The sequence below is a fragment of the Chaetodon auriga genome, chromosome 1, assembly GCF_051107435.1.
Source record: "Chaetodon auriga isolate fChaAug3 chromosome 1, fChaAug3.hap1, whole genome shotgun sequence".
NCBI classification, from domain to species: Eukaryota; Metazoa; Chordata; class Actinopteri; order Chaetodontiformes; family Chaetodontidae; genus Chaetodon; species Chaetodon auriga.
Window position 1 is genome coordinate 11053648 of NC_135074.1, and position 69980 is coordinate 11123627.

General features: G+C 41.2%; 3 protein-coding genes across 3 annotated transcripts; 1 reads left to right on the forward strand and 2 right to left on the reverse strand.

The window, feature by feature from the left end:
- Positions 1–16686: 16686 nt before the first annotated feature.
- On the forward strand, positions 16687–36006 carry slc12a4 (solute carrier family 12 member 4). The gene is made up of 24 exons (XM_076750681.1): positions 16687–16888; positions 25727–25824; positions 25915–26046; positions 26413–26559; positions 26952–27006; positions 27346–27476; positions 27606–27847; positions 28186–28400; positions 28683–28847; positions 29131–29229; positions 29352–29409; positions 29538–29712; positions 30018–30136; positions 30287–30385; positions 30597–30716; positions 30917–31021; positions 31538–31706; positions 32417–32612; positions 32914–33083; positions 33455–33586; positions 33891–33998; positions 34088–34275; positions 34468–34601; positions 34705–36006. Exons 1-24 carry the CDS (start codon positions 16753–16755, stop codon positions 34794–34796), a joined length of 3285 nt encoding a protein of 1094 aa, XP_076606796.1. The 5' UTR covers positions 16687–16752; the 3' UTR covers positions 34797–36006.
- A 3625-nt stretch (positions 36007–39631) lies between these two features.
- dpep2 (dipeptidase 2) lies at positions 39632–46783 on the reverse strand. The gene is made up of 11 exons (XM_076737177.1): positions 46703–46783; positions 46071–46231; positions 45819–45945; positions 45458–45587; positions 45046–45196; positions 44646–44715; positions 43721–43897; positions 42113–42197; positions 41936–42011; positions 40834–40969; positions 39632–40373 (listed from the first exon to the last, which is right to left on the reverse strand). The coding sequence occupies exons 2-11, from the start codon at positions 46226–46228 to the stop codon at positions 40164–40166; spliced, it is 1320 nt and encodes a 439-aa protein (XP_076593292.1). The 5' UTR covers positions 46229–46231; positions 46703–46783; the 3' UTR covers positions 39632–40163.
- Positions 46784–56658: 9875 nt separating this feature from the next.
- LOC143324567 (uncharacterized) lies at positions 56659–58858 on the reverse strand. Its single transcript, XM_076737190.1, has one exon. The coding sequence runs from the start codon at positions 58071–58073 to the stop codon at positions 57243–57245; it is 831 nt and encodes a 276-aa protein (XP_076593305.1). The 5' UTR covers positions 58074–58858; the 3' UTR covers positions 56659–57242.
- Between the last annotated feature and the right edge of the window lie 11122 nt (positions 58859–69980).

The following is a 69980-nucleotide window of genomic DNA, read 5'->3' on the forward strand; positions in this document are numbered from 1 at the left end:
ATCCAGGGGTGATATCATTGACGTAATCTAACCTTGATTTAATGATTTGAATGTTAACCTTTTGTTCTCGCTTTGTTCTTGTTTTTCCTCTCATGGTGCAGCCACTATAATCTATCATGTCATTACTAAACAGACTTCTGTGTGACTCCAAATGTTCACAGTCAGGGCTAACAGTGTTGCGATAAGACCTACAGGCTTGTATTTGCAGCCTCCAGTTAAGCATGATCTATATCCCAGGTTGAATAAAATAAAATATACTATAGACACTGAGGACATTTGTGTTCATTCAATCATCAAACGATCAAATAAAAACAAGAACAGATCAGAGAGATTGAGTTATGCTGACCCCCTATTTCAGTTCACATCCATGCTTACCGGATCTGAAACATCAGTAACAACAACAGGAACAGCGCTGTTTTGCCTTGACATAGAAGTGAAAATGAATCCAATCCTACCCAGTTGGAAAACAAAGTGGAGGGAGGAAGCATATTTAAAAATAAAATTCAGTGACTTTCTAATTATTTGAACGTGTTGATGTGAAAATAAAATGCTTTATATTAAGGTAGGAATTTTGTCTCCTATGGTATATGAAGTCTCATCAGGGGCTCACAGTGCTACATTACTGCCTTGTGCACCAGGAGTGTGCACACAAGCATTCATTTAAGCATGCAAGTATGTATGTGCCAGGGTGGCGGGTACAATAGGGATAGACCTAAATGCAGATGAAAGCAGCATGTGGCATTAAATGAGTGCCACAAGGGTCAAAACCAAAAAGCAGTCTAACACAAGCAAACAAAACCAAATAGAGCAGGCAGGAAATCAAAGTCCAATAAATGGACAAAAGAACAAACACTGAAGACAGTCAGAGAAAAGCAGGTTCCAGATACATGTAACTAGGTAAGAGATCAACAACATGTAAGACCTGAGGCCAAAGAGTGATGACATAAAGCACAAGGTACTGACTTAACCCTCCTGTTGTCTTTGTGGTCAAATCTGACCGATTGACAATTTCCCTCTCTAAATTATGTAGTTAATTTCATCTGTTTGTCATAAGATTCTTTGACTTTGTTCAAACATGGCATCTGGTATTGTTCACAAGAATTTGAGTTGATAAAAAGACTAAACACCACATTAGGTGACTATATATATATTTTTTTTTCATGGATTTATAATCAGCTAGAAGGGAACGGTCAATTTTGACCGGGAAGACAAAGGTAGTTAACAGAAAACGAAGACAACAGGAGGGTTGACAATGTGGCAGGGGACAAAGGAAGTAGACCATGTGGTGAGTAGCTGATGATCAAATGACTTGCAGGTGAGGGTGTGTGCAGAGCAGACGAGGGAAGGGGGAACAGGTGTGTGCTTAGGTCCAAGGGTATCTGGTGAATAAGTGGAAGAGGGAGACAGACTGTGGCAGTTTGTGTGTGCGTGCATGTATTATGCCAAACATTGATGCCATTTTGATTTAGACTTACTGCAATATGGTTTACATATGATATGTCACTTGCTATGGAAAGATCCAGGTCATAGGCCTCATGCTCATCAGGAGCTAGTGGGTGCACCTGTGATCTTAACCCTGTTACATTTCCCCAGAAAAGAAAAACTGAAGAACAGGGGTCGCAAGTGGGAAAATAACAACAACAGCACATAACCATGTCAAAAAACCAAATAGGTGGACAGAAATATGAGCCCCTTGAATTCTAAAAGGCAGTGGGATTAACAATCCCTTTAGCTACCCACTAAGTCTACCAAAATGATAGATAAACAAAAGAAAAATGGGCTCGAAATGGAACGAAAGTGAGAGTCACTAGACAGGGGAAAAGGGTGGACTGGAAAACACTCTTCAAAATAAACAGTCAAACTCATTCAGACCAAATTAGAACACGGAGAGACACAACCAACCACAGGCAGGGAAACCCAGCCTCCTTATGTAGCCTCCCAGTCATGCTGATTGGGATCAGCATCACCTGAGGGTCAAGATCACAGGTGCACCCACTAGCTCCTGATGAGCATGAGGCCTGGATCTTTCCATAACATTAGTTAGTTACTTTAGTGGGTTAGAGTAGAGTATATTTCTTACTGATAAAGGACAGGGCATCAGGAAACATTGCATGATAGTGATCTGTTTCTACAGCTACAGTGACAGGTATTAGAAGGAGATGTAGGAGCGGGAGGAAGCTCAACTTTTTGCTCACGTTATTAACACGTCAGTAAAAGAAGGCAAAGTCTTGTCTGGGAGAGCTGCAAGAGGATGTGACTTTCTACAGGGGACACGAAGCACATGGTAAAATGGATAAGCGTACCATTCAGGGTTTTCTACAAAGTTTTGGGGAGTAGCTTATGATGACTTTTTTAGAAATATTCTATTTTTACACAAGGCTGCAATTGCAGAATTGAACTGAATTAGTATATTAAATGTACAAACTTATTTCATGTGTGGAGGATCTTGTACTGTACTTGTTTCAGTACAGTGGATGGTAAATTTGTACCAGGAGTTCATAACACTAAATACTGTGATTATCATTTGTGAGCATTGTCCTGTTTCTGTTTCACTGAGGCTGCTTGAGGCGCCAGAAGCATAGAGATCCTTGAGGTTTGATCTCTAACTAGTTATAAAGAAGCATTTCTGTGAGTACTAAGAGCCTCGGTTGTTGTTTTTTGAGATGAATGATAAAGATGATGTATCACCGATCTTGTTATAGGAGACATTCAGAACATATGGATGCGTCATCTCCGTCCAATCTGCACAAAAGAAACGCAGGAGGTTAGAATGATTACGATCACATCCATTGAGACACATAATACAATTTCTGTTCTCAAATATAAACTGAATCTATTACTTTCTGGAAAAATCTTGAAAGCTTTCATATTTACAAAACAGACCTATCGGGTTAGAAATCAGACAAAGTGTTAGCAAGGCAGTTGCAGAAAAGGGAAAACAATAGGACCATTCACATCATTAAATCTGTTACTGGCACTCCTGCTATCTCACATCAGGATATCAACAAAACATTTAGCTATTTTTCTGAAAACTCATACAACTTTCAAGGCCATGCACTAACTGAGGGTATAAAACAGTTTTTACACACATAGAAACTGCCCACACTAGCCTAAAATACTTATTCTTAAGAGAGATAGGGACTCGGTAGGTTCATACAGACCAGTGTCACTACTTGGCAAAGTCTTAGCTAGATGACTCTGATCAGCATACCGATCAGACAGGATTCATCCTAAATGGATGCTTAAGGAGGACATGTACATGTTGAGTTTAGATGCATAGAAAAAACTGAGAAGTGTAATTGTTTTTTGAAAATTATATCCTCATTCAGAATTTGATGCCAGCAACAGCTTCCAAAACAGTTGTGACAGTGGTCACAAAAGACTGGAAAAGTTGTGAAAAGCTAAAAGAAAGTGCCTGGTGGGACATCTCACAATGAATGAGTTTAACTGGCAACAGGTGAGTAACATGATTGGGTCTAAAAGGAGCATCCACAGAGTCTTTCTGAAGTAAAGTCTGTGACAGACTCTGCTGCCAAATACAGCAACAGTTTAAGGATAATGTTTCTCAACATGAAACTGCAAAGAATTTGGGGATTTCAATCTCAAAAGTACATAATATCATTAAAAGATTCAGAGAATCTAAAGAAAGAGTCTGTACGCAAGGGACAAGACTGAAAACCAATATTTGATGTCTGTGATCTTCACTGAAAACAGACAGGATTCTGTAGTGGACATAACTGCATGGGCTCAGGAGCACTTTCAAAATCCACCATCTGTGGACGCAACACAAAGAGGAAACTGTATATAAAACAGATCCAGAAGCGCCACCACCTTCTCTGGTCTGAGCTCATTTAAGATGGACTGAGCGGAAATCGCACACCAAGCAAGACCGGGAAAACATTCCACATTCAAAATGACGGCAGTTGGTCTCCTCAGTTCTCAAACGCTTACAGAGTGTTGTTAAAAGAAGAGGTGATGCAGCAGAGTGCTAAACATGACCCTGTCCCAACACTGAAACATGATGCTGGCATCAAATTCTAAATGAGGATGTAATTTTCAAGTTTTTCAGTTTCAATATTAGATATATTGTCTTTGTGCTATCTTCAATTGAAGATGGAGTTTCAGTGTTTTGTATCACATTAAGTTTCTATTTACATTGTACAACTCTTTTGGAAATGAGTTTGTATTATTTACTTCTTGAGATACTTGATGAATTGGAGCAAAAGCCAGCTCTTGCCCATTCATTACAGTGACCCTAACAGGCTCGAACAGGTTCCATTTAAGCTGAATTTGGAGAAATTCACATATTTGAAGGTAGAAATCACAAAGACACATAATTCCCTATATAAGCAAGTTATACAGCTATACTAGACAAGTTTATGACCAAACTGATAGGTAAACACAGTTCAGATGATTTGTCTCCCTCAGTTTTTATACCTCTTTCAAAACTTACCTGTTTACCTACAGAATAGGGAAGGGTCACCTGTGCAAACGTAAATCAAATGGGGGACAGGCTGTACCAGATTTCATGCACTATTATGTCCAACATCTGTTGTGTCTCATACTGGCTAGAGGAGACGATTGTGAGGGCCAACTGGCTGGCTGGATGTGGAGCAAGAGGACTGTCTACCACACTCGCTTGGTGTTAGCATGATGTCTCCTGTTCGTCTTAAAAATCGTGCTATTGTTGCAGTCCTGTTTTTCATTGTACTCTCCAGATTTGGATGCAAGTGACAAAACAGTTTAATAAATAGGAGCTGCAATCGACAAATTTTATAGATACCTGAATTTTAACATTTTTGTGACAAAAGCATCTGAAAAGCTGGACCAGTGTCTGGGGGACTGTACAGTGGACACACATGCAACGTAATTTCTATATGATACAATGTAAGAACTTCGACCAGCAAATACGACCTGTATAAAGAAGGACCAGGAAAAAAATGATGGAATCAGCAGATGACATCTGGAATAAGGGTTTGAATGACATTAATATATTTTTCCTTAATGCTCGGCACTGTTTTATACAGTTGAAGGTTTTACACAGGCTGCATTATTTGAAGGAAAGCCACTAGAAAACATCTTCCCAAATGTCCCCAATTTGTGAAAAATACAACCAAGTAGAGGCAGATTTACTCTATAGTTCTGCTATATGCCCTAAATTACAAAAAATACTGGGTTACAATATTTTCTTTCTTTCCAAAGATTTTTCAAACTCAAATAAGACCAGATCCACTCTTGGTGATACTGAGTACATCGGGAAAATCTAAAAACTCACAGAGCTCTCCTGTCCTGTCCTGGTCTGTAAAAAGAAAGATGTGCTGAGTTCAAAATCCTGGATAACAACACTGACTGATACCCTCCACCTGGAGAGACTCCGATATATGTTTAGTGACAGGCTGGAGTAATTAGAACAGAGCTGGAGACCAACAGTCTCTATATGAATGGGACAGAATGTTAGGATCAACAGCACTGATCTTTGTAACCTCTGGACAGTGCTGCTCTGAGGAGAGAGGACTGGGAGTGGGGAGGTGGGAGTACTACTCAGCTCGTATATTATTTAAGTTGCTTGACTTGTGTGGCTCAGTTTTTTTTTTTTTTTTGTCTTGTTTTACCTCTTTTCTGCTCTTGATATTGTGTGTCTGTTCATCATCATTTCTGCATATAGGCGCCACAGTCAAATATATGAAAGAGTTAATGGATGGGTGGGTGCACCTTTCACACCTATGACCCTTTCTGAGCATGATGTCAGGAGGACTTTCAAGTGTGTGAACACCAAGAAAGCAGCAGGACCAGACGGTATCAATGGGCTGACTGTGTGCTGTCTGACCAGAGCTGAGGGAGAACAGGTTTCTTTAGCTGGGGTCATAGCTGCTAACTAGTGGACCAGAGCAGACCGGACCGACTGCTGATGAAGGCCGGTAGTGAGACATTGTAGTGGTGTTGGTAATCAGGAACTTCCCATAATATCCGATGAACTACACCCACACACGCTACAAACAAGGGAAAATACTGTTTTCAAGACAAGCGTTGCATTAAGTATTCAATTTTTATAACCTGATGACTATTCAAAAGACGACCCAACAGAGGGTAAATACCAGGAATGCAGCAGTCAGTTAAGTACTGAAGAAGCTTTGTGGATGGGAGGCTGAAGAAGAAGGCTAGGAGAACCATTCACAACAGGCTTTTCTTCCTGCCGCCGTCAGGATGAAGGTACCAGATACACTGAGCCAACACTGAGAGGCCAGGAAAAGCTCCCACCCTCTAGCTATCCTAAATGAGGTCTCTCCCAAGGACTGACAACCCCCTGGCATCCATTTTGGGTCTATTACTACAGTGATTGTGTCTTGGACTCTGAGCACTACCAAAATGTGGGTGACCTGCACAGCAGTACTGTGCCTGGATGCATCTTGTGGTTGAGGACTGCTCTTGCTGCACAACACAATGTCAAGCAATATAACTACATTAACAGCACAATTTCAGCACTCAACCATAGCAAGACATTTTCCCATCAATAAAGCCATTAAGCATTCAGAGAGACAGTAATGTAGCTTAACATTCATGCCAATGAAGCTTATTTGGATTTGAGAGAAAGAGCGGAGAGAGGTATACAAAGAGAGTTTAGCAGTTTATTGAGTTTGTCTCTCTCGAACTTTAGGTCATCAAGATAAAATAATTCCCAGTTTTGTTTTTTTGAACTCGACTGGCGCTAGAGATAGTTTTTCTATGAGTGGGTTCCTGTGTTATCTATCTCATGCACTTGCACACTTGTATGCTTGTGGGTGATGCTGCCGATGCTTTCATATTATTCCACTGATCTACAGGTGGCAGTAATGAGCCAAGGTTCGAAATCTTGTGAGAAAACGACTTTACATGTGTTTTATGAGGAAGGAAATGTATTCATTCCATTACTTTGTCACGCATACATACGGTGTGGAAACATAACTACGAGAAAACTACAATGGCACCTTACGGACAATTTTTGGAGTGCTGAAAAATTTTTGGAGTGCTGAAAAATTGTTTAATACGTATTAATGTAAACAAAATGTTGGGGGGGACCTCTTTGATAATGATAGGCGAGGCTACTTCTAAGCTAGTGGTGAACTGTTATGTAACTTGCCAATAAGTTCAACTATGAACCAGAACAAAGCATGATGGATGTAACTGCTGTATCAATGCCACATCTCTGCATGCCTGTGTGTTTGGAAAAGTAAAGTGCTATATTGGCAGTTAGAAGCCAGTTCTAGTCAAGAATAAGCAGTGCTTTACAAAGGGAGACTGGAAATGTGTTAAATTAAAGAAGTCTATAAAGTCAGGTAGCACCTGTTACAAATACTGTCAGAAACGCTAACCTTTTACCATGCCCGTCTATCCAAAAATGGCATTAAACTTGACAAGATTATCCCTGCAAACAAAAAAGCTGATTCAAGATATCAACATTTAAATCTATGCTTAATGAAGCTGTAACCAAATACACCTAATTACTACTGCATATGCTGCCTGTTCCTCTCTAGTTAATGACTAGCCAAGTATGTCAGGCAGAACACCTGAATAATTTCTTTGGACCCAAAGATGCACACCAGAGAGGGAATTATCAAACAAAAATGATTTATTTTAAACAAGGAATGTGAAACAAAAAAAACACACTCATAAAGAGTGGATAGACAAACACAAAATGCACTCAAAAGGAGTGAAACAAACAAAGAAAAGCACACTCAAAAGGTGATTGAAAAGAAACAAAGGGAGCTCCGATGAAGCGGGTTTCTGAGGCAAGGCGCACAGACAGATCTGCAGGATCGTAACAAAGTAATAATGGTCAGCTCCAACATTTTCACTGAATTTAAACCTCTAATCAACATCACTGCTAAACTTTGGAGGCAAACAAAATCAGAGGTCAAGACCAGTTAGTTGCTATAAGTTCAAAGAAAAAAATGTGGAACCTACAACCTACAACTGGAGAAGCTTCGTGTTTATAGCTACATGGCGTTGGCCAAGGTTTTTGTTTTTTGTTTTATTATGCAATGCTGAGAAGTACAGAGGTTATGACATGCAATGGCTATCTACAAAGACAAAGCAGAGCAGGACGGGGAAAACAAACCCGTCCGGTGATGAGTGAGGGGGGAATGTTTGTTTTCACCCAGCCCTGGGTGGATGTCTCTACCTCTTTGCATGTCTGGTCCTTGGTTCCTTCTCAGTTTTCTTCCTCTCTCTTTCATGCTCTCATTTTCTCTGTTTTTACCTTCCCCCTCTCCCTGTATCTCTTTTACTCTCATTTGTAATCCAGTTTGAGTTGGTTCCTAGTCTGCAATCTGTCAGAGAAGGAGAATGGTCCTGATGTTATCATGTCCATCAGCAGTAGATTTCCTGAGAGGATGGTGTGTGTGTGTGTGCGTGTGTGTGTGTGTGTGTGTGTGTGTGTGTGTGTGTGCGCATGTGTGTCCATGTGGTCAATAATCTGTGCGATACTAAACAGAGTTTTTGTGTGATGCACTAAAGAAGAAAGGCAGTTGTTGCAGATTTTGAATGGCACTACTTTAATAAAGCATGCAATCTATCATGTTGACTACAAATTTTGCTGCAGAAAGAAGAAACCGTGAAATAAGAGTGGAATGATAAACTCCCTTGTAGACAACAAAATAAAGAATGTCTTGCAGAAAAAGCTACTAAGTCAATATGGCTGTACTTTTGGAATATATTTTATTTGATATCAGATATCCTTTGTATGTGCAATTAAACGTGCTGTGTGTTCCAGACCACAGTGAGTTATCCTGCTTTGTCACCATATCTCTGTGATAAGACAAAGAGCCTTTTTCTCTTTCAACTTAGTTGGGTTGTTCATTTTGACAAGGCAATTGAAAATGCATTCCAGGTGACGACTTCATGAAGCCAGTTGAAAGAATACCCACAGTGTGCTAAGCTTTCATCAAGGCAAAATGCGGCTACTGTGAAGAATCACAGGTGTTAGCTCATAGATTTGATGTCTTCAGCACTGAACCAAAATGTAGACAAAAAAGAAAAGCAACTACTTTGAAGGTGTTGTACAAACTCTTGACTGGCACTGCATGTGTTTTGTTGTGGCAAAGATCCCAAACCTTGGTTATCTGCTGTTGCTGTGGTCAGTTTGCCAGAATGAACAGACATTACAAAACCAGGAAACCACTGGAGTTTAAAGCGATGGCAAATAACTTATTCAGCCTGCACATCTGGTCCCCAGTCCTCTTCAGGTTTATGAATGAAAACATTAAGCCAGAAGTCTTCTGATTTGGTTTTGAGTGATCTGAGAAGTAGTTCTAGCAGCCTTTGCTTATATCGTGTTTACGCAGTGGATATTGAATCCCTAAGTGAACTGTATTCCACTGCTCAGTAAGTAGGTATTCTGTGACTGGGCTCTGCCACGCAACACGCTGCAAGGATGGCGAGGTGGTCAAGTGGTCCTGTAATCAGTCACAGGTTCAAACAGACCCAGCATTAGGGCCGGGCCCCATGTCTTGCAGCATTATTGTATAGAATATTGTGTTGTCTTGTTGGATGAAAGTCTGATGGAATTTGCTCAGTTTCGGATTATATGGTCCCAGGATACCATCTGCTAGACTGTTTAGAGTTGTGTGTAATAACGTGGACAACCACTCGAGAATTTCGCATGTTTTGTTAAGTACGATGCTTCACTTCAGCCTGTGTCTAGCTAGCTAACTAACACGACTTTCTAACAGTGTCAAGCTGCAACCTGAGCTTATCTGGATTCTTGCACACTGACTAATATAACTCACTTCTTGTTGTATGTACTGGATGGTGGCTGCAACAACCTGCAGTTACTTGTTACCCTCCCAGGAGGGATCTACTTCCCACAACACCAAATGAACTGTGTCATGCCCACACAGATTAAAAACAGGGGAATTTTTTTAAGACGATGATAATTTCATAAATGAGATTTTTTGTAATTTAATGACCATTAAAAAAAAATTGTGCCCCATCCCTAATAAGAAAGCATTACCAACGAGTAAAGCTCGCATAATGAGGATGGTTACTCAGCAGATGCATGCACACCATAAAAATCAGGTACTGCTTGCAGTTTAATAGATTCCAGGAATGGAAGAGGAGCGAGCATTGACATAACCATCAAGTTAGCAACCACAGCAGGGTCCACTGTGCCATCTCTCATACCATCTTCTCTGCCTCCTCCTCCACCTCTGTCACCACGGCCAGGGTTGCCATTTTTGCCACCAGCAGCTACCTCAGAACCGGATGGTACTTCTGCCAGCCAAAAAAATCCTTCAAAAATAAATCTTCACTACTTTATCTCTTTATCTTTGTATATCTCCGATGCAGGCCAGCATGGGGAAGCACTTTCAGTCTTTGAAGATCTGAAAACTGAGAGGGGAAATGTTATTGCGGAAATGACTCGCGACAGCAGGATTCAAATACAATAAATGCTATATGACCAAGCATTTTTAAAATTAGAATGACAGCGTCATTAATAACAGGAGAAGCTTGTCTGACTTTGCCCTCTGGAAGTAAACGGCACTGCTGAAAAGTCTGATGGCTGGCCTATCTTTGTCACATGAATGTGGCTGGCAGCTGAGAAACACAAAGTCCACAGAATCAGTCTGCCTCTGTGTCAATACGCTATTTAAAATAAGAAAATGTTGCAGTCTTTTCACCAACATGTGCTTCATTATTTATCCAGGTATGCTATCAGAGCAAACACATTTTCTTTGGTAAAACATTAAGTTACATGCACTTACACTTTAATTAGCTGCTGGCATGTGTGCTTCGTAAAATAAATAAATGAGAAAAAAGGGCCCAAACCAGTCTTGTATCTCTCTAATCTCCAGGTCAGTGTTTCCCAACCTTTTTTGGCCACGGCACATATTTCACATTACAAAAATCACAAGGCACACCACCAAACAAAAATGTCACAAAAAGTATACTTATTGAAATATAATGAAAATCTAGTCTCAATTTTACTCAATTTACTTACTCAGTGTGAAACCTGGGCCTGTTTAGTTGAACACAAAGCTGATATTCTTGCAGGAATTGAAGAAAGACACACAGGATGATTTCATCTGATTGGTGCTCTAAGTCTTACAGCGCTGATCAGGTGAAATTGGATAATCTTCCACGGCACACCTGATGGTTTCTCATGGCACACTTATGTGCCGCGGCACAGTGGTTGGGAAACACTGCTCCAGGTAACACTGTATATGATATAGAACATGCGAGAAGCTGCTTCTACAACTGCTCTTTCCTATCACATGAGTGCAGTTATCTGTATTTGAGTTTTGAGGACATGGAAATATAACTGCACATCACTGGAAAATGCTGTGAAAAACGTCTACTCCATGACATCAATCAAGTTAAAGGCCCTTACCCATCAAATTTACAAGGCAAGGCAAGCACCATTCAGACACAAGGCAATTCAAAATGCTTTAGAAATACATAAATATAAGACATTAAGAAAACATTAAAATTACATTTAAAAGCCAACAAAAACAAAAAGTGAAAGCAAGCAAATAAAGTGAAAGATTAAAAGGCGAAACAAGAGCAAGCAGATAGCTGCATATTAAGAAGAAGTTATGTGTCTTATTTATTGGGAAGCCACAGTAAAAAATAAAGTTTTGAGCCCTGATTTAAATGAGCTGACAGCTTTATTCAGGAAGTTTCTCTCACTGGTGGGGAGCATAGAAACTAAAAGCTTCCCCTCCTTACTTGGTTTTGATTCTGGGAACACAGAATAAAACTGTCCCAGATGACCTGAGAGCTCTGGATGCTTGTGGGATAACATACAAGTAAATCACAGATGCATTTAAGCCTGAGACCATTTGGTGCTTTATAGACAAGTAACAGCATTTTAAAATCTATCCTGCGACACACTGGAAGCCAGTCCAATGATTTAAGGAACAGTAAAGTGTGCTCCACTTTTGTGGTGTGAGAGGGGATTCTGGCAGCAGCATTACATTCGAGCTCCTGCTCTGACAGGTTTTTGGAACAAAATTTTATTCAGCTTATTTAGACAGAAACCCTTTAATTCTTGTTATTTTTAAGGTGAAAGTAGGCGGATTTTGTCTTTATTTAGCTGTTGAAATTTAGGTCCGAGTCCACAACTACACCAGGATTTCTGGCTTCATCTGTAGATTTTAGGGTCATGGATTCAAGGTGAGTGCTGACTTTTAATCTTTCTTGTTTTGCCCCCCCCCCCCAATAAATAAATAAATAAATAAATTATCCTGTGTTCCGTTGTTGAAAGTTCTGGCACATCCACTCATTTATTAATTCAATGCACTTATTCATCAAATGTAAGGGACTGTTATCGTGTGGTGACACTGTAGAGTTGTGTGTCATCTGCATAAGCGTGGTAACAGACATTATGATATTCCAGGAGGGAGTAGGGGGGAGCAAGTAGATGTTGAATAGACGAGGCCGAAGAATTGATCCTTGAGACACTCCATGTGTGATTTTTGTTTGGCCAGATTGAGAAAAAATGATTTGAATCAGTTGAGCACAGTGCCAGAGAGTTCAAACCACTTGCCCATACCCACTCTATTAGTATCTTCTGGTCAGCACTGTCGTATGCAGCACTGAGAGCCAGTAATACAAAGAGGATATATGCAGCAAATAAAGGAATGAAGGAATGCAGTGTTGACCAAAACTAAGTGCAACTTAATGTTAAAACGTCATGTATAACACAAGTCTAAAAGGCAATTTGTTAAAATACCATTTGAGAGGCTAAATATGCCCCGTTGCCAAACTAAATATGTCCTTATGTAAGACAAAAACAGAAAATTTGTCACAGAAAGAGTGACACAAACTGAAATCACCAATAGTTGCTCTTAGTCTAGCTGCATGGACTGGAAAAGCTGCTTTGGAGACAATCTAATACCACTGGGAACCTTTCAGTCACCAGAGCAGTCAGGCCACATGGCATTCATTGTCCACAGAGGCAGATCTTCAGTGCTAGAGACAAAGTGAAAGGGCCCCTAGGGCCACGTCAATGTAATAATGGCAGCCAAAGGTAATTGGATCGACTTAAGTCCCTTCAGGCACAGTATTAGAAAATCCTAATCAATGTCACTGGTAGAAAGACAAGGGGTGCTTAACTTTCACAACCAATTAGATTTAGCAATGCAGCGAAGTACCATTCATTCAAAATCCCCTCTTTCAGACAATAGTCTTTAAAGTTGTTCTTCAAAGGTAGATCCAAGGACTGTGGGAAAAGATGGTTGTAATTAAATGTGAGAAATGCATTATAAGGTGATTATTTCACATCACAGGTTTCCACATCTTTGATGATGACATAACTGATTAGTATATTAGTTCAGAAAGATATAAAGATATAAATAGGCCCATTCTTTCAGAAAATTAGTCAGAGAAATCTTTCTCTACAGAATGAACATAACTGAACAAGCAGAGGACATTCACCATGCATTCACCAGTCTGAACTACAATTTGACAAAATCCTCTCTAGAAATGTAAACAAAATGATCAGTCCAACATCACATTTGCAAACACAAACTTTGAACCTTAGGGTCTTCGAGTCTTAATTACTGACAGATAAACAGCCCTGATTCCAAAAAAGTTGGGACACTGTGTTAAACATTAATATGACAGAATGTGATAAGTCGATAATCCTTTTTAATTTTCATGTTTGGAAAGGTAAACAGGTTCATTGGTAACAGGTGGGAGCATCATGACTGGGTATGAAAGGGGCATCCTGGAAAGGCTCAGTCATTCACAAGCAAGGACGGAGAGAGGTTCACCACTTTGTGAACACATGATTGTATAAAGGATATTACTACATGACACCGTTGTCACAGTATGTGTGTGTGTGTGTGTGTGTGTGTGTGTGTGTGTGTGTGTGTGTGTGTATGGAATTAATGGACTAAGACCAGAAAATGTCAGTTATCAATATCTGATACTGATAAAGGTTTATTTATATCACTCATGTTCCCTAATGCAGCAGTAGAGCAGGCTTGTATTTTCAGATCAGTTGTATCATAAAATGTTCATTTTGTATTTCAACTCATTTCTGCCAATATAGTGGTTGAAGAGAAAAGTTGTTCCCAGGATTACGTCCTCTTCCTCTCATCTGTTTTGAGACTGGTTATTATCAAATGCTTGCCAAATCAAATATTAGGCAAACTGTATGTAACTCTGCTATATTTATTAGGTATTAAAATTGACACTGTGGAGGAGCTCGCTTACTTTTTATCAAGAGGCTGAAAAGACCAAATCCATTTGCAGAATGAGCATCTGAGGTACAAGGTCTCCATCTAGTGGACGATTGCCACAATTACAAGTCAGAGAAGTCTGAACTGTAGCTGATGACACCAAGTGAAACCTCAAGAGGACACAAACAGATCACAAACAGATTTTCTTTCAAAAGGCCTGAAAAGATAAACTGGTGAACCTTGAATAGATGCTGGCATTTAGACCTTTTTGTTCCTCTTTATTTATTCCTTTGTGCAGTTTGTGACATTTTAATCCTTTTCATTATATGTTAATGCTATTTATTGTTTGGTCACTTAATATATTTTCTGGTGTTTGTATATGTTATCTTATTCATACTGTGATTTTGGGTTATGGTTTTTTTTATTATTGTTTTTGCTTTTGCATGGCCCTCCGGAAGACTTTGTGGAAGCTAATGAGCATTCAAAGAAAGAATAAATAAAGAACACTAAAGAAGAAAAAAAGGTTAAAAGATTGAGAGCCTTCAGGTAAGAGAATCCTCTCTGTTTGTGGCATCAGGTGTGCCATAATGACACATTAGAATAAAGTGCATATGGCCAGGAGAACACAATGGCAGTCTGTTGTTTTGACTAGCCAACCCTGACAGGCAAAGCACAAAAATGTCACATTTAGTCCATGTTGTGAGAGAGATGACCTGACCTAACTTTGAACCTTAGACCATAGCAGGTGGGCTCAGAAGTGATGCAGTACCAGCTCAGAACAAATCTGAGAAGCTCCCATGAAGCACTCTCTCACCTCTCTGCCTTTGCCACCAGATCCTCAAGTCTCTTCCTGTTCTGTAAACAAGCTGACCCTCGAGGGCCTCATGTTTCCTGGGACCTGCCCTTACTGCTTACATGTCTTTCCACAACACTGAGTAATTGTGGTGGAAGAAAGGATTGTGTCAGGCCCTGCTCTCCTGCTAGCTGCTCACTGACCCTCACTTGTACAGCACTGCATGAGTTAGTCAATCCAGGAAATAACCTTATATGGTTGATGGTATCCCATTTGTCAGCCAGGAAAAGAAATGACTTCTATTACACCAAAGCCTCAGACTGTCTGGAGAGAGGAGAGAGAAGACAATAGGTTGTATTACATTACACATTTTATTGTGGGACAGAGCTGTAAAAGTACCAATTACTAAAGAGTCTTGATTCTTCCAAATTTGGAAAAAAGGGGAGAAAACATGCAGCACTTGTTTTATGGTCTAAAAATTCATTTTTTTCATAATTTTTCTAACAATCCTCTTCATATTGGACAACTTTACATAAAACATGTACAATCATCTAATATGCACTAACATCCAACAGATATTCAAGGCTGTATTTCAGTTTAATTTAATTGTATTTACCTGCCATTTTTGTAGGTCAGACATCCTAGAAAATTAAATAACCCTTGACTGTAAGGTCTGCAGTATGATACAGACGTGTTACTCACTGGGTCTAAATGTTGTATACACCAACTCTTTTGTATATAAGTACATGTGATTGTCCCTACAGCACCTCAGCTAAGTGAGTGAATTACACTTAAGAACTTTTGTATTATTTTCCAATAGTTTTTGTTTTCTTCAAATGGAAAAAAGTTTATTCTAACACAAAGTGAAAAATCACTCTAGACACACTAATAGATTACAAAGACTCTGCAATCCAAACAGAGCAGCAGCAAGCTCTAAAACTGCCTCAAACAGGACCTCTAATAACAGCCTTACTAGAGAGTCTTTAATCTGCTGCTTTTATGGTTCGAGCTGCTGTGCTTGGAAAGAGAAGGGTAAACTCTGTCTGACATTACTGCTCAGCTTTTCTCGCAGCTTCAACAGCTGCTGATTTGCTTTAGATTTGTTATTCTCGACATTCATTTCTCAATGAAAGATTTTGCTAAATTTGCCAAAAAAAAAAAAGGTTACATTTCAAATTTGGATTGACCTTCACGGTCAAAGGTTGTACCGCTGTTTGAACAGTTGGAATGAGGATCATTGATTGTTTCCTCTCTTTTTAACAAGCTGTCTCTTTTCTATCTCACTGTCCCTCTCTTTTCCACTCTGCACTTCCCTGCACTAATGTAGCCTGATAAATTTCCAAGCTGCCACGTTGCTGTGTGTGTGTTTTGGGAAAGGCCTGCATACACAGAGGACTGTCTGTCTGAACCTTGAACAGACAAGGTTCACTCTGTTAGCTGTCATTATGACACAGAGAGCAGAGAGGGGTTACCCTGCACCCTCTCACTCTGTATGACTCAGGGATGACAACCCTGTCCCTTCAATCGGAGCTGCGCCCCACAGGTCAATCCTTCCCCTTCAGGGGGATGTGAGCGTCTTTCTAAATGCGTCCCCGAGACCTTCATACCCTCTCTATTCACACAAAAAGCCCAGGAGGGGCTGGCCTGTGGGCGGGGAGTATGATAATACCCTCCAGAGGAAGTGAGCGCAGTGTAGTGGAATGTAGTTGCCATTAGTGGGAGTTGAACTGGGGCTGGCTAACAGTTAGCCTGCTATGTTGAGTCTGAGCTGGAGACGCAGAGGAGAGTGATGAAAACATGCCTCACTTCACAGTGGTACCGGTGAAGGATCAAGCTCAGTCCAGCTACGACAGTCTAGAGGGGATTAACTGGGTGGATTACAGGGACACTGGACAGGACTGCCCTGATCATCAAGACACTGTCAGCTCTGATGGTAAGTCTCACAACTTTTACTAAGCTCTTTATCTCTCAGCTTGGAAACAATGGGACTCATTTGAAGTTTTGAAGTTGTAAAATCTGCCCTGAGAGTGATACGACATGAGTTGGACCCAGAACAGCATGGGAAAGCTGTGCTTTGTCCCCAGAGCCCTCTGAACAGCTGGCTGTATGGTTACCATGGCAATTCTCCAGGGCCCGAGAGCAGTTTTCCTATAGCAGGCAGGTCTGTTTCTGACAGCTCACTCTGGAGAAAGTTGTTGAAACACTTCTCTTATCATTTTGGAGTATTTTTTGCCGCCTATGGAAGCCTTTTAAAATAAATTCAGGGACATATGAGTAACAAAGGGAAAACAATGAAAGGGGTGAGAACCGTGGGGAAAGGCACAACGGGGGTGGGACTGTGCAAAGGGGGCTGGTACTGCCGCAACAAGAAAAGGCCTCAAGTGCTTCCTTGCACAAAAGATGGAGCTCTCTTTGTGCCAGGGGAGGATTTCCTTTCACAGAGATTGGTTGTTCAATAACACAGGAGCAGATTTCTCCGTCCTTGCTTCTCTGTCTCAGCTTGCCTCTCACTGTCACTCACTTGTATCAGCGTGGAAAGAAGGGGGGCAGTCCCCGACAGAAGAGAGAAGGAGGACAAGGAGAGGAGCTTTTGGGATTATGTGAGAGCACGGCTGATTTTTGTTGGCTGAGGGAGTGAACCAGCTGAAGGTTTTTTAATAAAACACACACATGGGTGTGGCCTTCAAATGAAGCACCCACGCTTTACCAAGAGCCCAGAGGGCCAGGCTGGGCACAAAAACCACACACTGACAGGCCATCCATTTATATCACAGTACTGTCTAGCTGTGAATGTCATGCTGACTGGAAGCTCCTTACGGCTGAATAACATCAGAAAGGAGCAGTGTGCAAGGCTGAACACTCATCTAACTAGGTGTCAATGATATGGTCATGAGCCTCCGTATAAGGATTGGATGCCTGTGCATTTCTGTGTGTTTGTGCATAAATGCGTGAGTGCGTATCAAACAGTGCCGTGCAGATGAGATAATCCATGCTTCAGCGAGCCCCAGAGCGGACTGAGTGGACTGATATTTGAACAGGATGGAATCTCAGCACATGTTGTCGTAGCTGTCAGCTTGTACATTTGTGGAATGCATGGAAGTCACCCTTTAAAGCCAAATGGCGTTCTTGAACAGCGGGAACACAAGTTATTGCACTTAAAATACTGCACATAACAGTATCTAATAAGTGTTTAAAAAGTAGTAGCTTGAAGGTTGTCAAAGCTACAAACTTCGCACTGTGTTCCTACAAAAGATTTTGATGTCAGAGCAGAAGGAAAAGCTCGTGTCCTGAAATAACCCTCACAGTTTTATGGGTGAGTCTCACATACGCTTGTGGCTGTTACCCTTGTCATCCTGCTGTCATAATTCTGTCTAACTCACCCAAGCACAGCAACAACTATTAAATTTAGTGTGGATAGCTGCAAGGATGACTATAAGCTGGGGTGAACAGAGTGAGGAGGAGGAGGAGAAATGGAAGTATGATGAATGAAGAGATGGAGCAAAGGTCACACAGCATGTTACCATTAAGTAACAACTGCTCATGTTAATGTAATTAACTGCATTTTGAACACACCTCGACAGTGTTCTTAAATTTTAGTTTTGGGCAAAAATTGAAATGTTTTGTTCAAGAGTATGGCGTAACAAGTGCAGAAAGGACATACTTTGTCATGCACATATTCCATATTTCTTCAACTTTAGTTTTACATGCAGTGTTATGACACATACACACAGAGAAATGTTGGGTGGGAAAATATTCGCTGTGCTAAAACACAGTGATTTCATCATGGGAGTGGTGGGCTTGGATATGGCGCATGCTGTATGTGTCAGCTACAGTGTGACGTCTGCGGCACAGAGGAAGTGACACAGTGCCGAATCTGTTTCAGCCTATGAACTTAGCCCTGTGCAGCACAGAACAGGACTAACACTGCGGTCATTGTAACAGTGCTGCTTTCCTGAGTGAGAGCAACTGCCCTGAAATAGCTTTCACATATGCAGAAGTTAAAGTTTGTCACAGAGTCTTGCTCTTCTTGGTTTCTTGCAGCTACATGAAATGTGAAAATGAGAGCATATGTGTTCCTTTTTCATCTGTGGACATTGTTCAGCCGTGTCACCAATAGCTGGATAAAGTCTTGTTTCCTTCATTTACTTGTTTGTAAATGTCAGACGGGAGTCTGTATAAAGTTTCTGTTTTAATAAAAATAACATCTCCAGTTGTGGATAAGCCCTTCCAGTTTTTGCTTTGAAAGTAACAGTGACTTTTCTACAAGATTAAGTTGTTATAGTGAACATGGTAGCAGACGTTTAGCCTGACTGTAAGTCCAATATTTGCTCAGTAGGTCACCTGGCTCTGTTGCTGTTAGCTTGAATGCTCCACTATGTTCACCAGCTACTCTGTCTGCTCTTTTGCATTGCTCAGGTAGCATAGGGTTTATCTGAGCTTTTAAGCTACAAACCACTGTGTGCTGTAGCTGGAAATGCTGATCAGTAGCATTAAGGCTGAACAGAAATAGCTGAAGGTCATAAAATTAAAAATATGAACTGAAAGAGAACCCTCCTTAGAGCTGAGGGAAACAGCGCATCCACTGTGAAGATTTTGATAGGTACAAGATATTTTTTTACATTTTATTGTTATTGGAAAGAAAAAAATGTGTTTCTGGGTAAAATCTAACCATGTAGTGCAAATATGTCTTTTGCTTGTCTTTGCTTCAAACTAAAAAGGTCCTGAGAAATGATGTAGTGAGTGAATGACTTGGAGAAAGCAGCTGTGCGTTCCTGCTCTAATTCAGGAGAACAGGGTGACCATTCCTGTCCAGCATGGACACTCAGATAGCCCATGAGAGATAAACACACTGAGGCAGAGCAAAAATGTGCAGCTGATGACAGAGTTAGAACAAATACAGACAGCCACACATACACACACACACACACACACACACACACACACACACACACACACACTTATGCATAACCCTTAACAGCTCTAAGTTTTAGTCTTTGTAATACTCTTTGAAGATCATCATGCGTTGTAGATGATAAAGATTGTGTTTTAATTAGATTATTTGTCACACATTGTTTCCTGTATGATACAACTGTCTTGCCATCCAATCATCTGCCATCTTTGTTCTATCTGTTCATTGGCATCAAAGTGACAACAAGACAAGCAAAGCGGCTCAGATGTTGTTTTTCCAATGTGTACCTCCAGCTCTGAGGATCTCCTAGCAATCCCATGTATTCGGTATGTCCTGGGTCTACTGGGATATTCACTGCTTCACTTTCGACACTAAGCAGAGATCAGTACAAAACATACAGTACTACACATGAACACATGAATAGTTTAGTGCCCATGCACAAAGGATTTCTATTGTGGGGTTTCTTGTGTGTATGAGGAATGAGAAACATGTGAAACTTGGAAATGATCACTGCTGTAATGTTTTCAGATTGTAATACATGAGAGATGACTGTCTTTATTGTCATTCCAAGCATGTACTAACCAACCAGCTACTACACCGTGACAATGAAACAACATTCCTCCAGGAACATGGTGCTACATAAAACAGCCATGTACAGATGTGTGTGGGCAAACATGTAGAAAACAGGGCAAGACACAGCAAGGCAGGGTAAAATCATTGAAAATGCCATTACAGAAATATTTAATTATGGATTTTGATTTCTGAACTGGGATAATACCTGTGTATACATTCTTACTACTTAAGCTATTGTTGAAGGGGATCTTCTTGTTCATTTTAAAGGGAGGTGTTGTCAGTCATGTTGCAATAGGTCAGATTAAGGGGAGTAATTCATTACTTTTCTGTGTACATGACAGGGTACAAATAGCACTTTAGTGTAGTTGTTGGTCTAGTATTGATGTTACTGATGGATAAACAGTCTTGCTCTTTACCGCCATGGTGGAAGATAAACAAGGCGGTGACTGTTCATCCACACCATAGACTGTACAGTCTACGATCTGTGCATGTAACATTCACACAAAGCAAACATTTACGAGTAGCGTGTGCTGCGAATGTACAGTTTAAACTTCATTAAGTGCACAAAGCCATTACATGAGGAATACGCTGAAGATAGACAAGTCTGCTGTACAGACCACACTTTGTTTAGTCATTAGTTCTACACCCATTGACAAACGCATTTAACTAATTTGTGTCTTTTTGAAGGCCTGTTGTACGACGCACCTCATCCCGCCCACCTTTACCCCCTGAGGTAATAAGGCTGAGCTGCCGTCCTTTTCTCATCATTAGCACACATCAAAGCTAATATGTTTTGCTGTACAGCTCAGCAGGTAAGCATTCCTCTGCTCTGTTCAGATGCAACTCTGCAGGATACACAGCCATTACCGCTAACACTGGCTACAGTGGAATTACATTTCATTTCATGCCACAGGCTAAAGAAGAGAAAAAAGTACAATGAAACCAAACAACTTCATATAAAACACGTAGAAATATTTGAAAAAGAGAATAATGGGATGCAATATTCATTTAGAAAATCTGCCATCCCACCATGTTGATTTTTCACGACCAACAGGATAACAGTATATGCTGAAATGCACTGTCGGCCTATAACTGAACTACTGAACTACACCACACATAAATAACTACATTTGTGATTGGCATTGTCCAGATTTGGATTTACCACAAAAGTGTCAAAGTTGCTTATTGGATTGTACAATGCATTATGGCAAGTCGGCGCTGTCAATCCATGCAGTGGAATGATTTTCGGATTATCACAGTGAAGGATTTGTGTGTGTCCCCAGGCAGTTCATTATTAGACTCGGACTTGGTTTGAGACATTCATTCAGATCTGATATTTCATTGACTTGTCCTCGGCTTGCATCAAAGTAGGAGGAAAGGTGCATGCCTCATCATGGCTCAGTTATATCTACTTATATAATAACAATGTTATCGTCCCTCCACAGGAACGCACCGTACCGTAACTAACAGAATGTTAGCTGCTGCAGTCTGTATGAATGCAAACACATTTTGACAGATTTCACACTTCCACAACTCCTGCTCATGATTAATGGAAATGAGGTTTGAGATCATGTTGATTGAGCTGAACTAGTTTCCACATCGCAGCACTCCAAATTGGTCAAGCCAAAGTTTTTCAATTGTAGGACTGGTTGCTCATTCATTACTTCGCCATGCAAAGCTGCTAGAGTGCACACTGTTGTAAGAGGTCAGAGATGGGCCCAGAAACATATAATGAGCTGAGCTGCAGTGAACAACAGAGAGCAAGTTCACCCTTTAACCATCTGAGCCGCTGCTATGCAACAGTTGTCATCAAGTTTGACCAACCCATTGGCATCATCACATGAAAGGGAGCAAATGTTGTGCAGATTTACCTTCTTTAACTCTCTCTCTCTCATTTACTGTATGCATGCTTACACAAACACATACTTGTACTTGTATCCTTGTGAGTACCCTCATTGACATAATGCATTTCCTTGCACCTTACTCTAACCCTTAATATCACACACACACACACACACACACACACCACCTCTAAACACATAATCGGCAAATCATTCTTGCCAACTAACTGCACAAAGTAGAGTGGGCTAAGCTGAACGACTTCTCTGCCTCTTGGTGTTAAGTCTTAAATGTTTATTAAAGAGGAAGTTTAGCAAAGAGGCTTTTTCAACCCCTAAGACGCTAATGGGCAGCGATATTGTTTTCCATGTCTAATCGGCTTTAAAAAGTGCAGCCACATTACTGTGGAGTTTCTCTCTCTCTTGAACATTAGTGGTTTTGAAAATGTCCGTTTGAAAGATGACTGAAAAAACTCTTGAATACTCCACATATTCCATCCAAGTACACTGCACAGTCTAGATAAAGTAAAGTAATGACCTGTTTGGTGAAAAGTCGTTTTGCAGGAGGCGTTTTCTGGACGTTGTTCGTTGGACCTGGAGCAAATCATAAGTCATGCTGAGCTTGTCTTTGTAGATCTGCTCTGAGTTTGTTTATTTTTGTTCAGAAGTCATGTACTTTGCACTTTGAAAAGACTTGACAACGTAGCATCTTGTCTGGGAACTGATGTACTTGTAAATACACAGCAAATTATACCCAGACACCCCATTGGCAGTCTGTCAAAACATTTGTGTTGGACTGGAGCTACAATTAAAAGGTGGTACACAGTCTGCGTTTTTTAAATATTTGTCTTTGATTCATTTCTGACATGTCTGTAAGCACAGTGTGCAGCGCTGCACAGCACCAACACTTTAAATCTCTTTGCTGAAAAAGCTCGACAAAACAAATGCTGTCAATAAAAAGAAGAGTGAACAGATGCAATATCTTGAATGCTTGTCTCCAGATAGTTGGTCAGCAGAAAGGAAAAGTCATGCTCGCCACCGCTTAAGTTCTCCATCTTGATATTTCCTTCTGTAAATGTGTCAGTCCCATGACACAGACCGTCTTTGATCTTCCGGCTGAGGTTGGGAGTTTTGGTGGGGGCAGAGGTGACATGTTGGTACACGCTGCCGTAGAGCCTTTGTGCTGTTCTGTGCACACAGCAGGACTCTTGTGTGCCTTCATAACAAGCCAGTTAATCTTTAATCTTTTTCATTAGACATTTAATGTCAGGTTATTAACAGGAGACCCCCACTGTCTCCCCGGCCCCGTTGTTAAAATGGCTTTTATTGTGCTGGTCCAACAAATGGAATGAGTCTGAACTATTTTGGGTTTTAGCATTAGGACAATCATGTGGAACACAGTGTTTGGAGCAGCACTGACTGAGTAACAGTTCCTGCCAGGAAACATCTGAACATGTCTCACTTTGTGGCTAATTACGGAGTAACAACCATCTGCATTGCTCCCAACAGTGCCTCTATGGCATCTGCAGTAGTCTCCTTTCATTGTTGCTTCAAACACACATACTGTCTGTTTGATCCCACGCCAGTGACAGCAAGATGACACTAGAGGACAGTGTTGGCACGGTTTTTACTCTTATCTCTTCCCAGGCGTCACTACAGTCCAGCTGTGTAGTTATCACACAGTTTGGAAAGACAGACCAATAGGAACCTGGCCTTCATGCTTCCAACTTTTTGAGCTTCCTGCATCCATTAAACATTTTGAAACAATCCTGTAATTGAGAAATAAAACATCATGTCATGTCTCGTTAAGTTATCAGAGAAACATGGTCATGAGAGAAACTGCGACTGATGATACATCCAGATTTATCCAGACTTAATATGAGTTCAATGTAGTACAGATACTGCAATACTGCACATCTTTGAGATATCCTCAACCCAAAGCTTTTACATACCCATGAGTAGATGTGCGCGTGTGTGTGTGCTGTTGTGTGAGTTACTGAGTTACCACTGTATCCTCCTCTCCCCACCTCTCACCCCCCTCACCGTGCACCACCAGGCCCCCGAATGAGTATTCACCCTGGGTGACCGGGTGTCCTGGATAGTAATCGACAATTCCCCAAGCTAGAGCACAGTGTACTCTGTTGCAGTCTGCACACTGTGCATAACTATGCTTACCCACAGTGATCCTAGCAGCAGTGGGACACAGAACACAGGTGAGTGAGGACCACCGGTGAAGCTCAACCAACTCACTTGCAACAAAGCTGGTCTATTTTCAGCGTAGTTGAGAGTATTTTTCTATTTCATGCAGACTTGGGCTAAGTTGGCAGACTTTTTGTTGGAGGATTAATTTGGGTTCTGAGATGGCGCTGTTAACGTTTACATGCTCTAATAACTCAAGGTTAGGTAATTTCTAGGTAATGAGGTATGTGGATGCCTATGAGTGTGAATGTGTTTGCGATAAAGTTTAATTGCCCCAGGCACTGTGCTCATCTCTGCTTGATTCTTCTCTTCAAAAGCAGAAATTAATGAGAGTAAAATCTAATTACATGCTTGTTTATCACCTGGACTTTGTTGGTCTGTGCTGCTTTTGGCCTTCACTGGTGCTTCGCTGCATGAATTGTTGAGGATTATTAAGATGCTTCAATTCTGATTTATAGTGACAGTTAAAAACTGACTGACTGAACACTGAAAAGGATTGCCATGGAAAAACTAGAACTGGTATAGAAAATTGTAATTTCTCATCTACTTTGTTTCAGTAATTGCTGTAGAGGCATAGGTGCTGGACTGCTATTTATCCTTTGCAGATTTTATCTCAATAATGCCACATTAATACGTGATATTTTTACTTTTCTTCTTGTTCCCAATCTAGAAAAGATACAAACAGTTTGTTTCCAGGGAGTGATCTCACTCTATTTTGAATGCAAATTGATTGAAAAAATGTAAAAAAAAGTGGCTGCAATTGTGACCCTTTTAGGCACATAATCGGAGTTCCATAGTTGTTTATAATAATTCAACTCATCTTCAATGTGAACCAGAATCACATTTTCAATTCTTAAAATGACTGACTGGATTTCTTACAGTTTCAAGATTTTAAGTGAGGATTGTTTTCACCTAAATGTCTCATTACATTAGAGTTGCCTCTGAATCCACACTGACACTGTTGGATATTCTATGTCTATGAAAGTCTGCTTGTTACACTAAATAAGCATTTTCTTAAGACAGGGCAGTGCTGATATTATTGCAGGTTTTACAGACTTTACTAGAAATCACACTTCATATCAGTGAATCACATTGCCTTGATTTTGCAATAACAGTGTATGTGTTATCAGGATGCCTGTAATATATCTTTAAGAACAATGCTAGCCAGGTTTATTTGCAGGCAAATATATATCTCTTTGGCCCTGTAACATTTTTATTGTTAACCTCAAGTCATTTCTCCTCTCTCTAATAGGACATGGAAATCATAAAGAAGACAGTCCATTTCTCAGCAGTGCTGATGCTGCGAGCAAGAAGAATGACTTCTATGACAGGAATCTGGCTTTGTTTGAGGTTCGCTGTTTTTATGTTGCAATATTTCTGTCAGATGCTAGATTTAAACCAAACTCTTTCATTTAATCTCTTACACATTTCTCCCTCCAGGAGGAGCTGGACATCCGGCCGAAGGTTTCCTCCCTGCTCAGCCGCTTGGTCAGCTACACCAACATCACCCAGGGAGCCAAGGAGCATGAGGAGGAGGAGAGCGCTCAGGGCTCACGTAGGAAGACCCCCAAGGTCAGGAGTCTGGGGCATAGCGGAGGGACACTATGCCTCACTGTTTATCACATGCACACTCAGTCATTCGTGGCTCAGAAGCATTATCTCCACTCCTGGCTCTCTCCCTACCTCGCTATTCAAGTTCTAGTTTTGTATTAAGACCTGCTGATTGATTGCTTATGCCTCTGCACGCTCTGCAGTCAGACTGTGGCTGTGCAAGACCTGGATACATGGAAAGAGCTGATAGCATGATTGAATGACCTTTAAAAAGTACATCAGTCAATGCTAATGATCAATACACTTGTTTCCTGAAATGTCATGGTCAATATTCTCCTCTCTCTCTCTCTATTCCCCCCTCTGTCTCTCCCTCTTTCTCTCTATCAGTCTCCCAACATGGGCACTCTGATGGGAGTCTACTTGCCGTGTCTCCAGAACATCTTTGGTGTCATTCTTTTCCTGCGACTGACATGGATCGTTGGGATGGCCGGCATCATGCAGTCTCTCCTGATTGTCCTCATGTGCTGTTCATGTGTCAGTATGGGCGCACACACACAGACACACATACATACTGTACTGTACTAAGACACACACCTTCTATTACACTGGGTAGATTCTACCAACAATGTGGGCCAGATTTAATTGCTCAACCAGTCAATTGAATCCATATGGTTGCATAAGCAGCAGCATTATTTAAGGCAAAGAATGTCAAATTGACTTGTGTTTTTTACTCATTATGCTTCCATTACACAACACATACTGTGGACTTATGACCTTCCAGGCTACATATGCTAAATCTATAGAAATACGCTCTCTCAGATGGAAGCTGTGCTTGCTTTCAGCTGATTACAGGATGTTAGTGTCACACCCATGATATTTGTGTATGCCCTTTCCCATATTCATCATATTTCCCCTTTCCTCTGCAGACAATGCTGACAGCCATATCAATGAGTGCCATTGCTACTAATGGTGTTGTTCCAGGTAATACTTTTCAACCTTGCCTCTCAGGTGTATTCACTGAAAAAGTCCCTCATTTATGCAGCACATATCCTTCATCTGTACCTTAAATACTTTGGTAGCCCATTTCTTTTATTGTGTAAATAGTTCAGTAATGAATTGGCATGGTTGGGTCATAAACTGCTGGACCTTGCCATCTCCACACTGCTCTGAATAGATTTAGAAGTAAAAATAACATAGGCTATTCTTCCACTTGGGGGCAGCATAAATTTACTGTTGCGTCCACTGCATAGAGTACACATTATGGGCTCCCCGGTGGCCTTGTGTGTGTGTATTGTGTAACAGTTTGTTTAACTTTTATAGCTGGAGGAGCATACTTCATGATCTCACGCTCCCTTGGTCCCGAGTTTGGAGGAGCTGTGGGCCTGTGTTTCTACTTGGGCACCACCTTTGCTTCTGCCATGTACATACTGGGGGCCATTGAAATCTTCCTGGTAAGTTTGCTTAAAAGTTATTCTGTTGTATGCTAAGATATGACCCCTTCTGTATTAAAATATACAAGCCATGAGTTTTATATACTCTGTATGCATAAACTGTCCTGTTGTAATTTTGTTTCTCTTCAGAAATATCTTGTCCCCCAGGCGGCCATCTTTCATGCCACAGACCCCCCTGGGAGTGACAGTGCCATGCTAAACAATATGCGAATCTATGGCTCTGTGTGCCTCAGCCTCATGGCTGTGGTGGTTTTTGTAGGAGTGAAATATGTCAACAAGCTGGCCTCGCTTTTCCTCGCCTGTGTCATTATCTCAATTGTCTCCATCTATGCTGGGGCAATCAAATCCATGACTCATCCACCAGAATTCCCGTAAGTCTTATGGGGGATTTTTGTTTTTTATGGGACGAGGGAGTGTTCATTCCACATGGAGAAATAATACATGTTGCTCTATGACAATTTATGTTATGATTCTATTTCCCATCTGCCACCAATTACACTCTGTGTAATTTTTCATTCAAATAGAAATTTTCGTTTGAAGTCTGCAGTCCATCCTATCACCATCAGTGTGTGGAAATAACACTGAATTAACTTTTGGTTATGATGAGAAAGGAGAGGTATATGATGAGGATGATGATGATGACATTGGTGGTGGAAATAATGAGACTAGCATAGTCATCGTTTTATTTTTGTCCCTGCTATTGCTGTAGGATCTGCATGCTGGGGAACAGGACTTTGGTTAGAGATCGCTTTGATGTGTGTGCTAAGACTGTGGTAATGGGAAACACAACAGTGCCCAGTCAGCTGTGGGACAGGTTCTGTCTGCCGGGGAACATGAGCAGCCCGCAGTGTGATGACTACTTCATCCAGAACAATGTGACGGAGATACAGGGCATCCCTGGACTGGGCAGTGGGATTATTAGAGGTAAATTTGTCATTAATTGATTTGGGATTGAAATACATAGCAAAGGAGTTTATGTATTCCTCTATATATCATTATGCTAGACATGTGATTAAGGGGTGGAATACTATAATCATCAATAATCATCATGTGGCAAGCCCAAAATGCTTTTTTTTCCATCAGAAATTATACTATTATATTTTGAATTACAGTAATAGTTTATGAATGACACACAAAGCCTCATAGGATGTCATTCTTTTCTGATGTTAGTTGCCAAGGATTTAAATGTCTGTTCTCTGTTGTTAGAAAACATGTGGGGCAACTACATGCAGAAAGGGGAGATCTTAGAGAAACCGGGACTTCAGTCAGTGGATGCCCATGGTGGCATGGAGAACTTTGGCATGTATGTGTCTGCAGACATTGCTACATCATTCACTCTCCTGGTCGGGATCTTCTTCCCATCTGCCACAGGTATAACAATGTCACAAAGCTTAAAGTGCCACAGTCTGCAGCAAACTGTAAGATAACTGTTTCCAAGGATTTTTGATGCAATATCAAGTCATTAAATACAAATTGTAACTTCAGCTATCTGCTCCATTGTATTTTCTATAGAAGTCGCACACAGTGAAAATATACTCCTATGTTGTACTCCCTGTGAAGTCAAGAAGCTTTTACACCTCCCTCTAATCCAGCCTGTAGGGGGCATAGTTAAACCATTTGTACATTGTAACCTGCTGATTGTTTGTTCTTACAGGTATCATGGCAGGTTCCAACAGATCAGGTGATCTCCGTGATGCTCAGAAGTCCATCCCTGTGGGAACTATCTTAGCTATTACTACTACATCACTTGTTTGTATCCTTATGCTGGAGATGACACACAATGAATCTGGCAACCTCGCCTCTTCAAACAGGATAGGAAGGCAGATTTGATATACATCTTTGTGTCACCTAAGCTCCTTGACCTCTTGTGTTCAGATTTAAGTTCTGTGGTCCTGTTTGGCTCTTGCATTGAAGGAGTAGTCCTTAGGGATAAGTAAGTTCGTTTGAGTCCTACTGGAAGTCAGTGCTGTTATCAAAACACTTTTTGCAAAGCAAAACCTATTAATAGAAAAACAGATATCTTCATCAAAAAACTCTCATTCAATCAACATTGACTTGCAGGTTTGGGGATGCCGTTCGAAAAAACTTGGTGGTGGGAACGCTCTCCTGGCCGTCTCCCTGGGTCATTGTCATTGGCTCCTTCTTCTCCACAGTTGGGGCAGGCCTGCAGTCCCTCACTGGGGCCCCCCGACTTCTACAGGCTATTGCCAAGGATAACATCATTCCTTTCCTCAGGGTGGGACAGGAAACATCACTGATGATACACTTGCGTAACCACTTCACATTCTCTGAATGTCATTTAATAATAACTCATTACAAGACAGAAATGGCTCCTAGATACTTGAGAGTCATTCAGTTAGAGACAACAACTACCCCATAATTTGTTTCTTATTATTTACAGAACACATGATAACACTGAGTATATTGTGCTGGGAATGTTTGCATTTGGTTTGACTCACAAGCTTATTTGAATATGATACGGTACCAAAGAAGAACTGATTTGCATTGCTGCATGTGAAGGTTTTGAATTTTCTCTTTCAGGTGTTTGGTCACGGAAAGACTAATGGAGAACCTACATGGGCACTACTACTGACTGGTCTCATAGCCGAGCTGGGCATCCTTATTGCGTCACTGGATATGGTGGCTCCCATCCTTTCCATGTAAGCACACATGTCAAGAATATGACATATGCCAAGTATTTACTGCACATACCCCACACATTCATTCCTGTCCCTGTCTGGTCAAGGCCAATTACACCGCTGATGATATGGCATTACCTACATCAAATTCTCTTTGTCTTTATTTAACAGGTTCTTCTTGATGTGCTATCTCTTTGTCAACTTAGCCTGTGCAGTTCAGACTCTTTTACGCACACCCAACTGGAGGCCAAGGTTTAAATATTACCACTGGTGAGTACAAGCTAGTCCCCCCGATTCTTCTTACCAGCTTTTCCATTACAGTACAAGACAACCTCTGTAACATGTATGCTACAGTTGCTTTCATCAATGACCAATGCATTATGTACACTAAATAATGTCTACTGTTCTTGGTATGCAAAAAAAAGTAAAAAAAAAAAAAAAAAAAAAACGCAACTTCAGGCTTTATGTGTCACACCCACAGGGCTCTGTCTTTCCTTGGTATGAGTATGTGTCTGGCTCTAATGTTCATCTCCTCCTGGTACTATGCTATTGTGGCCATGGGCATTGCTGGGATGATCTACAAGTACATTGAGTACCAGGGGTATGTCTGCAGTCTACTTAGCATTTGCACTTTCATTTCTTTCTCCTCTAACAGTACGGTCCTGTATGGTATGGGGTGATCATGGATGTCTCTGGTTGTGTTTGTGTCTGAGCTCTGCATATCTGCTAGAGGACAGCTGGTCACTTAAGTTGTCTGCTCTCCCTTATGTTTGTGTCTTGTCTTGCCTGCTAAAATAACAGAGCTGAGAAGGAGTGGGGAGATGGTATAAGAGGCCTGTCCCTTAGCGCTGCACGATACGCCCTGTTAAGACTGGAGGTTGGACCACCACACACCAAGAATTGGAGGTACACCTACACCTAAAGGAGATTCTCTGATTATCTCCATGAAATTTGCATCTCTAATGAGCCACATTGCATGTTGGGATGTAAAAGTTGTTCATATCTGTGTTCAGAAGAATCCATATACTGTACTATAAAGGAAGCGGCATCAAACATGCCAACATGCCTTTATAGTTTTGATTGTGGAATGAAGAATGGAATGGAGGCCTTTAGCACTACAGAAGCAACAATTATGTACCCTAAATGTCTCAATAACTTCCACATTTCTCCAACATTTATCCCTGTCATCTAGACATCTAGATGTGTTTCAACCTGCAAATCACAAAATAACTTAATGTCCAGTTTGATCAAAATCCAGTTAGTAATATCTACCAGTCTTCATCCAGTGACAATGACCATTTAATTAATCTTACTTTGTCACCAAAGTATTGAGAAGAATCAGTCTTTCAACGGGGGTGCAAAGACTCACCTTTGACCCAGGCCCTTGTCTCATATTGACCATCTTTGACTTGTGCACTACAGACCTCAGCTGCTGGTGCTGTTGAAGCTCGATGAGGACTTCCATGTAAAATATCCCCGACTGCTCACATTTGCCTCGCAGCTGAAGGCAGGAAAGGGTCTGACCATTGTGGGGTCTGTCATCCACGGCAACTTCCTGGACAGCTATGGAGAAATGCAGGCAGCTGAACAGGTAAACACTGGAAAGGGATGTGTATGCTCTATACAATTCACTATTGTAATGTGTTGCTGACTGTGTCAGTTAATTGTTACAAATGAACACCTTTTGTAAATTGAAAAGCCCACTGAAGCATAAACAAACTGCATTTTGTGAATTTTAGACTTTTGTTACACTTCTTCCTCACCAACTTTTTTCATTTGTGTGCATTTGCCACTTTAATCAAAGGGCACCGTGGAAACACCTTGCTGTTGTCTCTACAATATGGTGCCAGTGAGCCATTTCAGATAAAAAAGGGAACTGGTGCAGGACCATTTTTCATAATGTGATGTGTTTAGTCAATGATTAAACAAATGAAGCAAAGTTTGCGCTTGTTTATGTGACAGTAACTGGAGAAATAAATCACTCCTCCTTCATTGACTTAGTGCTAAGCTATTCATGCATTACGTCCAATATCAGGTGTTATGATTAGAGCTTGTGCTATAGACGGAGGCAGTGAAGGTAGAACTTGTATTTAGTTAAATTCAACTGTTATTCAGTTCTATGCTGTATGAATCTTTATGGTGTAAATGTGACGCATGCACTACAATCCGTTCAGACATACAGACTTTTTGAAAATTTCCTCGAAAGCATAATACATTTTGGTTGATAAGTGTTTACATATGGTTTATCCACTTACCGTGATCATAGACTGAAGTTCTCTTTGCCCTCATTTTGCCTGCCAGGCCATTAAAAACATGATGGAGATTGAGCGAGTCAAGGGCTTCTGCCAGGTCGTGGTGGCATCTAAAGTGCGGGAGGGTGTTGTCCATCTGATCCAGTCCTGCGGCCTGGGCGGCATGAAGCACAACACAGTGGTGATGGGCTGGCCGTATGGCTGGAGACAGAGTGAGGACCCTCGTGCCTGGAAAACTTTTATCAGTAAGAGTCTCACTGAAATACTGTTTGCACAACATTACACCTAAAAGGTTCAATCAGCCTCCCTATTAAATGACTACCACCCCAACTCAACAATGATTGCATACCTGTTAACACGCATAAGCATGTAGTTTTTACACTTGAATGCTTGTGAACAGAGGTTACTCTCTCGATGTTCAAATACTTTCTGTGTTAGTTTTCAGCTGTCTTTTACAGAATGTAAGGCATAAACATATTCACTTATGAAGTATTCATTTATACAGTACAGTTAATATCCACCCCTGCATGTTTTCATCTCAATCAGACACAGTCCGCTGCACCACAGCTGCCCACCTGGCCCTGATGGTGCCCAAAAATGTGTCCTTCTACCCGAGCAACCATGAACGCTTCACAGACGGCAACATTGACGTGTGGTGGATTGTGCACGATGGAGGGATGCTAATGCTGCTGCCTTTCCTACTCAAACAGCATAAAGTGAGATGACAGATGTCTTGGAGTTTTATTCCAATGAGCTACTTTAGAAATTGTAAAAAATAATGTAGTTTTACTGCCTGTAGAATGGACATGTTGAGAATGATTTTCACCTACAATAACACACTAAAGAAAATCTTAAAGGTGTGTTCAAAATTGTGAATATGATGATAAATTCATTTTAATGAGAATAAAAACTATACAGACTGTGAAATGGGATCATTCCAAACTCGCATGCTCTCCTTCAACAGTATTTGTTAGTTTCGGTTTTATGTTATTTCGGACTTTCCTTTTGAAGAATGTTACTTTTTACATCTTTTATTTTGAAGTGTGTTTGCTGTTAGTAATTTTATGCGTTTACATTTACATTTTAGGTTTGGAGGAAATGCAGGATGCGCATCTTCACTGTAGCCCAGATGGATGACAACAGCATCCAGATGAAGAAAGATCTGGCCACGTTCCTTTACCAGCTGAGAATAGAGGCTGAGGTGGAGGTGGTAGAGATGGTGAGAATTCCTCTCACATGACCACTGAGCAAAAGCTAAGACTTAAATAGGGCCTTTTATGGCGAGAACAGCCCATAATAAATGCAACTCAGTCATAAAAATTTCCACTGAAACCAGATGTCGATAATGCTAAAATGCAGCACAAGAAGTTTGTTGTTTACCTCAAGATGCCATAAAAATGTTTGTTTCAAAGAGGATTTGAGTGCTAAAAAAACACACACTGCTTACCTTGAACATGAATCAATTCACATTCATGGTCACTATTGTAAATCTAACTGAAACAAATATGATGTTTGCATGTTAGCATGACAGTGACATCTCAGCATACACCTACGAGAGGACGTTGATGATGGAGCAGAGGTCCCAGATGTTGAGACAAATGAGGCTGTCCAGTGCAGAAAGACAAAGAGAGGTATTTTTTGTCTGAGTAACAGTGTTTCTTACATGTAGCATATTGACATACAGTATAGACCCTTATGATATTCCCATGGCACTCAACAGGCCCAGCTGGTTAAGGACAGACACTCTCTGGTGCGTATGGGAAGTCTGTACTCAGATGAGGAAGAGGAGGTGGTGGAGGCTCCTCCAGAGAAGGTTCAGATGACGTGGACAAGAGAGAAGTGTGAGGCTGAGAGGAGGAACAGAAACAATGCACCTGAGAACTTCAGAGAACTCATGAGCCTCAAACCGTGAGTCGCATTCAGTTTGCATTCTTCATCGCTGCCTCTCATTCAGCCAGTGATGCCTGTAACATTTAATGTGAAACCTTTCAACTCATTTTTCCCTTCCCATTGCGTATCTTTCTCGGTTTGGCACAGTGAGAGCTTGCTTTGATATATTTCAAATAACTCTGTGTCTCTCTCCCCCTTGCTGCACTCCAGGGATCAGTCTAACGTGCGGCGAATGCACACGGCTGTGAAGCTAAACGAGGTAATAGTCAACAGGTCCCACGATGCCCGATTAGTGCTGCTCAACATGCCAGGGCCACCTCGAAACACAGATGGAGATGAGAACTGTATCCTTTGCCAATATGATCAAACAAAAGGGGTCATTTGGGCTACAGTACTTACAGAGTGTGCAGGTTATTGTTTGGTTACTTTCTTTAACCTGTGCGTCAGATATGGAGTTTCTGGAGGTGTTGACTGAAGGTCTGGAAAGAGTGCTGCTGGTTCGAGGTGGAGGTCGGGAGGTTATCACCATCTACTCATGACCTGTTACTAGCTGCTACACAGGAGCATCGGCCTCAGCAGAATACATTCCACCTCTGGACATCAGGCAGCTGTGCTCCACTGCCAGACAGTTCTGGGTAGATGCATGAATTTGACACTTTTATTATGAAGTCTGGACTTTTGAGTACAAAAGAGGTTGATTCTATTCTTGTAGAATACTGGGACATATTACTGTACATATCCACCTGTATGTTGCCATTCTTTACAAATGAAAGCTGTTACTTTTCTCCCTCAGAAGTCAGTGCTGCTAAACACAAAGTTTAGACGAGCATTTCCTTATTTCTAGGTGACAGATACCTCCTCATATGTGCTAAAGAACCTATATTTGACAATTTGGAAGACAGAACAGTCCTGAGAAGTACACACATGAAATGTTTTAACAGTGTGCCAGATTTTTATTCTCTTTACAGCTCTGTTCTTTGGAAGCACAGCTCTATTTATTTATTTATTTTTTCAACATTTCCCCACTGAGGTTAAGAAAATGTTACTGTAGATAATGAATACAGCGCTTGCTGTTGGTTGTGCTGTACACAGTAGGTGGCACAGACTCAAGTTTGTAAATGTGGATTCCAGAGATCATAAAGCAAGTTGTTAAAAAGAGTTATAATTTATGATTTTTTCTGACAGATTTTGTGTTGTTGATGAGAAAAAAAATGCATATGAATGACTTTTAAAATGTTTTTGCTGCAGACCTGAAAAGCTTATCTACACACAAAAAGGGGGCTTAATTTAAAGTAAGAGTTTTTTTTTATTCCTGCAATAGCTATTCATTGTATTTACATGCTTAAAATACCTTTCTGTAACCTAGTTTTCAATGTTAGTGGCAGAGTCCATCATTTCCGCCCCGGATAAGAACTGCCAAATAACACATACCTACAGCGTGAGATTGTCTGGTTGTACGGTAAACAGATACACCAGTTCTTCTTTCTGATGAAGAAGCTGCTCAAGGAGTGTTTACTGTAGTATTAAACTGCACTTGATGTTACCACGGTAACCTGACTGAACCCTTAAGAAATACAATTCCGACTTTCAGACCCTGTTTTGTGTCTTTTCAGGTCTTTTTCTAAAAAGCTGTGTATGATCAGTATTTCAGGCTATTACACAGTGCTTATTTCTATGTAGACTAAATGTTGTATACAAGCCAACAGTGTTTTATAAAGGATAAACCATGATAAGGTGTGCAGTTATTAAAAACTAGACAATTTCCCTGCGGGAAATTTTGAAAGGGCCACGGGGTCTACTGCCCGACCGCGTACATATACATTACATTATATGCCCATTATGGCTCACTGTGTGTGAGGGAGCATGAGAGAGAAGTGCTCACAGAGGTACTGAGCCTCAGAGGTTGCCACAGCAACTTCAGAGCCCCTCCCAATCATGCTCTATGAGACACAGCTGCGCACGCACACACACGCCCCCTCTCAGCACTCAGGCACACATGCACTCAGAGAGAGAAAAAGAGACCGTGGCCGGGCTTAGAGGCTGCGAATTCAAATTCTGTAAGTCTCACACATTTTTCCAGCACATTGTGAGAGAGAGGACAAGTTTGTCTACAACTGTGGAAAAAATCATGCCTGTAGTGTGTAAACTGTGGCCGGGAGGAGCCTGGAAAGACAGAAAATCTGGAGTTTTTTTTAGGCTCTCTGCCACTGAGGCTCAGTGGTTGTCACGGCAATTTGACTTGGTTGCCCATGACGATAGGGGCAGACAGAGAGGGGCGACAGAAAAGCGGAGAAAACGAGCGATTTTCTGCCTCTGCACTGCTCTCACATTTGGGCTTCTCCTGAGAGAACGGTAGCTCCTATCAGAAAAACAAAGACACCGTGAGTGCCTTGAGGACTTCCTGAACGATTTGGTGTAATTTTGTGTTTCTACAGCAAATATTGTGGACACAGTCGCGAGTTGAAAACAGGGCTCCTTTCTGCTTCTCTCCGAAAATCTTTGTATTGGAGTGCATGGAGAGCAGAGACAGACATGGCCGCGCTTAGAGGCTGCTAATTCAAATTCTGTTTGTCTCACAGATTTTTCGAGCACATTGTGAGAGAGAGGACAAGTTTGTCTACAACTGTGGAAAAAATCACGCCTGTAGAGCGTAAACTGTGGCCAGGAGGAGCGTGAAAAGAGCAAAAATCTAGGCGTTTTTTTCGGCTCTCTCCCACTCTAGCGATGATGTCACCCACTCTAGCCTCTAACTGTCCACGCAATACACACCCATTGAAATCAGAGAATTTCTCCAAAAACGCTCATGGTCATTGATGAGGGATTATTCAAAAACTACATGAGTTATCAAAACGTGGCTTAATACAGCAATAGACAAGACTTGTGTCTACAATTTACAGTTTAAATGGAGTCTCTAGGTGAAAGTATGCCGGAGCAGTAGCCAGTAGAAAAAGTGCGACAATTTTTATGGCCTCCCATTCATTTCTTATGGGAAATTTATCGCAGTTTTTCGCGACTTACGTCGCGAAAAACTGCGATAAATTTCCCAAAAATAATAGCACGCCGATCCCGATCGAGACGCACGTTTTGATATAACATTTGCGTGGGTGCTCCCAAAACTGTAGGAGGAGTAGCGAATCGAAATTTGACACGGAAGAGGAAGAATAATAATAATAATAACTAGACAATTTCCCTGCGGGAAATTTTGAAAGGGCCACGGGGTCTACTGCCCGACTGCGTACATATATATTACATTATATGCCCATTATGCCTCTCTGTGTGTGTGGGAGCATGAGAGAGAAGTGCTCACAGAGGTACTGAGCCTCAGAGGTTGCCACAGCAACTTCAGAGCCCCTCCCAATCATGCTCTATGAGACCCAGCTGCGCATGCACACACACGCCCCCTCTCAGCACTCAGGCACACATGCACTCAGAGAGAGAAAAAGAGACAGAGACAGACATGGCCGGGCTTAGAGGCCTCTAATTCAAATTCTGTAAGTCTCACACATTTTTCCAGCACATTGTGAGAGAGAGGACAAGTTTGTCTGCAACTGTGGAAAAAATCATGCCTGTAGTGTGTAAACTGTGGCCGGGAGGAGCCTGGAAAGACAGAAAATCTGGAGTTAAAAAAAGGCTCTCTGCCACTCTGAGGACTTAGGCTCAGAGGTTGTCATGGCAACTTAAGCCGGTTGCCGTTGACGACAGGGGCAGACAGACTGGGGCAGACAGAAAAGCGGAGAAAACGAGCCATTTTCTCCCTCTGCACTCCTCTCACGTTTGGGCTTCTCCTGAGAGAACGGTAGCTCCTATCAGAAAAACAAAAACACCGTGGGCGCCTTGAGGACTTCCTGAACGATTTGGTGAAATTTTGTGTTTCTACAGCAAATATTGTGGACACAGTCGCGAGTTGAAAACGGGGCTCCTTTCTGCTTCTCTCCGAAAATCTTTGTATTGGAGTGCATGGAGAGCAGAGACAGACGTGGCCACGCTTAGAGGCTGCTAATTCAAATTCTGTAAGTCTCACAGATTTTTTGAGCACATTGTGAGAGAGAGGACAAGTTTGTCTACAACTGTGGAAAAAATCACGCCTGTAGAGCGTAAACTGTGGCCAGGAGGAGCGTGGAAAGAGCAAAAATCTAGGCGTTTTTTTCGGCTCTCTCCCACTCTAGCGATGATGTCACCCACTCTAGCCTCTAACTGTCCACGCAATACACACCCATTGAAATCTGAGAATTTCTCCAAAAACGCTCATGGTCATTGATGAGGGATTACTCAAAAACTACACGAGTTATCAAAACGTGGCTTAATACACCAATAGACAAGACTTGTGTCTACAATTTAAAGTTTAAATGGAGTCTCTAGGTGAAAGTATGCCGGAGCAGTAGCCAGGAGAAAAAGTGCGACAATTTTTACCACCTCCCATTCATTTCTTATGGGAAATTTATCGCAGTTTTTCGCGACTTACGTCGCGAAAAACTGCGATAAATTTAAGAAAAATAATAGCATAGCGATCCCGATCAAGACGCACGTTTTGATATAACATTTGCGTGGGTGCTCCCAAAACTGTAGGAGGAGTAGCGAATCGAAAAAAGCACGGAAGAGGAAGAATAATAATAATAATAATAAGAAAAAACCCGCAGGATAACAATAGTGCTCGGGGCTTCGCCCCGAGCACTACTGTCTACAGCTTTGCTGTAGGCAGTAGTGCTCGTGGCTTGCCCCGTGGCCCTAATAATAATAAGAAGAAAAAACACGCAGGATAACAATAGTGCTCGGGGCTTCGCCCCGAGCACTACTGTCTACAGCTTTGCTGTAGGCAGTAGTGCTCGTGGCTTGCCCCGTGGCCCTAACTAATCACACAATGTTAAGAATGTTCCCGATCTTCCCTTCACTTGAACCTTGAAAAAAAACATTTTTCCCCTCTCTTTCTCAGAAAAGCATAGGTTGGAGTGGATTATGTCACTTACCAGTAATCCAAATATCCATTTTTGCTAATTGCACTTTGTAATTAGTAATTTGCATTGACAACTGCAGCAGATCTTCACACCGTTGCTCTGACTAACTGCTGTTCTAAGATTTAGTGCCAGCTTTATCAATGCACAAATATTGAGATGAGAAAAAGGCAGTTTTCTGTTTGGCCAAAGGGCAGTTTAGCTAAAATATGGACTCTTTTGTACAGTCCAATCACATCTTACTATGCTGTAAAATTAAAAAAAAAGAAATCAGTTTATAGACTGCTCCCCCTGTCCTCTTCTGATGAAATGCCTCATAAAATATCTTACAATAATATCACAGCAATAAAGAATTAGTGCGATATTAATATGATGATGCACAATTGTACATTTAATTGCACTGTGAGTGAACTGTTTACCTGAGCTAATCCTAACCCTTGTGATGTCACAACCTGCCCCCTGGTTAACAAAAGATTAATCTTTCACAAGCAAAAAATGAAAATACAGATTTCAAACAACTAAAGGTGCCATCTCTGCAGTTTTATTTGTCAGTGTCATTATTCTACTTCATGTCATAATTGTTCACAGAGATGGTGCCAGCACAGGTACAAGAAATTAATCAACAAAGTAAATATCTAATAAGTTAAATAAATTCCAAACTGAATGTCAAAGTGCCTTTCAGGGGACTGGTCTTCTATATTTCTTTTATATGTACATAATCTTACTGCATATACAGAGGCTGCCTTTTAAATTACCTCCCAAATTGAGCTACACATTAAATCCTTTTTTGTTTTGTTGGTAAGAAAGTGATTAATCTCCCCTTATCTTCACTGACCCGTGAAGTGCTGAGATGCTCCATGAATGGCTACATCTCATTAAGATCTTCTTATTTACAATAAAAATGATCCACTTAAAAAAAAGAAGAAGAGGGTGCGGCTGAATTGACTTTCTAAATAATCATTCAATCAGAAATGGGCTGGAAAGCAGCAGAACTATGGCAAGGATTGGCAGACCTTTTGGGCCATGATGGGCTGTGGACGATGGACTCTGGTCAGAGGGCAGCCCTCTCTGGTCCGGAGGTCTGAGGACCAGCCTGCAGGGGTTCTGCACCTCCGCTACAGGGATCTGGGCCTCACTGGGCCGGTTCACACTCAACTGATCGCGGACCTGGGGGATATGCAGGGATACAAGAGAAAGAGGTGATGTATATAAGACTTCAGCTACTGAAGTCATCTGTGCTACGATTTTATTTGAGAATATGTTCAAAGTTGCTGTGCAACAAAAGCATTTTATGTATAATATTATGTCATTCAAACTATTGATGAATCTGAAAATGCACTTTGGACAAAAAAGTTAAAAAGGCCATTCATTCATGAAATCATGACATAAGATGGTTCATGTCCATTTGTGTCAGGACAGGAAATTCCTTTTGCATTAGGAAAAATAAAATATCTAGAGTGAAATATATGATGCATACTAATGAAATAATACATACCAAGGGTGTTTTCTAATTACTCCTTTGGCCAAGACATGGAGTGAAAATATGCCTTTCAATTACCTTCCCTCCCTTCATTTAACGGAGGAGGCTGTTCTTCGATATATAATATGTATCGATCTTCTAGCTCACCCTCTCAACCTCCTCAAACACTCGCAAGAAGTTCCTTCGAAGCACATCGGCCAACTCATTCTCAGTCCAGTTCCTCTGCAGAAGTTCCTGGATGAGGGCGGGATACTTTGACACATCCTCCAACCCTTGAGGAAAGCTGTGAATGCAAAATGCATTTTAATTCAAGGACATTTATTTTCCGAACGAAAAAAAAACTAATTCTGACAGCTCTGGTGTTAATGAATACATTACTTATCATCACGAATAGCAATAGTAATAACAAACACTCGGAAATTCAGTCCTTCAATATGATTTGTTTGGTGACATTCCTGTTTGGACTAAAATGTGTCTGCAGGGAGCATAGAGATTCAGTGCCCACCAATCAACAGTAAATCTACTGCAGCCGCCCTCTCTTTATGCCTGTTTGAAGTACAAATTTATTGATTTTTTCCATTTTTCAGCCTGTTGACAGCTGAGGCAGCCCAATTGTTGATATCATGACAGCCTAACAAAAGCACAAAATTGATCTGGTTCAACAACAACCTCTGAAATATTGCCTGGAGACAAGTGTGCACCCCTCTGGTATAAGCTTTGTTTTATTTTAGTTTCTATGAGTGTATAATGCAAGTTTTGTCTCTGAAGAAAACCACTCATCCTGTAGGATTTACTATTTGCAAACAGTATGTCCATTTGAACCCATTTACACGTGGTACTAAAATGTGATCTATATCCAGATAAGGAAAAACACACGTTGATGCAAAATATAAATGCATCGAAACGTGATTGGATCTGACTGACGCATGTGGTGGTAGTCTGGCTTGCATTGTGTTCAGATCTTAGGTCGGTGTAAACGCAGCCAATCTGTGGCGATCGTACACAGCACATAGATATTTGTTTTTAACTGACATAAAATATAGGTTGTTGTTCAAATTTAGAGAGTGAGCAAGCTTGAGGTTGAAAAAGAAATACCTCTGATTACTGATCACACAGGTACACCGAGGCAAGAAAGTGCTAAAGATGCATTATTCAACAGAATAATGCATTAAAAATACCAGTTGTGAATGGCTTTTTTTTAGTGCTTCTACTTATCTCCATATAGTGTTTGCAAGGGAATATTTCTTACCTCACAGCACCTTCAAAGTCCCCTCCAATTCCGACTGACTCAGCTCCAATCACCCTCTTAATGTGATCAAAATGGTCTGTAAAACCCAGGTGGAATAATAAATCATCTGAGTAACAAGAAATAAGAACTAAAGATTCCCTTCATGACTAAAAAAAACACTCAACACTGATGCCTCACCAGCCACATGAGATATGTTGGCCTCATGCCTGCAGGAAATGAAATTGCTGTGGAGATTCACCATGATCAGCCCCTGCTTCTTTTTCTGAAACACAACACACAGGTGTCACTGCCAAGTCAAGCGAATAAGAAAAAATATGTAGAAAGGCACTGAGAGTGAAAATAAGATATGTATGAACCTGTTTTTCAAACACAAGCAGCCTTTATGTTTGTCTCATTTTAGTCATTAGTTGTCGTGGTGGATGTGGTAAACATCCGGTTTATATTTATCTCATCTCAAACACTATGGAACCCTGTGCTGCAGCAAGTGGATTTCATGAGTATATGTGAACACATCAGTCAACATGCTGTTTAATGTCAACCAGGGAAAGAGTATTGCTAGGAGGGTTTCTAAAAACTGTGCTTCCACTCGCCCAATGGATGCTACTTATTTAAACACTGACAATGATGTGCAGTAGACTGACCTTGGCAGTTTCCATCGGCAAGAAATACTGAAAACAATGTGCTACGACCAATATTAAAATAAGATGAGATGAAATTATATATTTTAACAGACATTACTGGTGGTTGTGTTCAGCAGAAGCAGAGAGAAATTGACTGATTTCTTGTAACGTTGGATAAATGATATAAAGCATGAGTGGTGAAGGAGGTCGACATTACATTTGAAGCAATCTGGAAAAATTAACAAGTCATTAATGAGCTAGTGTAAACAAGTAAAGCAGAATAAGGACACATATCAATGGCTATGATTTTAAGAGAAAGGCTGGGGAAAGAGAGAAGGAGACAACACAAGGGCACAAATTCTGTTTGTAATTAGGTTACTTGGTTAACACAGATTCGATTCTTTGATTATCAACCTTGTAACAACCAAGATAAAGCAGTTTACTGTAAGTCTCACCCACAGCACAGTTTCAAAAGTACAGCAAAAATCGACAAAAGAATGGTGGCACACACACTTTGCTATGAGCTTTGGCTCATAAAAATCTTGTAATGTCTTATTCTAAGTGCTTACATTAGGCTGGAGGAAAAAGAGTCATGACTAGAGGCTTCTACCACTTAGTCCCCCCCCCAATTTGAATCAGTCAATCATTTTAAGATGGAAACCCAGTATCAAGTGGCTGCCCACGACAACAGAAATACACCAAGTGCAGTTCATCTACTGTAGATTGTCAATTTCTTCCAGTATGTCATCATCAGGCACTGATGTTTGTGCATTCATGTGTATGCGCGCATAGCCAGACGAGAGTGGAGACTGGTGGGAAGCAGACATAGTTGCAGAAATTATGGAGGATATGGAACAATAACAAGTCAGGCATTAACTCGATTTCTTGATCCTGCAAATACACCCGAAGGATTTAGAATCAATTATAGTGACTGTTAATGGGCTGAAATAGAAGTGTTCTTTACTGGTGGAAATCTGTTCAGAAATCTTCCATCCTGGTGATGAACAAAAAAAGCTAACAATGAAAACATATTAGATGGTCTTTGTCAGAGGTATAAATAAAACCTATAATGAAAATAAATGAATCAGTGACTTGACTGATAAGCTATTCATTTAATCAAGCAACTACGCACGCAATTAATCACTCGGTGAATTGGTTTTCTCACCAGCTCGTGCAGCAGCCAGTCAGGTACATTGCGGCCGTGGTCACAGATGGAGTAGGAAGATGAATGGCTAAAAATAACAGGAGCCTTGGAATGCTTCAGCACGGCCGAGGCTGTGTCCCAAGAAGTGTGGGAGAGGTCCACTATCATCCCCAGTCTGTTCATCTCGTCCACCACGGCCTGAAAAACACATTCAAAAAGCATTTAAGTGGCCATTTACAGTATCGTGGGAAGAAAGGAAGTCAATCCAGCTGACAACAGGGGATGGTTACACATTGGCGCATTTTAACACCCTCATGCAGATAGCCATTGAGGAAGTCCTATATTGCTGCTCCTAAGAGGGCCAGCTGAATAGGAAAAGCATAATAAAAAAGTTAGAAAAGTTGTTCACATTGTGCAACAGCTTTGCTGTAAAAAACAAATGCATGTTAAAGGACTCGCAAGTCCATTTTGGGTTACAGCAGCTTCTCTGTAAAGAGCCTCTGTCAAGAGAACACATGGCATGCATGGCATTAAGCAACTTCAATAAGAAGGTGTCTCAAAGCTGATGTAATCAGTATTTGGAATACGAGTATTTCCACTATGACAACCAAAGCAACTACTGTTACTACTACTGCTGCTGCCACTACCACCACTAATAAAGATTAAAAGTGATAATGGGCAACATGTTTGTTCATCAATATATAACACACAGATTATAGGGCTCACAGTCAGTTTAAAAATTGTTATTCAAAGTCATATTCATCAAATGATGGGTTTATTTTACATACAACTCTTCATCATAAATACACAGCAAGTGTTATTTTCGAATAACTTCCCAAAAAGGGGCAGTCAAAATCAGCAGACATGCTGGCATGCTGCTTTCTCTGGAATGTGGAAAATGAAACAATCCTGTAGCGCAGTTGATACCACCGAGGATTAAGCTTACCTTCCCAAAGTGTGTCAGGCTGTCGTTCTGTCTTTGAAAAACATTATAAAGTTTTGAGGATGATTCAGCCCTGCATTGAAAAAGAATACTATCAACGCCACAAATCATGCAAGTGTGTGCAAGTCATTACCAGGAAAATGTAAACTGTATCCAAATAGCGCTTCATGTACGAGCTCTGAAATGGACTTGCAAAGACAGCACAAAATACAGGTTCATTTGCATAGAAGGAAAAAACACATTTGACATTTGCAGTCAGTCAACCCTATGAATAAACCCTTAATCTAAAGTTTAATCAGTTTTTAAAATAGCAACAAAAGCTTATAAACAACGTTTCTGGAATAAATCAATCATATATATAATATATGTCAATCAATGCATTCAGAATAAATGTCTGAATTACCAGGGTGTGTTGCAGGTATGTGTGAGCGCCATGGAGCGGACCCCAAGCTGGTAAAACATCCGCAGGGCCGGCAGGCTGCTGTCAATGGAGTGGCCTCCCTCAATACTTATTAGACAGGCTATCTTATGCTTCATCTCAGAAGTCTTCAGCTCTGCATTGACAGACACACATGCATGACACACAGTATGCACATTATCCAAAGTGAATGCCTCCAGCCAAGCCAACAGCTGTTAACTGTTTCAGAGTTGTATCATCATTCAGAAAATAGCTAACACACTGAATAATCCTGCTTCATGGGGAGCACTGAAAATACACAACATATCAATTATTTTTGTTATATTTACTTGTCATTCATCTCCAGAGTGGTTATGTCAATAAAATGTCTGCAATCCCATCTTGAGTTGTACTTTACCCTGGGCAGATGTGACCAGCTCAAAGTCCTGGTACTCAGTGCACATGCGTCTGACTACATCTATTTGTTCCAGAGTCAGCCTCACAGCGTCCTTCTCCTGGGCCCCACACATCACATAGACTGCAAACATCTGACAAAGGGACGGGGGTGTGACACAAGAGAACAGGAGACGCATTTAAGTTACTGACATGACTGTCATTCCAGGTTTGAGCTTTCCATAACATTGTCCCTTCAGGTCCAAAATGTCAATGCTTGACAGTTCAAATGAAGTCAATGTGTGTTTCCACTGGGCTGCTCTCATGAGCAATCTACACTAAAACAGACCAGTGTCAGGAGTGAAAGACGGCTTAAATAACAATACCTGAGCCTGCACATGGCCTGCTTGGAGGCGGGTGATGTCCGTAGCCACTTTGCTCACATTATGGAGGTCAATTTGACTCAGCCGATTGTTGTGAAGTCTCCTCAGCTGGAGAGCAAGGTCATTATGACTGACAGATGGAGAGAGAGAGTGTAAGGAACAACACAACGGATGAAGAGGCATTCTAATTGGATTCCATTCATTTATTTGCATGAGTGTAACTTGTGTGTAGGCAAGACAAGAAACATCCTTTACCCATCAATAAGAGGATATCTGGACATCAAGTCATGTACTCTATCTCTTTGAGAGTATCCGCATATTAAACTACACAGAGAGGACAGTACCACCAGATGCCTGAGGGACTTCATCCAGAAGCTGCTTGACACACTTATTACAGTTTTCCTTGAGGGCATATTCTGAAGAGAGAAAATACAACAGTGCACTGCAATTATCTGATAACAAAACAATCATAGCTGCATGGGCACGACACACACACACACACACACACACACACACACACACACACACACACACACACTATTTGCCATATTGATAACACTTACTATTTTAGATTTTTAATTAATTCCAAAAAACAAAAATCAAAAAACAAGTCAGTATCAATTAGCAACTCACCGCACTCACTGCTCAGTGCAGCATCTCATACATTTACTTTGAAAAAACTGTAACTCTGCTGAACTTAAAACGGCCCGGGGTATGATGGGACCGTGTTTTCTCACGATTTATTACAACAGAAACACACTAAGTGTAGTAGCAATTTCTGAAAAAAGCGCCCACTGGACAATAAAACATTATGTCAAGTTTCCAATAACAGTTTTCAACTATGCAATTGTGGGGAACCAATTTTAATTAAACAACAATAGACTTACCTGTCAGGTCGTTAACAGGCAACTTGTTGACCACCTTGCTGAACAGCCGCACACAGGCAGAAGGCTTACGAACTTTCCAGCTCTGTGCAGTCAAATGCAGAACAAACCTAAACAAAACCGTCAGCTGCGCTGGGTGCTGCATTCATGACCTGTCGGAGAATTTACAAAACATATAGAATAAGAATTCCACCTTGTTTAGCCATAAAGATGACTTGATGCTGAAGCAATAGCAATAATGTTACAGGTTTCAGCGCTAGATGGATTTCTAGACTAACCTCTGCCATGCGTCCTTATCGTCCCTTCTTTACTTTCAAAGAGCAAGGAATTTGTTAATAATGCAGTGAGTATAACTATCTATAATTACAAAGGTTCAAGAGAAAAATGACAATAGGAAAAACAATCAAACCAGGTTTCGCGTGTTTAGTTATCTACATGTTTACTTATTTACGTTTTACTATTATTTAACCGCGTTGCGTCTCTAGAGGTTAAAAACTTCCGAGGAGCATTTGAACGCATCGTTGAGACCTGTGGATTTGATGCTGCCATCTGTTGGCAAAATCATGTTACCATAAAAGACTGACACGAGAGTCTAGACCTGCCTCCCAGTAATCAGCGATTTTACATTTTCCACGTTTGTGATTATCATTTTTGTCACTGAGCTACCAATTTGATGCTTTGTAAGATTAATTATTCGTTCATAGAGGTTGAACACCGGTCACCTTCAACAGCCACTCTTTAGAGATACTGTCAAGATTTCCTGACCGCTTCCAGTTATGTAAGAAAACATTTCCACGGCAGAAAAATGGCAGGCGGAAGTGACATCTAATGGACGCGTGGCTTTGGAAAGTGACAAAAGTAAGTTGAAAGAAAATGGTAAGCACCCAAATTTGAAAATATATAAGGGAACAAAGATTGATATAGATAAATAAATGTGACAAAAAACTATTTTGCTTATGTCCACCAGCTAGCTTGCTGTGTGTCCACGTTTAGTCACTGTAATGTTTGGGTGGTGCTTGCATGTTTGGAAACCAGTTTTAAGTCTTCAACTCTTTTTTTCGTACAGCACGCCGAACATTTACGTTACAGCTGAACTGAAGAAGGTTTGAAGAATGTGAAACTCATCAGAATAGGTAAGTCAAAGTAATGAGAGTACATTGATTCGAGCAGTGTGTGGGTCCATGCTGTGTTTTGGTGTTGCAGAGGCAGCAGTATCCTGACTGGATTCTCTGGAATGCATGTTTACATTTAAGTGTTTTCGTTGTGTATCTTGTATTGTGTAAACTTAATGTTGCATGTGTGTTGTAGAGCTCATAGAGCACTTGTGTATGAGGGTGGGCTGGTTGTGGACATCTGACCAGGGATCTGCAGTTTAACTGGTGGATTTAGAGTGTATCCCCTTATGGTTTGTGACTGTTATGAGGAATAGGTGAATGACGTTCATTACGATTTTGTTATGTTTGTAGCAGTGAGTCTTGAATTATTTTTCCGGCTGTGGCTAGTGGGTACCACAGTTTGTGAGCAGGGTAATCTCCTGGTTGGACCTAGTTCTTCGTGTTTGATTTGACTTGCTTGCTGAAAAATGGAGGATCTGCTGCAGGCTGTGCTATGGGCCCTTAAACAGGGGGTGTTAGAAGAGTGTAGGCATTGAAACCTTGACAGCACGGTTGCAACAGTGTGGATCTTCTCTTGGATTCAGTTCCCCTGCTTGGAGTCGGGTGGAGCTGGTGATAGACCTGGTCCCATGTCTGAAGACTGTGTCATTTCTTAAAAGAAATGTTGTGTTTTCACTAAGGGTCCTGTGCTGCATTCTGTCAATGACTGCATTAAATAAACTCAGTTTTGAGGGCTTTGAACATTCATTTGGGTGGGACATGTGGTAAAATATAAGTCTCGACAGAGAAAAGAGATGCTATGCGCATTCTGAAACTTCTCAATCACATTCATTTCAGTTCAATTCAATTTTATTTATATAATGCCAAATCACATCAGAAGTTGTTTCAGGAGACTTTGCATATAGAGCAGGTACGGCCCATACTCTTAATCTACCAACCAACAGAGCAACAATTCCCTCATGGGCAAGCACCTGGCGATAGTGGCAAGGAAACATTTCCTTTTATCCTCAAGCAGAACCAGGTGGGCGGCCACCTGCCTCAACCAGTATGTGGGCTACCCTATTCCCTGATCAGGTTGAAAAAAACTGTTTATTGATGTGAAGCAGTGAGAAGCAGAGTTCATTCACGAGTATTTGCATGTAATTAGGGCTATTGATGAATTGATATCACTCATTGTGACATCATGCAGAGTCATACTTTGCTTTACACTATAAAATTACAGACAATGTTTGTATGTTTGTGATTTAGTGCTATGCAGAGAGCAAAAAAAAAAAAAAACAAAGAAGAAAAGTTATTGGGCAGAAGCAATATGGTGACATGGCGGGTGGTCAGAACTGGCAGGTAGCAAGATTGTGTGAAATGGGGGTGGATGCTGTTAATTCCAGTTGTGTTTTTCAGTACTGGTTGTGTAGATGTGAGCCTTGAGCCTCAAACCCAGCTTGACTTCTAACATACGGTTGTGTCCTCTGATACTGCTTCTGTTGTGTTCGAGCATGTCAGGGGTCAGGAAGAGCAGGTTTTGTTGTGTGAACAGGTTGTTGGGGTTGCTGAGGAACAGGGGTAAGCCCTTCTTCCCAGAGATTGATGCTAGTCCCCAAGGGTTGTGGGCTTTTTTTATTTATTTTATTTTATTTATTTACAAGAATGTAAGGGATGCCGGCACCCAGTGGCATATAGTCGTGGACTTGCCATCTGAGGGTAAAATAATGACAACTATTGTACCTGAAACTTGGAGCAAAATTCAGAGTTGATCAGATTGGTAGCAAATTCTGTGTTCACTGATGATCATCCATTGAGTCACGTGAACACTGCAAAGCTCGTTGCTGCGATGGGTGTCTGAACTTTCTCAATTTGACTTTCAGATTATGTATACTCCTCGTAGCCTGAATGCAGGAGCAGATTCTGTTTCATGGTTGTGCAGCAAACATTTTAAGTAATCCACAATGTTCTATCGAAGTCACACTGGCACCCAGCATGCTTTCACATCTACCTTTCCCTCCTTTACATGGTTGACAAGTCTTCCGTGGGTAGATTCGGTACTGTCATCTTTCCAAACATACTGGCTGAGGGGTGTAAAGCCTTGCTGGGTTGCAGGAATATCAGAAGACTACTGAACACAGAGAGTTCCTTACTTACATGCATACATATCATGGATATCAAGGTGCTAAAAGGACATTCAGATTGGGCTGAAGTCTTTGTTATTAGCTGTGTATGATCAAGGGTTTTGAGGCCTTTTGTAGGACTTGTAAACGTTGCATTGTGCCCTAAGCATCACAACCAAGGGTGTTCACAGCATTATGGAGTTTATTGGCCTTTATGCTTGAACTTCAGGCCGGGAACAAGATTTTGCGGTAAGGATGCATTTATCTTTAATAATTAGCAAATATTGATCATTTTGATGTTCCTGGAATGCTATCTATACCATGAAATGTTTATGAATTGCCCAATCAGACTGTGATAAACCACTACAGATCTACCAATGCTAACCAAGATTTCATGCATGTTGCATAGTATTTGCATAGAAGAGGTCCTAATAGTTTCTCGGAGTAGTGATGGGAATAGTGAATGCATTAGCTGTTAATGTGTTTGTGATAATTGTTTTTTTTTTTCTTTCTTTTTTTTTTTTTGGTTAAGTGGTACTTTGGTTTACTTTGGAGAGAGGAAAGCTTTTACATGTGGTGTGTAAATAGTGTGAGTTCAATGAATGCATTGTAACAGACTTAATATGTGGACTTTTCGGACTGCATGTGACGTGAAACAAGGGTGGCAACATTGTGGCATGTGGTATATTAGTTCCCCACGTATGGATAAAGGCGTGCTAGTCATCACATCTGTTGCTGTAGCACTTGTCGCATACACTTATTGCTGCTTGAGATCCTAAGTCCTTTGGTGTCCGTGCAAGAGTAAATACATTCAAGCACCACTCCACTGGAGCAGCACCTGGTCAGATTACTTTGCTTTGCCTTAACAAGAATCGTTCCTGGAAAGATGCATCTGATACTGTGAACTGCAACTTACAATGTGGCCTGAATACCGAGGTTCAGACCATTGAATATTACCTGTGCTTTTACATGCTTTCAAACTTGAAATGTGTGCTTAATGAATCCGGGCCAGATTGCACAAAATGTGAATGAGTCTGGTGCTGATGGGGAGCATCAGGGTGCCACAAATGAATTTCAATTAATTTCAGTGGGAAGATAGGAAGCCTGATTCTGTAGTCCACCCACTGAGATTTGGCCTTGTAGTCTGTAATGAGGAGAGTGATTCGGCTCTGATTGGAGCACCCTACTGCTTCAATGGAGTAATCACAACTGTGTTGATATTAGTCTACCAATCCTCCTACTGTGCAGAGTGGATCCCCAGCTGACACTGTTTGAATTCAAATTAACCAAATCATTTAGTCATATTGTCGACCTTGGTGTGGAATGTGACTGGCAATATACGTGATAAAAATCTGTCATGTTCAGATTGCAGAGGAAATTTAAGCCAAATTCTTGCCATTAGTGTCGCTGGTTGCTGTTTATGTTTTAAATAATGTGGTGGAAAGTATGGGTGCAGGACTTAGGTCACTATCAGGTGAACCACTCGAGAAAATCGATTTTCTAAATAATGATGTTTTTCTTTAAAACCTCTAATGAAACTGAGATAGCTTTACAGAGAAGCACTTTGAATGGCCATGAGGAAAAATAGGACTCAATTAGAAAATGCCACTGGCCTGAGGTGTTTTTTTTTCTAAACCATGAATACCAGTGATATAAATAGTGATATAATTAATTGTACTACTGTCAAGAATAGTTTCTAAAAAGTGCATTTTACATGACAGCCTTGAAATCAGATTCTGAAAGGCATATCAGATGTTAACATTGTTTTCATTTAAATGCGGAGATGTTCAATATGTACAGTATGTAACACTGCATTGAAAATGATAATTGTGCTCTGGAGAATGTATTATTGCAGCGTAAAAGACACTGCTAAACTTCAAACAGAACACCAGTTCTTCATCTGCGATAGGGACCCTGTGATCCTAAACGCTGTCTTTCTTCCAGTCTGTCTTGGTAGGCTGCAGTTGCCGAGCTGGATATCTGCCTCTCTAGCTATCTCGATGGGTAGCTTTATTTATCCTAAAGGGAAATCCCTGTATTCCAGCAGCTACTTCACATAAATCCCCAAAGCAAATCAGTATATAATTTTATATTTTAGTTATCAAATAATAAGTAAAATACAATTTAAAAATATAATAAAACAATGAAAATTGACCCCAAAAATTCTAGTATAAAGCAAAAAAAAAACTACTGCGCATTCTTCAAAGTAGGATTGTCTGTAGAGAGATGTTTAGTCCCTTGCTGTTCCAAGGGTAAGATGCTTAAGAAAACCACGGTGCCTTCTTTTCAGTGATCATATTGATCGCACTGGAATGGGGCATCCAATTACACCGATAACACCGAGAGGCAGCAGCTGTTCATCACTCTATCAGTACTGAGAAGAAGACTGAAGAATGTTAATATGCAACCCAAGGGCACTACACATTATACCCGCCTTTTTTTAACATCTGAAGACAGCCAGTATTTTAGAGCAGTATAGCCACCATTTTAATCACAGAAGTTATACAGCACATTTTCCCCACATTGTACATGTACACATTTTTACCTTCGGGGTCAGAAGGCAAAGGTCAGACAAGCCAGAGGGGCTCCTCATTTCCACCTCACCATTAAAGTGTTTATTCTGCATTTCCCCCGTGTCTGAACTGTCCCACCTCCACCTTTTACTGGACTTTACTGAAATAGAACAAAGCTAATCTTTGCTGGTGCAGACATAAGCTTCAGCAATGTGTGTGGGCATGGGTTTTTTTTTTTTTCCATTCCGTATTTCACAAATATGAGTCTGTTAGTGTAGCCTCTCCTGTTTCTCATTGCCTTGTAGAGGAGACTCTTCAGTGTATATTATGAGTGCTTTTCATTATATTCCTCAACTTCTTTAAGCTAATTGAGTCTGAAGCCCTCTCATTATTGCAAGCGAGAGGGAATGACGATAAAAGGGTAGAATGTAGTCTTTACACTTGTTGAAATTAAAGTGAGATAAAAAGCAACATTTCAATAGGCTAGCATTGAGATTGCCATTAAACGATAAAAAAATAGCAGCTCCCATTTGCTTGTTGTAAATGCTGTGTTATAAAAACACGATTATAGATAATAATCTGTTGTGTGACCATTTTGCTCTGTTGTGCAGACCCCCGAGAGCACAGGACCAGAGATGCCTTTCAAATATATTCCAATAGTCACTACTCTGAGCAAAGAGATGCATCACTTCCTGCATTTGACTTTGAACTTATTTGTCCACCAGAGGGCAGCAATAGTCAGAACAAACTCCTGTTGGTTTTCTTTCAGCCCATCCCTCATTAAAGAAAATCAATCAAATACCTATATAATGCCCAGAACTGACAGATGCATGCTCGTTACTTTATCCATAAAAAAGTGCATAAATAATGTAAAGAGTCTGATAAAGTCTTAAAAAAGAAAATGCAATCTTGTCTCAGTTTGCTTTTAAATTCTAACAGCATAAGGCAGCTGTCACAATATCTCTGTGTTAGTAACCACTAAGTCATAGGTGATGGTTTTTTTTGTATCTTTATTTATTGTAAATACAGTGTGCCCTCATTTTCTATGAGGGCTTTTGAAAGAATGCTGAAGACATTTTGGTTTCCGAACTTCTCATTTCTTTCGCCCTGGATTCTGGCAGCCCTGTAGTCAGTGTTCATTATCTGCTCTTACAGCTTTGACTTCAGCACAGCAATTACATCCTCAGCTGCACTGATTAATCCAACATGGAGGCATTTCACAAAATGGTTTTGAAAAGACATTTCCAGACACTTACCAGGGAGTAGCTGTGGCACGGCTTGTTTATGCAGATAGACCACAGCCAGTCATATTGCAATAAGATGCTTTCAATGGCTGCTTAAGTGTTCTCTTAACCTCTAGTGTACACTGTGCAGGAAACAATAGACTGTTCGGAAAGTGATTAATTTCATCAATTTTTACTCCCCACATAAAATGGAGGTCTGTCTGATGTCATGTTTGGGTAGTGCATGTTTTTCTATTGTTGAACATATTCCCTCTCTGGCCATTCGTTAATATGTCTCTTCTGCTCTCTGCTTAACTGCTTAACCTTCCATTCTCTCCTGACAATCACATAATCAATCACTGTCCCATTACTTGACAAGGCAGACAAAGAGAGTGTATGAGTGAGAAAAACCTTTGGCCTGTCTCGACAAGCAAGAGGAATGTCGACTTCAGAGAGCTAACACAGGCAGAAAACATAGGCCCAGTAAATATTCAATTTAAAGGATTCCCAGATAAGGCGAGTTGAAAAATTGAGGCAGCACCCATTCTTCTAGATAAGAGAAGACGGAGCCATCTGGAGGCTGGGAGATAGCGAACTCCCACACCATCCCAGAGACCTCACTCTCATCTGCTGCAGCGGCAGAGACGGGAAAAATAGAGTGCCAACACTTTCATTATGTTAACTTCAAAGTGAATTTATTCACATTCAGCGCATGTAGTTATTGGCTTTGGTAAACAGAAGGTTACTGTTGTGTCCGCCATAACCGATGACTTTGATCGGTCAGTCTTACACCTCAACATTATGTTCGTTAATAGTGTTTTAAAAACTGAATTACCATATGCGTGTGTCTTTGTGTGTTTGTGTATATATGTATTTAACTATTTCATAAGATATTGTTGAATTTAATAAGTAAATATACTCATTCTCTGCATTACCATTTTGAAGCAATCATTCAAAAATAATCTGGTTTGTTCATCCATTCTACTGTTGTATCGGTACATGGTTGAAATTGTATAACATACGCATTACATTACACATCACGCGTACACACTGGGGGAAAAAGGGCACCACTTAGTCTGTAACAGAATTTCACCCACTGTTGAAAAATCCATGTCTAACCCAAATTGTCTGCTATGCATATCTCCTTGAAGGTACAGGTGATTTGATCGGTGGTCAAGATTTTAACTTTGTACCGCTTTCTTTTAGCTGGTCTGTTTCATAGAAAGAGTAGGTGCTTTTGTGATTCCGTGCACTCGTTTTAGATATACTGTATAGCACAAAGTCAACCAGAGGCCCGTATCTCTTTCAAATCCACCTTGAGTGCATCTTTGAAAACAAACATTATTGGCAAAATGGACACTCGGCTTGTGAATAACCTTGTCCACGTTCTTATAATGCAGTTTGTTGACTCCTCCACCATGCTATTTCGTGCCAGCCACATTGGATTTAGCTCTGGGATAATGCTTTTGTCAGTATGTTTTATCTGTTCTCTCACTCAGGTACGCTGTGCCGTTATCCCTAATTACCCCCACCGTATTTTGTACTTGGCCGAAAATTCTTAATGCCTGATAACAGATGCAGGTCGATTTGAAATTTACTTATAGCGGCATTATCTTTTTGACCTGCATCGGAGACTCACTGTCCCATAGGCTCTTGGGTGAAAGCTGTTAACTCTGTGATAACAACGACACGAAGTGATAACCTTCCAGCAGTCTTGAGGACACACAGTTTGCTACATATGTGCTGTATTGCAGGCACAGCATTTCTTATTCAACCTTGGGTGCTCTGCTTTGCTCTGATTCATTTAATGGGATCGACAGGGAGGTTAATCACTATGTCCGCTATAGACTGCTAAAGGTCTAGCTGACCACAATATGAAATATTGTGATTTGTATTCCTTTGAACGGTGAATTTGAATGCTAATGCCATAGGGCTGAACTCTCCTTTTTTTCTCAATTTTAAGCTGTAGCAGAATTGTCTCCCCAGGTTGGAGTCACTTTGATTAATTTACTTTAGGAGGCCGACATCTGCGTTTGCAGATTTTCATTAAGATCAACAGTAAAAGCTTCAGACAAGGTTACACTTGTCTAAGTTATTATCCCCAGAAGACATGGCTGATTAAGTGGAAAAAGTTCTTCAGTATTCAGACAAAATAATTCTCAGGAAGGTTTATTTTGTTTGTCTTGTTTGCTACAACTTTATGTTGAAATTTATGTTGAAATCTTTAATCCATAAAATTCAACACATACGCTTCCAGCTGTTTTTTTTTTTTTTTTTTTTTTTTTTTTCTCCCTAACACTGTGCATTCTGCTCGGAGTTGAATTTTGATCCAATTGCCATAGATGTCTGTAGCAGCCAGTTAAGCTCCAGCAATTACTCAGAGGTACCTTTTTTGCAACTAAAATAGTATTTAAATGGTGTGAAAATGCAGAGAGGCAATGCATAAAAAACGTCAGCTGGAGAAAGTCTGCAGCCATTTCATTTATTATGTCAGTAAACTACAAGTGTGCAGTGTTTCTGTGAAAAGTTGTCTCTTTTTAGACCACATCGTTCAGCACATTATTTTGCTGAGAAGTGGTAGAATAAAGCAGAAGAGGCAGAATGTAGTATACAATAACTATGTTGGTTGGGGAGGCCTTTTGGCTGAAAGGGAAGGCGTATAGCATGTTTCCTTGGGTTCATATTTTGCAGGAACAGTGTAGTGTGAAGCTCTGTCAAGCCCAGTTTTAATCCTTTTCTCCACTGTGTTGTGTGATGTTATGCTGTTATCTTAATGATAATCTGTGCCTGTATTTCTGCCCTAGGCATATCTGTCAGACTGGGTTGGTTTAGGAGCTGTGCCTTATCAACAGCTTTGTCATTAAATCAGCTTTTTCTACAGACAAATTTCACTGCAGTTATTCTTATCAAAACATCAGCACACTGTGATTTTCTGTTCAATCAGAGCTTTGCAAATTCAATGATGTGTGAGTAAAAAAGATGAAATACAGAACAAAATTTCCATTGGGGAAAAAAACAATTTATTTAATTTTGTTTTCATGAGATTTAATAATCAGACAAATAGAATTGGTATGTTTTGCATTTGTCATACCATCAATGGCTTTAAGCTGTTTTTATTTTATGTCCTCGTGTGTTTTAAAGGCTACACTTAAGAACATGGAAGAATAGAGATGATTGTATCGTGATGCTCATAAATGATTTTGTCCACGGGCTGTGGATAGTTTACTGCAAGCAGGAATCTGGAACCTGTGCTTTTCATGGCTTTTCTTTGTCAGTGTGAAATGGGATGTGAATCTGTTAAAGATTTTATAGCACGGTAGCACACATCATCACAGGTTTGTGGATGTGAGAGACCATGTTGGACGTGCCGAGAAACACATCCCTTAAATGCTGTATGTATAGAGGCAAGCTTTTAGGTCCCAGTCAAACTGACCTCTGGAGGCTGGAATTGGTACTCAGTTCTTCTGAGAAAGCACTGTTCTGTCTGAGTGAGTGTTCTGATTGTCTCAGCATTGTGCTTGAGTGGAGGGCAGCGCCAAATGAACTCCTCTGATTCAATCCTCTCCACTGTTTGACACCGGTTCAGCCAGTCAGTGAGGAGGGTGGACTGAGACTCCTTCCCCCAAACACACTCTCTTACATTGAGGGAAATCGCTGTATGGCAAAGGTCCAAGAGGTCTCTTGCATGTTGTCTGCGAGGAAGATTCAACACTTTCTCTCTCCTCCCACAATGCACTGAGAGTCTCTGGAGGCTGATAGCCTGGTTCCTGGGGATCCAGTGGGTCTTTGGAAAGAAGAATGCTGATGGAGGGCACAGTCCTGTGCACCGTCATCTCAGACGTCCCCCCTTCAGTACTCTCCCACACCTCTTTCACCACCTTGTACTGCAGTTTGGTCAGCTGGTGCAGAGAGCCCACTTTTCGTTTCATGATTTCAGCACAGGTGATGGTCTTTGTGACGGCACGGCCTGACCCAGTGAAGACCACCTGCCTCAGCCCACCACCACTCACAGCTCCCCCATTCACACCCTTCTCTCCCTGCATCCTCGCCATGGCAAATCCCATTAAGTTACGGATCTTACTTCCCTCCTTCACGCGCATCTCCAGCACCCCAGAGGCCAGTCCTGGAAAGGGACAGGGGCTATCCTCTTCAGTTCGGCAGACTTTCTTGAAACCTTCCTGCCCAAGTTTGAGAGCAGGCGGGGGGACTGGTGGTGGTGTCAACGGGCTGGAAACATTGTTCACCACTGCTGGCTGGCAAAAATTACTGTACGTTTGATCCTGGTAGACAGAGCAGGTCCCCGGGGTTACCCCATTCTCCATTTGGATCGGTGTGCTCACCTCCAGTCCAGGGTGGGGCCTGATGGCGTCTCTGGTAATGTACTGGTTCTGGCCGCTGACCACTCTGCACCCTGTGAACATTTCTTCTGTCCTCAATGCTCCACCACAGTGTTAGTCCAGACACACACTTCCCCAACATGGAAAACAGCACAACATCATTTTCTTATGCATGTGGCACTTTTCTCTCCCTCCAGTCAACAGCTGTAAAGTTTCAAGACTTCTTATAAGAAATATTACCCGCTCCCCAAGAGCACTATCAATGAAGTCTTTAATGCTCCCTCTCCGAAGGAGCTGGAGAAATAAGATAAACGCCTGGCTGGTGAATTAAGAGCACTGTCGGGACCATTCAAGATGTTCTTTAAAGAGCATCTCAATTTCATACCACAAATGGCTATTTGGAAAGTGCTCTGGAGATGGATAAAAAAAAAAAATAGAAAACGAAGCTAAATTATCCTCTGTCCTTCGTTTATATGTATTTCATATGGTGCTTTTATCCTTAATAGCTGCAAAAGATATGGAGTACTTTGTTGATTCTTCTGTAACAAAACTTTTCTAAAGAGAAACTAAAGCTCGTATTAAGACTCCACCTTTTTCTTAGCGATCCAGTCCAGCGTTGTTCATTTTGATCTGCTGATCATGTCGACTTCAACTCAAAATTGACCTCTTGGATTGTCCAGCTGTTCCACCTCCTGTATTGGACCTCTGGCTGATTTACTCCAGCTTGAGTGAGTCCGCGTCTCCCCTCCTTGTGCTCATCTGGGCATCCACTGTAGTTGAGGCCAGGGTTGCATGGAGGTCTGCATCTGGGGTGTCCTCCCTAGAGCTCTGTCTTGTCTCCAGTGATGCTCTGGGAAGTCTATTCTGTTCCCCACAAAGAGACATAAGGGACAGGAGCTGCCTCACAAATGCTCACAGGAGGAGTGTCTGTGTGGTTGAGGGGGAGCATGAGGGAAAGGGGAGACAGCCCTCTTAAAGGCGCAGGTCTTTTCATCTTTTAGATGAACACCCTCCCCTCCACAACTGAAGCCTGCCATCTGAGGAAAAAGAGAAGGGCAGGGCTACTGTGTCCCTTTAAAACCTAGAACGCAGAGCCCCGGCAACTTTGTCAATCTCTTTAGAGGACGTTCCAGTGTTCAATGTACATGACTGATTAAACCTGAGTTCTGAAATAGAGACTCAGTCAACCTTTAAAAATGCATTTTCAGCTACGAAACAATGAATTAAATTAGCTCTGTTAAAATTGAAAACATCCTTCAAAGAGCCACTGAAAATCAGCAGCATTAAATTGCACTGTACTTAGCCTTTATCCTATTAGATGTTTGTGACCATTACAATTTACATAATGCAGCATTAATAGCTTCATTGTTGAGGCAATCAAGTGGCGCAGTAAGAACGCCTGTCTCTTAACGCTTGGATTGTTATATTGTTCCAAGACTGGAGAGCCCTTGTGATCAAGGACACAAGAACCACAAGAAGCATGGAGGCATGACTTCCATGTTCAAGGTGCTATATTAATTGTGACTGTCTTCATTAGTCTGGTGTATCTGTACAGGTGAGGAGATGGGGCTGACAGGTGGGGTAATAAGCATCTTAATGGGCTTTCCATCACCAGTGGGGGGCGCTGGCTTGCTCCCTTCTGCACAGAGTCAGGCCCAGACAGCTGTGACATCGTCCTGTTCAGCCCAGTCTCCTGGTCGACAGGTGGATTTGTTTTTGTGTGTGACTGACAGATGGGAGAATAGGTAAAGACAGCCCGCTGAGGCTGAACCTATGAGGCCAACAGACAGAGGCAGACAAGTCCTAACTACTCTCTGCTCAGTATATTCCATGGTGCACAGTAGCACACAGACAGTATAAACTCACTGTGGCTCAGCCCAGTCCTTACCGTGAAGCTAATTCACAGTGGCATGTGTATTATATTGGATCCCTATAGTAATCAAGGAAAAAATAAGGAAAAGCCCCCACACATCCAGCTCCAACTGGCAAAGTGGATGTCTTTGTGAATGTCTTTTATTAGCGAAGTTTGAATGGGAATCATCTGTGAGGAATCAATAGATTGATTGGATTCATGGAGTGATTAAGTTTTTTTTTTTTTTTTTGTAAGTTGCGGGGTGTATGGGGAGGGAGAGCTATTTATCTCCGCTGGAACCATTCCAGACACTGCAGGAGACGTAGTAACAAATATCTTTCTTTTTCTTGCCTTTTTTTGTAAGCTAAAAAGAAAATGGGAGAGCGGGGAAGACAGGGGGAGAAGGGAGGGTCTGTGGCGCTCACCACCAAAGTGATCATTCTGTTGTTTGGGAGAAATTACCCTCATCAGTCATACAGAGATGCACAGTTGCCTAAGGGAATCTGGTAATGTTACTGCATAATAAACTGTGTTTGTGTGTGCGCACGCGTGTGTTTGTGTGTGTGTGTGTTCAGAGTTAGAGCGAGAGGAGGCAAGAAAGCAACGCAAGAGGGCAGGGGGTAAAAGAAGTCTGATTTAACCACAGAGGTTAAAATTGATGATAAAAGCAGCTCTGTAATCATCCCTCCTTACTACATGATGTTGGCACATAATTTATTGCTCCTCAGTTTAACTTTAGGAACCTGTTTGCTGGCGGGAATGTGATAGATTAAGCAATTCAGCTTGTGAGAAAAAATGCAGGGCTCTGAGGAGAGTGTCTTCAGACACATATTCACAACTTTTTGTGTCTCCATCAGAGACAAAACTGTTCTCCAGATGGCTAAATAATACCATCAGGGCTTTGCAAAAGTGCCGTGTATTGACCTTTTTGAGCAGAGCGCTTTTTTCCTTTAAGTGGCTTCATTTAATGATGGGTAGAGGCGGCGGCGCTCACGCTTGGTCACTCACTCCTTCCCACCTCCTCCACAGAGCTGGCCTCTGCTCCTGTAGCTCTCTAAGCACTTACTCCACACTTTATCTGACCTTGGTTGGCATCTGTGACAGTCTAGGCATTCTCCCCTGCACGCTCACTTCCCTGTCTTCGTTCAACAACCGTCCTCGGCTTTCACTCCTGCCCACCAGAATTTAAGTAAAGAAAAACCATTTATTTCCAAACACTGTGACAAATAGTAGTGCTTGTGTCTTGCTCCTGTCCCTGTTTGCTATGTACTTCAGATGTCTGAAGTGGTTGCTGTTATGAATTGTGGGGCTGTCCCTTTGTTGTTTGTTGCGGCACTGCAGACTCTAGTTGTAGAGGGGCTTGTTGTGCTGTTGTCAGGGCTGCACATAAGCGCGGTGCCTCACTGTGACAGCCGGTCGCTCACTTTACGTTAACCGCAAGTGTTTTCACGGTCATCAACCAATGGTGGCCTGGAGGCTGTCATTTCACTCTGTGTGGAGCTCGCCCGCGGCTTGGTTCTGCCCCACAAACTCACAGCCGGCCCTGGTGGGGGGACAGAGCAACACACACACGCATATGCACACACTTATAGACACTCACACGCCCACTGGATGGGCACACAGACACACACACACACACACACACACACACACACACACACACAAAAACTATATGCTCAGCATAAGGCAGGCTGTTGGAGCAATTACAGAAACATGGCAGAACACGATGAAGCAGGCCCCACTATCAGAAGGGAAATAGAGTGAGCAGAGAAAAAATGATGACGCCATTAATAACAGGGAGGCTCAGAGGCTCGGAGGGAGGTGGGGGTGGATGACCCTCTCTGTGATTTCCCTGTGACAGCACTTTGAGGTACAAATGGTTGTGTTTGTATTAGTTTAGATGGGAGTGTTTTTTCCATCAAAGGCGAAAAAATAAATAAATAAAACTACGCTGGTATGATATACCAAATGATGCGAAGTGATGTTTTCCTGTCACTCATGCATCCATTATTTTGCTAAATGACAGGTCAGACTTCCTTATTCTCATTCTCTCTTTGTGCATCACCGTCTTAAGCTATTCATACACATCTCTTCTCCTTCAGCCGCTGCTTTCCTCTCTGCACTGCAATGCAGATGTGTCTCACACAGAGGCGGGAAACTTTCATTGAAGACGCTTATGAAAGTGGAACATGAGACAGTGGAGAGCAGGGCATGAAAAAGATGGAGCCAAAGCTGGAAGGAGACAGAAGTGGTCGGAATATATTCAGTACTACCAGAAGTGATATAGAAGGAAAGTTTCTGCAGTTGGAAACAGCGAGCATTACGAAGTGAAAAAGTGAAAGCATATGGTAGACTAAAAAAAAAAAAAAAAAAAAAAAAACAGACATGGCAACTTTTGATTTATGAGGCCTGTCAACGGAAGTGATGTCTTTAGCTTCATCAACTAAACAGCTTCACAAAGCTATCACAAAACCTAACAAATGTTTTGATGTTTTTGAAGCCCCACAGTGATATAAAAGGGTTGCGTTTTTTGGTTTTACATTAAATTGAATTGGGCGGAGCTGAGCCCTGCTGATCTATGCTTTTAGGTGGATTATTGCACACACTTTGATTAACGGCACTGTCTCTAATTTAAATTGGCAGCAGCGGTTGATAATCACATTTGCATTTGGTGCCTCTGTTTTGTCTGGCCTCGGGCTAAAAGTTAATGGACTTCATAGAAAAATTGTGATCAATTATATCAAGAATTAATTTGCCTTGTTGAAACAAATGCAAACAGTAAATGGATGTCTCGCAGCAAGTATTCACTAATTCTGTAGCTGTCAACATGGGACCATAAGGCTACTAACTTTACATAGACAAACCAACATCAACAACCAAGACAACAAGTAGACAGAGCTGATATTAAAGGTAATGACATGTGATTGATGCAGTATGTTCTTGCACCACATTGTTTGTGAAATCTGGTAGACGCCAAGCTCCATAATAGTGATTTTGCATGTATTAGCCCATTTACTAGAAATGATGCAGATAATGATACTTTTTGTAAACATTCTTGGGTCTATTTGTCTGACCTTCCAGGAAGCTATTGCTTTGTCTGCCTTCTCTGCCTTTGAACTTATATATATATAATGTAGTTTTCGTTCTTTCTGACAGATTGTCCTGTGGTATTTAGATTTCCTTCACTCCAGTGTAACTCTTTAATTGTTTCTAATTTTATCTCACTGATAGAAGCCTCCCTGTTTATTGATCACTCTCGTACAGCTGTATCTGAGATGTATTTGTCACTGCTAATGCAGCAGTTGATGAGCTCCTGAAGCAACAGCAGGAGATGCAATATATTTGTCACCAAGGTAAATGCCTTTTTGTTACAACACCACAGTACACAGACATTTTGGGATCTTTTTTTGAGTTTTAAGTATTTCCAAGAAGGAATGGTACAAGAGGAAGCAGCCACTGTAAACTGTTGGAGGAGGAGCTGCAGCGACAGGCTTTTACTGCAGTTTGTGCAAACCAGCACATCTCCAACACCTCATGAAGTTAAACAGAGCTGTTTACATTCTATCCAGTGCACGCAAAACCATTCCCACTGTATGTACAGGGTGAGATCTAATCACAGGTGCTCATGGCAGACTCGGCATGGGTATCCCAGACGTATTATTTTCTTTATTAAAACAATGTGATGCAATGAAGCCTCTCAGCCACCACTCTGCTATAAACAGATACACCAGTCGCTCTTCTTCTGTTGCATCTCTAACATAGACAGCTGGCAGCAGCCGTCAGTGCATGTGCCATTTCAAATCAAACTCTGGCACCTGTTATAACACACATTATTGTTACATCAGTCTTAATGTTGTAATAATGAATGTTCGTATTACTGTTACTGTGTCCTGTCCAAATATTTGGACAAATTGTATTTTGATACTTTGTCTACATTGCCTAGATAGATAGATGGATAGATATATTTCCCAGAGGTTTTCGGGTCATTTTTTTGTTACATTACAGGTTTTGAACACACAGTTTTCATTTTACTCTGTGACATAAACTGATTGTCTCTAGCCTAATCTTGCAAGATGTTCCTTCCTAGACTTTTGACTATTCACCTACTTATATATACCTTTTTTTAGTCTCCCGGAGATCATACTGTTTGCATCTTTGGATTTTACTTTTCCTCCAACCAATTTATTGACCAATTTATATCTTCCTCCTTTGGGTCCTTAGCCAGCCTTTTAGCAACGGTGCACTGGATCAGTGGTTTCTGTACAACAAAATGAGACAAAGTAGGCTGTGGCTCTTTGTTCCCCCAGTCTCTCATAAACACTTTCCTGTCACTGATGTTTCCAGATGGCCACGCTCCTCTGTATCCCACAGTTCATAGCTCTAAACTTCCGAGCGCACACATTTGCATCGGGTCACTGCTCACTCCGACACGCTAGAGGAAGAGGAGCACTAATCCTACCCAGCATGCCTCCCTGGAAATGGTCTCTATGCAAATGGTTGTGGGTTTTTTTTTGTTTGTTTTTGTTTTTTGTTGAGGTTTTTTTTTTTTTGGGATCCACAGTGAGAGTGGTTTTGTTGCAAGCATGTGGATCCAGTGGGGGTGCTGTAACAGACGTGTGGCTCTGCCTCAGTAGGTGTGGCTGTTTTGGCAAGTGACCTCCTTAACAGACTTGGTTCAGGTTTCTTGGCTGGTGACTGGTTGTTAGAAAACACAGCAGCAAAACTTTAAAATATCCGTTCACAGGTCCACACCAGATTTATCCTGTATTTAATTGCATCGGAGAGCAATCACTCTCTGCCCTACAAATCCTTGGTAAAGCTGAGCTTTACAATAGAGCCATAATTGCAGGAGTTTAATTGCCTGCCAATGCTCTGCTCCCACTGCCTGCTTGCATTGAAGAGCCCAATAATTAGAAACAGGGAGAAATTAGGTGGCAATTTTGTCTTGGCAATTATCATAATGCAAAAGAAGTGCCATTAGTATTGTTAGCCCCACAGTACATAATCCTTTGACACTGTCAAGTCCCTCTCTTGGCTGCTGGGTACAACAACTCTTGATTTCCCTGTAGCCTCTGCACTCCCTCAGTCACTACTTAAGTCATCAGCTATCCAGGCCAGCCAGCACACTCCGAGTGAAGCTAGCAGACTGAACACATCCATGCCCGGAGTGCTGGGAGGATTAGAAGCTACAGTATTAGCAGTCTGTGTTTCCTTTAAAGGTATATAAATTGGGTGTTAATCCTCTTCCACCATGTCAACCATGAAATTGTGTTTGATATAACAGAAAAATTAATGCAGTCGACAGATATTGTATTTGTAGCGCTGCGGCATTTCATTTTGTTTCACTAGATTTTCATTGTTTTGACTCCTAAGTTCAAGTTCCTGTTTTTGAAAGTGTATCTGGTAGTTTTACAGATTACAGGAAGACCTTATCTCCTGTAAGTCATTTTAACTTGAATGAATAAAACTTAAGATCTGCATAAGAAATGTGTGCTACTCTGTCTTTATTTAAATTAAACACACTTTTTTACTCTAATCTTTGATTAAAGCTAGACGAAATATGGTTTTGGACAATCCCTTAAATGTGGTATTCTACAAGCAAACAAGTTTTAACTTAAGTACATTTACATGCTCACAGATAACACCATTTCTCTGAATACCCAGATCAACCCACGCTCTAACCCACTACACTCTATGATAGTAGAAACATTGTGATTGTAATTCAGTACTCATTTTACCTCTTTAATATCCAGTAAGGTACTCATCAGTCATGGGTTTTGCTTATGTATCTAAAATCATGATCCGTAAATTGTCAAATACTTAAATCCCTTAAATTTGAAATACATAGTTGACAACATGGTTACTTTTGTAATCCTGCTGCTCCCTTTTGTCAGACTTAGTGAAAACATGGGTCACAAGTTTGAAAAGCCATCCCGCCACGTTTTTCAAATGTTTGGATTAGAATTCGTTCACTTGGTTGTGAGGAGTGCAAATGTGTAGTAAGGCTTCAGATGTTTTAGTGGAGCATCAAATTGCAGATTGCCTCCAAACCTAAAAAAACACTTGGGGAAAAGGTTTGGTCATGCATCACAATAATGTCTATTATTGTCTCTTATCAGCTGATAATGTCATTAGCTTTGCTGTCTGGAGTGGTGTCTCACATTTCTTTATTACTTCAAACAATGTTTGTTGCTCTGGGACATTCTTCTTTTTACACTTGTTTTCCACAGTTTTGTCATATTTATCAATACCCTGATATAGGGAGTACTGACCTCACAAGTTGGAGAGCAAACTTGCTCTGGCTGCTCTGACTGGATAGATTTCAATACAAGGAAAGAAACGTAATGTACTTTACAGTGGTCTGTGGACACTGACAGCCAGAAATTGGGGGACTCTGTCTCGTATTCCCCCTGGCCTTTTGAACAGATCATTTAATTTTTTTTTTATAGGTCTAAAGTAAAAATCCCTTAGCCATCCACTTCGCAGTGGTTGCATTTTGAAATTGTCCACTGTGCAATTTGGTCGTCTGAAATCAAGTTTATTTGTTTGTATAAGGATTAATGAGTATATATGAGTATGCTTTTATTCTAAACAGTCCTGGCCAGAAGTCTTGTTGTTGCTGGCACACAGCCTGAAGGCATATATACACTCAATTGCCAGTTTATTAGGTATACTTAACTGAAACTAATGCAGTCTAATGCAACAGTTTCCACTCCATTCATATCAATGAGGGTAGGCTAAGTATTCAAAGCACCTCCCTGTACAATGCAGTACAGTTCAACAGCACCACAAACTACAGCTTCCAAAATGAGCATGCAGTTGAATCTACACATCTAAAATGGTTTCAACAAAAAACTAAACATTATGACATTCATGAATGTTGGATTTTATGGCTGAAAAGTCATGTTGGATTGCTTCTAAGTGCTTTACAAAGGCAGTTCTTCAGCTCTAACTGACTCATGAGGAGTCCCAGGCATTTATCCTCATGCAGGGTCATTCACACCTTGGGAGTCGTTGAGGTCACATGTGAGTCGTTGACCCACCTGGCCGTCATGTGAATCGTTAGGTTCGCTGAACTGTGAAACTGCATTACCTCAGTGTACCTGAGTGTAGATGCTTCTCCAGTTCTAACGCAAAATTTGTCAGCCTATTCAAAAACACAAGAAGTCCAAGCAAAAGTCGGGTTGCTGTGGACAATTTTCTAAAAACTAATTTTGAAAACCATTCAGGGTTGGTTCTTGTCACCCAGCGCTGTTAGAAAGTATCACTTCACAAGGCTTCTCTTCTCTGTAGCCTTCAGCAGTTTGTAAAAACCTCTGCCTGAATTTGTTCAGAATCTCTTTGTGCGGTCCACTGCAAAATGGCTTTTTTACCATTTTAGCAATTTTCCTCGTGTGAATGCATGATAGCAGATGCTGACTGCTGTGTTTGCCACCCACGTGGGGAGTGACCATGGTAACTACGCATACACCCGCATCATGTTCATATCTTCTATTGCACACTATGAATTCTTTTTCTTTTTCTTCCTTGAGCTTATAATACCTTCATACAGCCAATTTTATGATGGCAGGCAGCTGGTGTTATTATTGTAGATATAAGTTGACATTGTCACCACTTATTTGCACAGCAGGTGGCTAAAACTTTAGCATCTACATGACATTTGAATGTATGATAATAGTTTGTGTTGTGTTGTCTTTTATTTTGTCTGACATCTAATCCAGTATTTTTGGTTATTATCACTGATACTGTGTATTGAACTGGTGCTGCCATACCCTCAAGGCTTCCTAAGAAGCAGTAGGACATATACTGTTCTCGAGGCATTTATAGAAAAACAACATCTTTGGTTATGGTATAAAAATGATGTGGTGATGGCTAGGAAGTTGCACTAAATTTGATTTATACACTTAAAGGGCCCAACTGAGATGAATGCAACATTGGGGATACAGATAAGAGGATGCACATGACCTGTTTGTCACCTCGGCTAACTGTGTTGTATAAGGCAGTTTAGTTGGAGGGTGTTATCTCTGTGTGGAAAACAAGAGGTGCTAATACACGCCTGGATAATGAGGAGAAAACGACTTTGGGAATCAGGAAGTCCTTCACCATTAATGTTGAACAACTCTCAGTGGCTCTCAAGCAATCAAGCAATGGGATTTACAAAAGATTTTAATTTGGATGCATTATCCAAACTCCTCACAGACCAAAAGGCAGGCAATTGCTCTGACAAAAGATATGCACTGATAAGTTTGAAGGTCAACAAGCTGCTGCAGTGGAGATATCAGCAGCTGGTGTGTACCACACGCAGTCAGATGCAGTAAAATACAGGCGCATGAAATGTATACGTACACGTTAGAGGTTGACCAGGTGGCATAAACACTATCAAACACTAAAACTGAGTGTATAATTAGCCTTTTTCACTCCTCATCAAAGTTTACGACCAGTAAAATGCCTCTGTTTCATCACACATTTGAAAGTCACATGGAGCACAGCTTACAATTTGCAAATGCCATAAAGGAGAACAGCTAATGAGGCCCTATGTAGAGAATAAAGGGGGGATTAATGAACAACGCGGTTTGAAGAGGCTAGACAGCCCTCGCCCAAACCCTTTACAGTGTATGCATATACTAGGTGAGAATATTCTGAAGCTTTCACACGTTGCCACAGTATTGAATGGTCTGTGCCGCGCTTGGAGGAGCATTCTGCTGATGGAATCAAAACCCCTTTCACAGATTCAAATGAGGTGCACTCAGCTGTGATTGGTATTGGAAAAGCATTTGTCGGAACAGAGGCTCACAGAAGGCTTCTTAAATACAAGGCAATCACAGTGTCTAACGCAGAGACGAGGCGAGAGGTGTGCCCGGACTGCAGAGTGGAAAACAGGACAAAGGATTATGATGGTAATAAGCAGTAAACCAAAACAAAGTCATCCCCTGATCCCTCATTCTCCCTCTCCCTCTGTCTCCGTCTCTCCCTATCTCTCTCACCCCTAAATCCTCTAACGCGCTCTCTCACTCTTTCCTCCCTCTCTCTGCATCACATGCACCACATATTGACAGGGCCCATTTTTTCACTCTGCCTGAGCTACAATTTAAAACTCATTTCTCATTATTTGCGGTGAATCCTTTACACACACAATTTCTAATCTGTCGAGGCCATGATGGCTGCTGGCAGAAGCAGAGGCTCTTTATGCAGATGCCCGGCTGTACACCTATATGCAATGTCAACTCTTGCACACCCGGCTGGCCTTATTTTATTACAGGCGTCAGCAAATCTGCATGCCGTCAACTGTGAACCTTTGTGCTAATGTCTTTTTTCTCCCCCTTTAGCTGAGCCTGTGGCGTACAGACTGAAGGTGGTTTTACATCCCAGTGATAACATGCAAGTGCAGATCAGAAGCAGTTTCTAGCTCACAAGCTTCAAGAGATACCATCCTCTGACAGACCCGAGGTACAGAATCAGCAGGCTGGGGCCACAAAGGATAAGGTGGAGGTGGTTGAGCTCGGGTGGCTGCGGTAGGAGGGGGTTTACAAACCTCTAATTTGGACTGTTTAATGAAAGGTTGTCAAGGCTTCACTATATCCCAAAGTGGCTCCCCGCCTAATTTTCTCCGCATCTTTGACAGACACTGGAACGTAGAGTGTGTGCGCGTATGTGTGTGTGTGTGAGACAGAGAGAGAGGGGCAGGGGACAAAAACAGCCATTATTATGCCTGCAAGAACAGGGGTTGGCAGCAGAGGAAAGAAAAGAAAGGACGGGAGAAGATTGTGTCTGGAATTGTCCAAGTGTGGCAGTAGTGGTCCTCAGTCACTTTATCAGTGCCACAGCAGCGTTTTTTCCTCCCATCTATCTGCCCAGCGACGATTCTTCCCCCCTCTCAGAGCAGGAAAAACACTCGCTCTCACACCATGGATGGCTCAACACAATCACCAGCCCTTTTTTTTTCCACCACCTATCCTGCTCACACTATCTCTTCACTCAACATCGCTCTTTGTCTAAATGCTATTCTTTTTTTCTTCCCATCGCACAATCCCATCACTTTCATACAAGTGCAGAGCACTGAAAAATTACCACACTTCACCTCCTCTGCACACGCTATTTCTATCTGTTCACTTAACATCGGGGTTGGGTGTAAATGCCAC

What these genes read in the sequence shown, in the direction of transcription:
- slc12a4 (XM_076750681.1), top strand. Translation starts at nt 16,753, where the DNA reads ATGCCTCACTTCACAGTGGTACCGGTGAAGGATCAAGCTCAGTCCAGC. An exon ending in AGGTTTAAATATTACCACTG is followed by an intron (nt 30,386 to 30,596) that starts GTGAGTACAAGC and finishes TCACACCCACAG; the next exon opens with GGCTCTGTCTTTCCTTGGTA. An exon ending in GAACTCATGAGCCTCAAACC is followed by an intron (nt 34,276 to 34,467) that starts GTGAGTCGCATT and finishes GCTGCACTCCAG; the next exon opens with GGATCAGTCTAACGTGCGGC.
- dpep2 (XM_076737177.1), bottom strand. Translation starts at nt 46,228, where the DNA reads ATGCCCTCAAGGAAAACTGTAATAAGTGTGTCAAGCAGCTTCTGGATG. An exon ending in AGATATCCTCTTATTGATGG is followed by an intron (nt 45,946 to 46,070) that starts GTAAAGGATGTT and finishes TCCATCTGTCAG; the next exon opens with TCATAATGACCTTGCTCTCC. An exon ending in GCTGGTCACATCTGCCCAGG is followed by an intron (nt 45,197 to 45,457) that starts GTAAAGTACAAC and finishes CTGTCAATGCAG; the next exon opens with AGCTGAAGACTTCTGAGATG.
- LOC143324567 (XM_076737190.1), bottom strand. Translation starts at nt 58,073, where the DNA reads ATGTTCACAGGGTGCAGAGTGGTCAGCGGCCAGAACCAGTACATTACC.